Source organism: Vipera berus, assembly GCF_964194415.1.
Source record: "Vipera berus genome assembly, chromosome: Z".
NCBI classification, from domain to species: Eukaryota; Metazoa; Chordata; class Lepidosauria; order Squamata; family Viperidae; genus Vipera; species Vipera berus.
Window position 1 is genome coordinate 13,349,303 of NC_138205.1, and position 71,304 is coordinate 13,420,606.

Here is a 71,304-nt window from a genome sequence, read left to right on the forward strand (position 1 = left end):
GGTAACGAGTGCATGAGTGACCGTACGTAGAGCATCCCGGTCCAGATAGGGGCACAACTGGCGCACCAGGCGAACCTGGGCAAATGCCCCCCTGGCCACGACTCCAATATGATCTTCAAAACTGAGTCGTGAGTCCAGGAGGACGCCTAAATTGCATGCCCTATCAATGGGAGGTAACACCTCTCCTCCCATAACCAAAGATGGAACCTCTTGGACAAGTCGAGATGCCGGTACGTAAAGCCACTCAGTCTTGGCCGGGTTGAGCTGGAGCCTGTTCTTCCCCATCCAAATCCGTACCACTTCCAGGCAACAGGACATCACATCGAGGGCATCGCTTGCAGTTCAAAGTTACGATGGATCTGAAAAAAGCTACTTACAACCCAGTTTTCAAGTTCTGACATCTGCTCATTCTCCCTTCCCCTCCCGTCACGGGAATGCATTTCAGGCACTTTACATTCGTTTGCAGTGACTTGCAGTCAATGTGACTGTGATTTACAAGGTTTTGGGGGGAGGAAAATCAGTGTTTTAACTTCTGGTTTCTGGCAAAAAATGCCCGAGAACAATGGGCTTACTTAACGAAAGCTTCAAAAAAAAAGGTCATAAAATCGGATCTAGTTACGTGATGACCTGCTTTTTGACCATCACGACTAAAGATCGTAATTGCAGGGTTCAATTACGGTCGTAATTCAAGGACTACCTGTGGTAAATGGCAAAGATGGCCATCAAAGCTGAATATCTCCTCTGCCTTCTGCTTAGGGTAATGTTTCTTAACCTTGGCAGCTTGAAGACATGTGGACTTCAACTCCCAGAATTCTCCACCTGGCAAACAGCCATTTTCAAGCAACAGCCATTTTCATCCCTTCTGCATCCAATGGGGTTTGTAGGAAGATACAGGTAGTCCTCAACTTATGTCCACAATTGACCCCCAAATTTCTGTTGCTAAGCGAGACATCTGTTAAGTGATTTTTGCCCCATTTTATGACCTTTCATGCTACAGTTGTTAAGTGAATCACTGAAGTTAAGAGTTATAATTAGTACAGACAGGTAGGTAGTCCTCAATGTACACTTCATTTAGTGACCATTTGAAGTTACAACAGCACTAAAAAAGTGGCCATTTATGGTCATTTTTCACAGAATAGAATAGAATAGAATAGAATAGAATAGAATAGAATAGAATAGAATAGAATAGAATAGAATAGAATAGAATAGAATCTGGAAGGGGCCTTGGAGATCTTCTAGTCCAGCCTCCTGCTCAAGCAGGAGAACCTATATACCGTCTCAGACAGGTGAATGTCCAGTCTCTTCTTAAAAACCTCTAGTGATGGAGTGTCCACAATTTCTGAAGGCAAAGCTGTTCCACTGGTTAATTGTCCTCACTATCAGGAAATTTCTCCTTAATTCCAGGTTGCTTCTCTCTTTTTTTTTATTAAAGAGTTTTACAAGGTTGCTTCTCTCTTTGATCAGTTTCCAACCATTGTTTCTTGTCCTGCCTTCGGGTGCTTTGGAGAATGATTTGACCCCCTCTTTGTGGCAGCCCCTCAGATACTGGAACACCGCTATCATGTCTCCCGTTTCTTCTTTTCTTTAGGCTAGCCAAACCCAAGTCCCGCAGCCGTTCTTCGTATTGCAGCATCCCCATCGTCACGTGATCCAAAATTCAGACACTTGGCAACTGTTTCATATTTATGATGGTTGCTGTGTCCCGGAGTCATGCAATCCCCTTTTGCGACCTTCTGACAAGCAAAGTCAACGGGGAAAGCAGATTCACTTAACAACCGTGTTACTGACTTATCAACTGCACTGATTCACTTAACAACTGTGTCAAGGAAGGCCGTGAAATGGGGCAAAACTCACTTAGAAAATGTCCCCCTTGGCAACAGAAATGGGGGGAGGGGGGGGAGGCTCAATTGTGGTCACAAGCCGAGGACAAACTGCCCAATGGTGTCCTCCTCACCCTCTCTGTAGCTTCACGCAACTCTGCACAAACAATCTTTTCAGGCAACTGTGGAATCCTACAGGGCAGAGTAGAAAGTCTTCCTCCTTGCAATCCGTGGCACGTCCAGGAGGAAGTCAAGGAAAGTTCCAACAGAAGAGAACATGCGCAATTTAGCTTGAACTACCGGGGTGATGATGATGTCTAGTTGGGTAACGAAACATCTGCAAGCAAACAGCCAAGCTCAGAGAGCGCCGAGGACTCTGCGGTCAAGAAAAAACCTCCCTGAAGATCCACCCCCAAGCAACGTAGACCAGGGGTCCCAAAACCTGTGGGCCACAGGCCACTACCAAGCTGTGGCCTATTGGCCACTGCGTTTCCTCAGTGGCTGGCCGGTGCGTGCATTTGTGTACACGCACACAGCCCCACTGGCCCAAGTGTCACTAAGAGCATCGCGGGGGTTTGCAGCCCCACTTGCATGTCATGAGCCCTGCGGGTGTTTGCAGCCCGCTCACGCGTCATGAGCATCACAGGCAGTCATGGCCCCACTTGCGCAAGCATCATAAGCATTGTGGGTGTTCGCAGCCCCACTCGCACAATCATCATGTTGGTGCCCCGCTCGTGCAAACGTCTCAGGTGTTCAGCCCCACCCCCAATAAAACCATCCCTTCTTTTCCCCCTCCCCACACTCTGGGCTGCCAACCCCGAAAAGTTGGGGAACTCTGATGTAGACAGTACCAGAGTTGAATGATCATTTATCTGCTCCCTTCTCATGGGCCTGTCTCCAAAAGGCCAGCCAAAAGTGGTGAAACTCAGATACAAACTGACGTAGCCTGACAGTTGTGTAGTATAGCTTTCCCCTGACTTTCCATTTAATTTGGGCAACTTAGCAACTACCCATGCTGACCTAGAGTGATGGGAGTTGTAGTGCTATGCATCTGGAAGGCTCCAGATTGGGACAGATGCCTATAATAAACTGGTTAAAGCAGACAATTTCCAAGATGCATTTGGATCCCAAATCAGCAAACATAGCGTTAAGCATAGCTGATGTTTCTGTAAGCACAACCACAGAACTGATGAACTTCATCTCAATCAATCAAGTTCTACCTTTGGTGAAGCAGCTAAATAAATAAAGCTAGTTGTCAGGTTCCTTGCTTTCCACTTCATTAGCCATCAACCCATGTAATGTTCTTCTATTACCATGACAACCAATCATGTACAATGACAGGGCCATTTTTTTTTTAATCTTCCTCTTTCAACAAGCAAAGGTTTACTAAAGATTTCCACGATTTTAGTTACCTAGATACCAAGGCAGCATTCTTTTCTCAGCTACCTGCTGCCCCCCAAAAAACCTATTCTGGCCCTAGGAAGCAAATAACCTAGTCAACTGATGGGTCATCAACATTTTTCTTTTTCAGTGCTGCTTCAGAAACCAAATTATTGCCCCACGGATTACCTTAGCAATCAACACATCACTCTCCCGGCAGTTAATTACCCCAGGCAAACCAAGGGACTCAATTTTGTAAGTTAGGCAATTGATCCTTGGCTTTGGAATACGATCCTGTTGTGCCGTTCTAATAATCAATAATGTGAAATCAACTTTAATAAGCCAAAGACCCTCCAGTTATCTAACTCTCATCATTCCCAACTACAAAATAATCTCAGCCAAGAGCTTCTTCCACCCTCTGTCAGCCTTTCTGATGTGGTCCATCAGCTGTCACAAAATCAGGAGTTATTCCTCCATCGGATCGCCTTAGCAACCAAGGTGATCTCCGCTATCCATCCAATCCTGCATTCTTCCAGTAGGTTCGACAACATTGTGCTTCTCTGCCATTTGACTGCCCTTTTTTTATTCTATTCCCCCAGTGCCATCCCATAGTCTTCATGGAACAAGGGTCAATCCAGGGAGGGGGCGATAATGTTGGTAACCCCAGGAATATCTCCCCCGGAGGTGTTTTCCCCTTTGGGACTGGCTTTCCTGACCCCATCCTGCTGTGTAGAGCCTCACACACCTCCTCCCAGTCCAGGACTTGTGAGGGAACCTCAAGTGGACCTTCGGGATCCTGGCTCTCATTGGCAACTAGAGATTCTTCCTCATCTTCCTCCTCCTCCTCCTCCTCCTCCTCCTCTTCTCAGTCGTCATTCTCTGTAGTCTTTTCAACCTCTAGTAAGACCCAAAAAGATTATAAAGGAATAAATATGTGTGGGTTTTTTTGATTAAAATGTTTATATTTTCAGTTGCTGAGGGAAATGGATGGGCTCTAAACCTGCCGTACAAATAATTCAATAAATGTTTTAAACTCCATTTTATGTTTCTACTGCCAAGAGCATGTCGATATCATCCGTTCATTTGTTCATTCAGTTCAGAATTTTGTTATCCACTCACCTGTGTGGGCATCTTTTTTTTTTATTGAAAAGGTTTTACAATAGATTTTTTAAATACAAACAACCCCCCTCCTCCCCCACCCCCCTCCCCTCCCCTCCCCTCCCCGACTTCCCAGAGCTAAATACAGGGTATAAAAATACAAACAAACATAATCTAAAATATGCAAACAACAATAAAATATTAAATTCTATCGCACTTTAACTCTTAATAAAATAACTACTAACTAGTTATACATCATATAAATCCGCTACTTATTCAAATGCTAAGTGAAACTTTTTAGTCCCATATTTATTCTGAAAATAATCAATCCATCTCCTCCATTCCACAATGTATCTCTGTTGCGACTGGTCTTTCAAGTATGCTGAGATCTTTGCCATTTCCGCCAAATTGGAAACTTTTAAAGTCCATTCTTCTATAGTCGGCAGTTCTTCCTTCTTCCAATATTGCGCTACTAAAAGTCTCGCTGCCGTAACCTGTGTGGGCATCTTGTCTGCTTTCCTTTTCTTCTGGTTCTTGGCCCAGGTTTTCTTTTCACAACCTGCAGTTCTTCCCTTTCCTCCATCAAAGAAATCATACTGGATCTCCATCCAGGAAACGCTGCCCAAGAAAGAGAAAGAAATAAGCTGTGAAATGTGCTCATTCCCCGTTCTATTGACCGGCCCTCTTCTTCTTTCCTCTTCACAAGCATCTCTAGCTGGCCATCTTCTGGGATGAAGGAATGGATGGACCATTGTCCAACCCAGAATAACATAGAGGCAAAAGTGGAAGATAAAAGACCAGAGACGACCGAATTCAAATCCTTACTCGGTCATCAAGGTCTACCTCCAAGCTTCATAAAAGGTAAATATATTCTTTGGTTATCCAGCCACCTCTGACCAGCATCAAAAATTTGCTTCCAATCTCAAAGTTGAATTTTGGAGCAAACTTTCTACTATCTGTACCAATCTCTTTCATAAAAAGTTTATTTATATTTTATTTTTTTAATTTTACTTTTAACATGAATTCCTTCCTTTACTTTATCCTTTCAACAACCCTGATAGTTGGGATTGAAGATGTGCTGCAGGTAGTCCTCGGTTTACAGCCATTTTTTTAGTGACTGTTCCAAGTTACAACAGCGTTGAAAAAAACTGGCTGCTGACTATTTTTCACACTTCTGACCATTGCAGCCTCCCCTTCGCCTTGTGATCAAAACCTGGGCACTTGCCAACTGACTCATTTAGGACAGTTTCAGTGCCAATGTAACTTCGAATGGTCACTAAATGAATGGCTATAATTTGAGGCCTAGCTGTACATAAGTAAGAGGGGGAAAAACCCTCCCTTTGAGCATCGAAGATGTTACCTATCTAGGTAATGAAATGTCTGCAAGAAAACAATCAAGCTCAAAATGCACCATGGATTCCACCGTTCAATCCTGAACTACATACATTCTCTTCTACTGATATAAGATACATATATGTGTTTAATTAAATGAGGTCCATCCTTCCTCTAGGAGCCCGAAGATTTCTCCCCTCACATTTAACCCCACAATAACTTCAAGGGGTTGGCAACAGACGTGGCCTCCTCCAGGCTTGCACAGTGGAGCATGTACACTAGGGTCTCTCCAACCCCCCTGCCCATTTCACAAAAGGTCTCTTGGTGCGTCTTTTCTCAATCTCTTACCAATTGCTATGGTGCCACTTCTGCTATTCCTGTCTCCAAGAACGATGATGCCCTAATAGGGGGGTGCTAATTACCCAGGAGCAGTTCACCCTCCTCTGTGGGGCAACTACACAGAAAGGCGAGTTGTACTGACCGGCATCGAATGGGGCAGCCCCTCCAGCCCACGCGGGCATTGACAAGCTGCCCCCCTACCTACCTGACAAGAAGCCACGGGAATTCCCAGGATCCCAAGGTTGGCTCTGCCCTATTCCATCACCCCTGTTGAAAGAAAGAATACAATACAGAAGGGACCTTGGAGGTCTTCTCTCTCTCTCTCTCTCTCTCTCTCTCTCTCTCTCTCTCTCTCTCTCTCTCTCTCACACACACACACACACACACACACACACACACACACACCCCTGGGCGGAGGGGCCAAGAACTTCCTCCTCGCCCACTCCCAATATTCTACTTGGTGCCCAAACTCCGCCCAGCCTAGCTTTTGCAGGGCTCTTGTGCTGGGAAAAGCCTACAGTACTCACGCACAAAAAATATTTCTTTGCGGGGTGGGATCCAGCTCTTCTATCCACCCAGCCCGCTTTTTTCTTGGGCAGGGGACTGGGATCTTAGGGACCCACCCCCACCCCACTCCCAGCTGCTGGAAAAGCAGGCAGTTTCCCCTGCCTTCAACTACGCGCTTGCGCATGCGCGCGCCCTTCTCTTCGCCGACAGGAAGTTTCCCATCCCAATTCAATGTCCCTCCGAGCTTCATAGGCTGCCTTCTTTCTGTCTAGGAAGTGGAGGAGACTCTCAGCTCTATCACTTTAACTCTTCCTTCTGACCCAGGCTGGCTTTTGGCATCTGATCGTTTGGGTTAGAGGACCACCGGCAAGGGAGGGTGCATTTCAGCACCAGATTTTTGGGGGAAAGGATGCAAAAAAAGAGAGAGGGAGAGAGAGAGAGAGACTTGACAGCCATTTGTCTGAAATGGTATGAGTCTCCTGCTTGAGCTGGGGGTTGGACTAGAAAACCTCCAAGGTCCCACCCAACTCTGTTAATTGAATCCCGCCTTCAGAATTTCCTGAATGTGCATTGCGGCTTTGGGAAGAAACGGTTCCCATTGAGGATTTGGACTCTTGCGGTTAGGGGTGCATGCTATGGGGCTTTGGCCACACTTGAGCAGGTCCACACAACCTGCTCAACCAAATAAGCAAAACAACACCTTGCCTTAATGTGGCCTGTGAACCTGAATGAAAGTGGGAAAGCCTTGCACTTCCACATTAGTAAATTTTGGGCGGCAACTGGGTGTTGCGTGACCCCAAATCTTACTTTGCAGTTGTGTGGTGTGCATGAAAAGGTGTGTGCTTGGTTGCTACCTGCCTATGAAGCTCATTTAATTGCTATTCATTCTTACTAAAAGTAAGCTTTCCTTTGAGTTGAACTCAGGCTTCCAGGAATCCCACAGACCAGTGTTTTTCAAGCTTGGCAAGTTATGTGGACTTCAACTCCCAGAATTCCCCAGCCAGCCATTACTTAAAGCAGTAACAGCCTAAAGTTGACATGGTTGAGAAATACTGGCCTGAATCAACCCCCAGCAGCAAGTGTCTTCCAGTTCCCTTCCTGGTGGAGAACATCTTCCACTATTCCTTTGGAAGCCTAATCAACTGGTTTAGATGATGATTCCTGTAGTGAGGGCATCAGGCTGGTAAAAGCTTATCTTAAACCCTCTTTAGCATTACCCATTTGAGGAAGCTCCTCACCACAGCATTTATCCAGCCCACCTCTTTATGAAGAACTATTTAAAAATTAATATTCTTTCTGCGGGAGCATCCTGTCTACTTAAAAAGCTTTATTTCCCTTTGTCAAAAATGTTCCTAATACATATATCCTTGTTTCCTCCTTATTCCTTTTGTGATAATTAAATGCATCCTCTCCTATTTCTTCCTTTAAGATAGAACTTTAGGTTGCAAACAGTGGCTAGGGAGCAAGTTTTTGCTGTGTTTCTATTCAATCTTCAGGATAGAATAGAATAGAGCTGGAAGGGACCTTAAAGGTCTTCTAGTCCAGCCCCCTGTTCAAGCAGGAGAACCTATACCATCTCAGACAGGTGAATGTCTAGTCTCTTCTTGAAAATTTCCAGTGATGGAGTGCCCATGATTTCTGGGGGTAAGCTGTTCCACTGGTTGATTGTCCTCACTGTCAGGAAGTTTCTCCTTAATTCCAGATTGCTTCTTTATTTGATCAGTTTCCAACCATTGTTTCTAGTCTTCCCTCTGGTGCTTTGGTGAACAACCCGGCCCCCTCTGCCGTGTGGCAGCCCCTCAGATACTGGGACACTGCTATCATGTCTCCCCTATTTCTTCTTTAGGCTAGCTAGCCAAACAAACCCAAGTCCTGCAACCGTTCTTCGTTTTAGTCTCCAAGCCTTTGATCATCTTAGTTGCTCTTCTCTGAATTTTTTCCAAACTCTCAACTTTTTTGTGATATAGTGACCAAAATTGACTGCAGTATCCCAGGTGTGTTAGTTAAGTTATAGCAAGCAAGTTAAATTAGAGTATTTAGTTTTTTCCAGGAGTGCTCAGGCTAAGACTAAGATGCTGCTTAAATTTATCTGCTCCAGATGCTCCTTAAATTTCATGGCTGAGTGAGAATTTGAATAAGTCAGCAGTTTTCCCATCTCAGTTTAACATTCTCAATTAAGATATGACCACTATGTAGAACACTTTCTGTGATTGTTGCACTGATGGTCAGAACTAGTTTATTTTCCAGGGAACTATCTGACAGGTCTCCAGAAAAATTAATATTAACCAGCATTACTCCATGTGGATGCAGTAGTAAGCCATCACATCAACTTCTCACAATACTGCAGAAGTACTACTGTAGTACAGTATTGTACTATATCCAGGGCACTGTGGGAAATAGATAACCTTTATTGTCATTTTTTTATTGTGGGTACACTGGCACGCATTAAAAATGAAATTCTGTTGCCTGTTCTCAAAAGTGGGACACATAATACACATATAAACATACTATATACATATGTATATCCCTACATCCTTACATAGGGACACGGTGGCTCAGTGGGTTAGGACGCTGAGCTTGTCGATCAGAAGGTCGGCAGTTTGGCGGGTCGAATCCTGAGTGCCGCATAACAGAGTGAGCGCCTGTTACTCGTCCCAGCTTCTGCCAACCTAGCAGTTCAAAAGCACGTAAAAATGCAAGCAGAAAAATAGGGACCACTACAGTGGAAAGGTAACAGCGTTCCGTGCGCCTTTGACGTCTAGTCATGCCGGCCACGTGACCACGGAGACGTCCTCGGACAAGCGCTGGCTCTTCGGCTTTGAAACGGAGATGAGCACCGGCCCCTAGAGTCGGAAACGACTAGCACGCATGTGCGGGGGAACCTTTACCTTTACCTTACATCCTTACATATAAATACCTATAAATATTAATCATTGTTCATCTTGGATACATAGCAGAAAGAGGAAGCTTGAGAGTTCACAAGGTTGATTACTGTATGGGACAAAACTGTGACTGAATCTGGATGTTCTGCTTCGGATACCACAGAGCCCCCTCCTCCCAGAAGGTAACAAGGAAAGCAGGTCATGAATCCTGCGAACCTCCTCAAGCAACGCTTATGTGCTACGTCCTGGATGGAGGGGAGGGAACTGCCAATAATCTTTCCTGCCATCCTCACCACTCTCTGCACCACCTTCCTGTCTGAAGCAGTAACGCTTCCAAACCAGACTGCAATGCAATATGACAGGATGCTCTCGATCGCCCCTCTATAGGAAGTGGTCAGGACAGGGGAAGGAAGATGCATTTTTTCTCATGTGATGCAGAAAATGCAGGCGCTGCTGTGGCCGCTTCACCAGTGTCTCGCTGTTGAGTGACCAAGCCAGCCTAGTTATTAGCTGCACACCCAGGAATTTGATGCTGCTAACCATCTCCACAAGTGAGTCATCAATCAAGACACATGTCGGCAAGAGTCTCCATCTTCTTTTACCTCCCAGGTCTACTGGTTACTCCAAGGCAGGATATGGAAATGGCTGTCAATAAAGCAGAAGGATAGCTTCTTCTACTAGCCCTCCATGAAGCAATAGGCTGCTCCAGGCAAGACACTCCTTCTCATTTAATGAATGGATCAGCTGAGAACGTTCAATTTTAGTATACCGGTATCTTTCCTGCCTGTCCAAGAAATACCACGCCCATGATTATCTGATGACGCCCTGGAAAATTAAGAGAACAGACCTGTCTATCAGCCATATGAATGCAGCAAAGGAGAAAGGAGATTAGTAATGGTCAACTGAATTAGAACTCTGTGCAGTTAATAGTACCCAGGTTTCAAATTTTGGTAACCAATCTTCAAAGATACCAATTCTCCTGGGTGTTTGTTTGACAATTTTAGAGGTTATTAAAAGGTCTTCATAAGGACCAATTTCTTAAGGTGCCAGCGGGCTTCATGTGACCAAGATATCCACATAAGCCAGTGTTTCTCAACCTTGGAGACCTTAAGGTGTGCGGACTTCAACTCTCAGTATTCATTGTTGTAGAGTAGACAATGAAGGAAGATAGCTATCTTGCCTCTGGAGGGAATAGCACCTTTTCTGACATTTTATTAATGGACAGAGGTTTTAGTGGGCTCAGCTTAATAAAATGTGTTCATTGGAAAAGATGCTAAAAGACTCCTGGTCTTTTTTCCCCAGTGGAGATTGTGAATCTTCTACTTTCCTGATCACAAGGAAGCATCTTCTGAACCAGAGGTCTTCAAACTTGGCCCTTTTATGGCTTGTGGACAACTCCCAGAATTCCTTAGCCAGCGTGTCTGGCTGAGGAATTCTGGGAGTTGAAGTCCACAAAAGGGACAAGTTTGAAGACCCCTGTTCTAAATCTAAATTATTATCAGTAGAATATTTATAGCTCAGAGGAACTGTAGAGTTCCTGGTGCTATCTGAGCTTAATAATAATAATAATAATAATAATAATAATAATAATAATAATAATAATAATAATAATAATAATAATAATAATAATAATAATAATAATAAAAAGTTGGAAGGGACCTAGGAGGTCATCTAGTCCAACCCCCTGCTCAGGCAGGAAACCCTATACCATTTCAGGCAAATGGCTTTCCAGTCTCTTCTTAAAAACCTCCAGTGTTGGAGCATTCACTTGATTGTTCACAGCAAACATTTCATTACCTAACTAAGGAACATCACGAATGCGAGGGTGAAGTTTGTGGCTGATAACAGCGATGCCCTAATTCAGAGGTCCCCAACCTTTTGGGCACCAGGGACCGGTTCCATGGAGAGAGGTTTTTCCGTGCACCGTAGGGGGAGTGGTTTTGTGTGCTGCCTGCATCCCACGGAGGGGGCTTTGCTTATTTGTGCGGACCGGTTGCTGGCATGCCGTGGCCCAGTACTGGTCCATGGACCGGGGGTTGGGGACCCCTGTCCTAGTTGGCTAACAAAATGTCTGCGAATGAACAACCAAAATCAGCACTAAAAACATTTTCAGGCTGAATCTCACATGGCCTGAAATACTGAAAGCCATAGAACCAGCCAATATTAGAAGGGGGCATTGGTGGTGTGCAAGATATCCTTGGGTGTTTTGTCCTTATGGGGTCTTGACAGTCCAAAAGTATTTTAAAGTCAAAACAGTTCAGTTCCATGTTCAAAACAGGTGATTCAACCTTGCAACTTGGTTGGAACAGCTCTTTCAAACGTAAGATATTTCACACTGGGAATTACAAGGTTTCACCACTAGGAGGCAACATTTAGTTAGGGTTTATTTCCCTGAGATTCAAAGGAGAAAATCCAAGGTACTAAGTAGAGGTCTGCACAAGTGAGCAGAATAAGTATGCTAATAATGATAAACACACCAGATACAACTGGTTGAAAAGAAAGCATGGATAATTGATGTGGCAATACCAGGGAATCGAAGCCGATTTGGAGAAGACTGCAAAGTGATAATTGATGTGGCAATACCAGGGAATCGAAGCCGATTTGGAGAAGACTGCAAAGTATCAAGATCTGGAAGCTGAAATTGAAGTCTTACAGTATGGCATAAATTGGATGTGGTAGTCCCAGGGTTATTGGCACATTGCCAAAAAAAATTCTTGGCTGGCACTTAAAAAATTTGCATTGGCAGAATTTCCATCTGTCAATTGCAAAAGGCCACACACTGCTTGGATCCACAGATACACCACATCGATAAATTGTGACAACCTAGCTTTTGGGGAAGAAATCATTGCATAGGAAGACCAACTACCAGTGTCAAATGTAACATTATATTGTTGTGAAGAAATAGTAATAATAACACCATAAAGCACCCCATATTCAATAATTGTCAATAAGAAAGACAGAAAAGTCTGAATAGTAGAGGTCACGGTAGCTGGGGACAGCAGAAGAGAAAAAATTCAAAATACAAAGACCCACAGATAGAGGTAGGATGATTGTGGCAAAAGAAAGCAAAAATAATACCAAAGGTGCAAACCCAAAACATCTGGAGCACCAGCTGAGCACCAACAGCGTTGGCAAAATCACCATCAGTCAATTGCAAAACACAACTTTACTTGCAACAACTTACATTGTGTTATGATATCTTTAATTAAACAAGTGCATATGCCTATCCCAGGTCCTTGGGAAAGGCTTGATATGTGGACAAACACGCAAAATCCAGTCTAAACATCAGGCTGACTGTGACCAGCCATAATAAAACAAACATCCACACAAAATATTCACATGTATTTCTACTTAAAGGAGAATACTCTATAAATTTTCTATACTTATATAGTAATCACTTTTCTTGAGATCATTTTATGCACATTATTGATTTCATTTTGATGTCAAGTCTGCAAATATGCATACATATGTTCACACAAACATGTTAGACTGACATTTTTCACTATTTCATAATCTTGCTTCCCAGCTGATTCTGATATACAAATAACACTCTTATTTGGAAATAGTCAAGCCACAAGCAAGCTTAAATTGTCAGATTTAGGCTTTAGCTCTGGGCAGGGCTTTTTTTGTCATAGAATGCTCAGAACGGAGTTCCAGCACCTTTTTTGGATGGAACCTTGTAGGGTAGGCAAGGCGGGTTGTATGACACGTGTGAGTTCTGGCACCTTTTTCTTTTACAAAAAAAGCACTGGCTCTGGGTATGTTGCTGTTCAGTTGCAATCAGAACATCCATTCATAATAGAAATGTTTATCTCACTATTTGAAATATTGCTGATATTGTATCTTGTTTAAATATTGTATCTTGTTTAAATACATTGGAACATAATTTGATGATTTTAAATGGATTAATTACTTAGTCCAAATTAAAATGGCCATTATAAATTTGAGTTTTTAGCAGGTTGGAATTGTGCTTTCTATTGTAGAACATGAAATGTTTTCACGGTATTAAAAACCAATATTTTTCCTTACATTTTTATTTTTCTGAATTCACTTTGGCAAACGATCCATTTTTACGTGCAAGTTCTTTCCTCTTTAAGAAAAAATGCAAATATCTTTCCCTGTGTAAAAAAAACAAAAAAACCCCCTGCACATGCTCAGACATAATCAAGACCAAAACAGAAAGGGGCGGTTCTACACATGTGGGTTGGTGTAGTAGGGTGTAAATTGTTAATTAAGATAAACCACAGTTAATTATTAATTTCAATTGAAAGTGAGACTCTGGCCAGCGTTTTTAAACCACTTCCCACTGAATTTACACACACACACCCCCTCCGCCCACCATGTTAATTGTAGTCCAGGCGCTCTTGAGGTTTTAGGAACCAATGGCATAAAGATAGGAAGGAACGGGCCGTGAAGAGAGAACTACATTCCCATGATCCTTGGTGACCATCTTACACCGTAGTCCAAATACGTCTCTTTGAGAGCAAGACGCAATACAATACGGTGGGTAAGCAAAACTACCTTTCCCATGAAGCACTACCGTTCCAGCTGCCGCCTGCCATCCCAGCTGTAGTCCAAAACACCTCTCCTGGCCATAGCAACTAAGGCACCCGAGGCGTTGAGCCGGAAAATAAAAAACCACACTCCCCATACTTCCTTGCGCGGAATCTTTGCCTGCCATATTCACTGTAGTCCCCATTTCTCCCCAGCGCTCATAGAGCCGGATGTGTCTGGCCGGGTCGAAAAAACTACCATTCCCATCTACCCGCGCGCGGCGAGTGTTCCCTTTTGGGCTTCCTGGGGCCGCCATGATGGTTTTGTGTGTATGTGTGTGTATGCGAATACGTGTGTGAGATGTGTGTATCAGTATGCGTGAGCGAGTGAGTGAGTGGATGTGCAAGAGGAGGAGGAAGGGGAGAGAATGAGAGAGACAGGAGAAGGGGGCCCCACCAGGACCGTGGAGCCTCGCTCTCTCCTCTCGGAGGAGTTGTGGCGGGGTCTGAAGCCCACTCCCCGATTTGCCAACCTGGAGGGGGGTGGGTGGGTTTAAAACCCTCCCTTATGTGGGGGGAGGGACAGCCTGCGGGCAGCGCAGAGCCCCCGTGAGGGAAGGAGCAGAGGGGGGCACCGGGGTCGGGGAGGGGGAGAGCATCCCGCCCAATCCGCAGGGTCTCGCAAGGTGAACAGACCCACCCACCCACCCACCCACCCACCCCAAAAAACCCTTGGCATTGCTTTGGAGGGGGGGGACCCCGCGGTGCCAGGTGGCTAAAGAAGGGGACTCTTTCTGGGGAGGGGGGACCAGCTATGCCATAGATGAGCCTTTAATTGAAAAGGGAGCACGGGCTGAGCTCATAATTGGGGTGGGGGGGACAGCAGCTTTAGACCCCCCCTCCCCTTCCTGCTGCAAAGTGAAGGGAGATGTAGTTGGAGGAACAAGCCAGAAGGGGCAGAGCCCCCTCCTCCTCTTCCTCCTCCTCCTCCTCCTCCTCTTCCACCTCCAGCAAGAGCGAGGGGAGTGGTCTGCCTGCATTTGAAAAGGGGAGGGTGGGTGTTCAGGCAAGTGAGGAAAATCTCAGTGGTGGGCAGAAGAGGAGGAGGAGTCAGGAGGAAGCCAGGAGGGCTGGGGGGGACTGGAGGGTGCACCCACCTAGGGAATGCCAAGGCTCTGTCCCAAATTAGGGGTGCAGGAGGTCCCCGAGTAGGTGTGTGTGTGTGTGTGTGTGTGTCACAGCGTGTTAGCTTCCTCTCTGATTACCGCACGGTGTGTGTGTGTGGGGGGGGGCAGAACTCTCCCACATATCATTCCCTTGTTTTCTCCCAAGGGCAAAGCAGGAAATAGTGGAGGGTAGAACTGGAGAGGGGGAGAGGTGTGTGTGTGGGGGGGAACCGCTGCTATGAATTTATAATAGCCTCTTTGGGGAGATTGTCCCGCCCCCCTCTTCCCCTTTTTCCTCCCCACTCCTCATTTTGGTTGGAGGTGGGGGGAGAGACTCGGAGCCTCACGCACACACAGCTCCTTCAGCAACTGGCTGGATCTCTTCTCCCCCCCCCCCTCACCCTCACTTCCCACCATGACAACAAATCCAGCATTAGAATCGCCATCCACCCCATGGCCACACAGCAGGTGAGTAACCCATCTCCCCTACCTTACTTCCAAGCCTTTCATTGGGTTTTTAGGATTGGGGAGGGGGGCTCCTGCCTCCAATTCTCCTCCCATCCTCTGGGCACCTTTTTGCTGGTGTCTGCCTGGGTTGTGTGTAGATGTGTGTAACAATTGTAAGCTGTGCTGCATCTTTTCTCTCTTGGAGGCTGCTGATGGACGGGGAAGAGTCTTTGGTGCCTAGATGCGCTTCCCAAAGGTAAGTCTGTATCCTTCCACTGCCTCCTCCCCCTCCCCCCCATTGGCTTTGCCAAATAATGTTGTTTTTTTTTTCAAGGAATAAAACCCCTGTCTCTCTCTCTTCTTCTTTTTTAGGGGCACATTCTTTCTCCCTGCCCTCCCCCTACCTTAATCTCCCCATTCCAAATTAATTAGCTCTTCTCCTTCCAACCCTGTGGAGCTCAGTGTTTTGAGCAGGACTGCCCATGCTTTGCAAACCCACTTCCCAAAATACAGATTTGTACATGGTAGATTGTGGGTGAACGCACACAGCATGTGAAAGCATCACAACAACTCAGATGCAGAAGCCAGGGAGGGATGTTAAGCTATCAGGCTGGTTGCACAAATATTTTTTGCTGAGGGTGGAATCTAGAGCTGCTTCTGTTGCCTCTCCTTCCTCGCCCCCCCCTCCCATGCCTGATCTACTATTGTTTTCCCCCTTTTCTTATTCATTTTAATCTCCTTTGTTGTTTTGTTTTCTTGGATATTCTTTCCTTTCCAGCTTCTCTTCTGTCACCTTGAGTGTTTAGATTTTTGTTGTTGTTCGCCCCGCTAAAGGGAAAATAAGAAAGATTAGGGTGTATCATTTTGCCAGGTGTTTTTTTTCAAGGGATCTGGTCACCTCTAGGTCCGGCTTGAGCTGAGAGATAGGAAGAAGAGGGGACGAGCGGTGTGGCTTGGGGTACGCGGGGGCAAACGTGGAACCAAAGTTTCTCCTCTATGATTTCCAGGGGAAGGAATTACCAGCCGTAAAACGCTCTTGCCTCTGTGTATTTCTCATGTTTTAACCGGGGAGGGGGAGAAGGAAAGGAAGAGAAGAGAAGAGGGGAGGTGCCTTTCCAAGCCGATTTCAGGGGGCCCTCTACAGAGGATGGCTCCGGCTATGTCCGTCAGGAAGCGGTGTGATCCAGAAGGATTTGAGCGGAGGAGGATCCGCCGCCACCAAACAGCTTGACTTAAAGGCTTTTCAACGGGAGGGAAAGCAGAAAAGATGTGTCAAGCTGGTTGCAGCTGGCGGAGAGAATTGAGGGGGAACCCAGCAACTGGCATCATGGAAGGCCAGGTTGAGGTGTGTGGGAACCCTTGCCAAGACCGGGCCTGTCAGCTCTGAAGCCAGGCCAGGGCGTGATGAGGTATCGGAGCCAAGTTCCTTTATACCTACATTTGTTTTCTCTTTCAGTGTTTCGCCTGCTTGGAAGAAAGAGGGAGGGGGTGAGGTGAAATGATGGTAGGAGACAAAATGTTCCATCAATAGAATGTGTGTAAATGTTAGCTAGGATGAGTACGGGGAGCTCAAGCCGGGCAGAGAGAGAGAGAGAGAGTCATTCATCCTCATTCATTCTCTTTCTACGTGCCTTCTTTTTCTACCTACTTATCTCTTGCTCTCTCCTGGGTTAATCCTCAGAATAGCCCACGCTTAGATTTTTATTTCATTTTTCTTAGAAATAGAAAACGGTTTATTCACTATAGATACCATTGAGTCTCCTTCTCTCCCCTTCTTCCTTCTAAGAAATTACGGTAATAGGTTTTTCCCCCAGCTCTGTTGGGATGCTGCTGAACCGAACACGCAGACCCCATGCCAACGTATGAAGGCATCATCATCTCCTCTTCACAACGTTTGCCTTTTATTTCAGTCCTTCACTATTTTCCCTTTTCAGCCTGGAATTTTATTTCATTTCTGAGCCTCAGATGAGATGTCTCCCCAGTTTAGTTAATTCTTTTTGCAGTGTCCCTTCCCCCCTCTCGTAGTCAAATATCTAAGGGCCGCGCCATATGCTAAAATGGCAAATAAAATTAAAGGGCCAAATTGCATGTTTGTTTGTTTTTTTAAAAAAAATAGAAACTGGAAAAAAGCAGCTTGGGATTTGAAAATGGCCACTGTATTTTTCTCTCATAAAGTCTGAAATAATTTTTTCCCCTGACCTGGTAGCATCCTGTATTCTCCTGTCCGCCTCATACCATTGGTTGGCAGTGATAAGACCTGCTAAGCTTGTAAGCCGCCCTGAGTCTTCGGAGAAGGGCGGGATATAAATGGAATTAAAATAAAAATAAAAAATAAGACCTAAATGCCGTTGGTTATTCATGTAAAAAATAGGATTAAAAAAAGTCATCATCAGAGCCACCCATCTTTGATGTTTGGTTCAGACCTCACTTGACGGGCCTACGTTACAGTGGTAGAGAGGTTCCTGAATTGTGTCTTTTTTCTTAGGTTATTAAGCCACACACTCATCAGAGGCGGTTTTTATATGTAAGCTTGTCATTTGTAGTAGTTGCGTTTGATAACAGAAAGTTGCTTTGCCCGCTTCCTTCTGAATTCCTGTTTTTCCTTTATTCCATCCTTCTGTTAGCTTTCTGAATATCAGGAAAAAAAATTCCTGAGAAATATATTGCTTTTCTGTTAGGCAATTTTTTTTTTAAAAAAAGGCAGAGAGAACGCTTTTGCCTTCTAGATGCCTTGCCGTTGGACTCCATAATTCACAGACTTTCTGATTGACAGGTCTGCAAGGTATACCTAACTGAGGATTGATCTGCAAAATTTCCAGTTGATTTTTTTGGGTCTTCCTTGTCCTTGCCGGTCCGCCCTATCTCAGTCTCCTCCTGACACTTTCCTCAAATTCCACTTTCACCTTTTCAGCTGTACTTTCTTCTTCTGAAAGTAGAACTTAAGATCTTACGTCTTTGTAATCAGTCTGGACCAGTGTTTTTCAATCTCGGAGACGTTAAGATAACGTGGGCGTCAACTCCCAGCATGCTGACTGAGGAATTCTGGGAGTTGAAGTCCACACATTTAACCCTGCTGCAATTGAGAAACAGTGGGCTAGAATAAATTTCAGCTTTGTGTCTGATTTTTATTTGCGTTTCCCTATTAAGCCTCTAATTTGGCATGTCTGTTATTCCTGGGAAATTTTTTTTTTAAAAAATGGTTCTAAGGATTTCTGGGATATCATAGTACTCTTCTCCATTTGCACAACAAATTTATTCTTTTTTTCTTTCTTTATATTGCCTCTCATAAGATTGAAATAATTGCTGTCAGGGATATAATTATTATTATTGTTGTTATTATTTGAGAGTCCTGTTTTGGGTAATGACATCAAAACAGAATCTGCATATCTCGAAACTATTCTAAAGTAATACAGAAAACAGCTCTTTTTATTTAACTTATAGATTCGTGTCTCCTCTTATGCCTCCTTCCTGTTTGTTGTGTCTTGGGAAAAATTGGCCTATTTACTTTTTTTTGGCTTCTTTCATGAAACGGTGTTTGTGAGAATCTTATGTCTCACGAGCACCCTCGAATATCTATAAACCCTGGTGACTTCTGTTACATTGTGAGAGGAGACGGCAGAAAAATCAAAGAGCCCTATCATTTGATTTAACATAATAGAAATATTGGATTTCCCCCCCTCTCTCTATCTCACACACACACACACACACACACACACAGACATTTCTGAGCTGCCCATCTCCCTCAAAGAGTCTTAATTAAGTCCAATTTCTTTTTAACCACCTACAGCATTATTATACATCGCCTGTAATCTGTATGGGTTTATCTCTCTGAACTCCCTAACAAGGTGAAAACTGATGGCATTAACTGCTTCATATACAGGGGCTATAGGTGATTATATTCAGTGTCATATAATACAGTTCCACCAAATGTTTTGCCCACAATGGTGCTCAGAATGCTATGCCTAAGGGGGGCTATCAGAACCAGGGCTTTTTTTCTCATAAAACGCTCAGAACGGAGTTCCGGCACCTTTTTTGGATGGAACCTTGTAGGGTAGGCAAGGCGGGTTGTATGACATGTGTGAGTTCCGGCACCTTTTTCTTTTACAAAAAAAGCACTGATCAGAACCAAATATGAATGGTTGTGTGTATCGTATGCCCTTAAGACTGGTTCATATTTATGACGGTTGCAGTGTCCTGGGGTCATGTGATCAGCTTTTGTGGCCACCTGACAAGCAAAGTCAATGGGGAAGCCAGGTTCACTTAACAACTGTGTTAAGTAATTTAACAACTGCAGGGATTAACTTGAACAACCGTGGCAAGAAAGGTCGTAATATGGGGCAAAATTCACTTAACAACTGTCTTGCTTAACAACAGAAATTTTGGGCTCAGTTGTCGTTAAGTCGAGGACTAACTGTATAAATGTTTTTGGAAAAACATGATTGGATTTTATTCACCTCACCTGGACAGCAGCAGTTGCCATGATATGTTCATCTTGGAGAACAGAATTTGCACAATACCTGTCACAAATCTATTTTTACTTTTGCCACCTTTGTAACCACGATGTAGTTAAGACTGACCTCTTGTTTTTAGCTATACCCTAGTAGAGAAAATGTCTTGGAAATTAGGCGACTATTAAAAAAAAATCATTTTTTTTCCTGCTCTAGCAAAATAGTTTATCCCTGACACCCAAATAGGTTTTTGAGGAACACGCAAAAGTTTTGATGTTGTTCTTGACAGGAAAACTGTTTCTCTGTGCTCGTCGAGACCGTCTTCCAGTGAGATTGGGTAATTTCTCCTGTTGCAGAACTGAATGAGCATTGTTGTATGTAGCAGTATAAGGAGTAGCCTATTCTGCTCTTCGATTAATTCAGTGTTTTTCAAACTTGGCAACTTTAAGATGTATGACCTTCAGACTAGGGAATTCTCGGAGTTGACCTACACACATCTTAAAAGCTGCCAAGGTTGAAAAACGCTGGATTAAACCAATGTTTTTAAAACAACTATTAGGCAGTCCCAGAGTTCTTTAATGAGGCAGGAGTTTTCACCAAGCTAGCTCCTAAACCAGTGTGTCTCATACTTGGCAACTTATAGATATGTGGATTTCCAGCTTCCAGAATTCCCCAGCCAGATGTTTTCAAGCTGCCAAGGTTGAGAAACATTGTCCTAAATTATCCAAGGTTGAGGTAGCAGAGAAATTCTGCTTTGCTATCCAGTAGTTCCTGCCTTTGAGCTCTTTGCATAACCCTCAGTGTTCACACAAGACGAGGACAACTCATGATCTGTGATCAACTGAAAACTTGAGAATGACACTTGAAAATGGTGTTGGATGGCACTGCTAGAACTAAATCCAACTCTGTATTCCCTTAGATTTGGCTCTTTTTTTCATAGAACTGATGGTTCTTTGATCAGTGTGCTAGTTAATATCATCTCAACTATTTTGCTTGGGATAGTCCTCGAATTACAACAGTCCATTTAGTGACTTCAAAGTTACAGCGGCACTTGAAAAAAGTTTTTTTATGACCATTTTTCATAGTTATAGCTTTTCCAGCATCCCCATGATGATCAGAATTCAGATGCTTGGCAACTGGTTTGTACTTATGACTGCTTTTCACACTTAACGACTGTTGCATCTTCCCCATGGTCACATGAGCAAAATTCAGACGCTTGGCAATTTTTCTTAACTCAAATTCATTTTGCTGTGCTTAATTTTATTTTTATTTTTTTCCCCTTGCCCAACGTTGGTGACGGCTGATCATGTGTGCCTTTGATCGCAGGACGTATTTCTCCTTGCAATGTGTTTTCTTTTTCTCCCTAATGCATATACAGGTAGTCCTCAACTTACGACCACAATTGAGCCCCAGAATTTCTGTTGCTAAGCAAAACATTTGTTAAGTGAATTCTGCCCCACTTTTTTGCCACAGTTGTTAAGTGAATCACTGCAGTTGTTAAGTTAGTAAAATGCTCGTTAAGTGAATCCGGGTCCCAAAGGGTGATCACATGACCCCAGGACACTGCAACCGTCATAAATATGAATCAGTTGCCAAGCATCTTGAATTTTGATCACAGGACCAAAGGGAAGCTGCAGTAGTCGTAAGTGGGGGAAATGGTCATAAGTCAACTTTTCCAGTGTCGTCGTAGCTTTGAACGATCACTAAATGACCTGTTGCAAATCGAGGGCTACCTTGATAATGAGAATCTTGATTCCTTCGTATTGCACGTCCTTCTCTTCACTGCCAGTTTCAGCTTGCCGATCTGGACCCCCATATTTACCTGCCTGGTTTGCCTCTTTTGCCTTCCCTCCTTGCAGCCCAGAGAGTAGCTGAAGCGGGACGTAGCCAATGTCGTCCAGCAAAGGGGCAGGGGCTGGAGCTCGCCGGCGGCGGACGCGGTGCCGGAAGTGTAAAGCGTGCCTGCGATCAGAGTGTGGGGAGTGCCATTTCTGCAAGGACATGAAGAAGTTTGGGGGTCCTGGACGCATGAAGCAGTCCTGCCTGCAGAGGCAGTGCACAGCGGTGAGTGAGAGAAACAGGGCAGCCAACGCTGACGGTCACCCGTGTCACAGATTTCTGTTGTGTGCAAAGTCTGGCTTTTCTACTCCCGCCTAGCACCCAGCTCCCCCCCGGCCAACTCACTGGGGAACAACTCGACGTGGCCAACTCGTTGCGGGACAAATCAATAATTCAATTCAATTATTTAAAATAATTTTAAAAATATTTTAATTTTTGTCATTCACATTTCATTTTGTCCCTCCTATGACATCCTCTCTTCAATGATTCTGTTCCGCTATGTCTTCAATATTAGTGACACTCTTGTCCCACGGCAAGTTGGCCGTGGCGAGTTGTCGTAGGGCACAGATCCCTCATCCCGTTGAGGGTGGGGAAAAAAATGTGCTCCAGATCTGCCATGCCTCTTCTACCTATCCCCAAATCGTCAAATTGGAATAGAAAAGGAACAGAGACACGTGTTTTGCCTCCAGCTCTCCGACAGCCTAAATAAAAAGGAAAAGAATGCACATTTCATCCCTAAACTGTATTCAGGATCCCGATTCTAGGGTTTGCATATATTTCTCGGTGGATTTTAAAAAAAAAAAAGCTTTAAAGTTCCTGGAAAGTTAATTTGCCCGAAGAGTTTCAACTAGTTTTCTTGACACTACTGGTTTTTCCATTTAGTTCTTGTCTGCAGACTGGTGTGGTTTAATATTGCGAATCCTTAGCTTTTCCTGCATCTTTCAAATCTGCCGAGAGCTGCAAGTAAAAACAGAGATGTACTGCGCAAAATGAAGAAATGATCCATATTGTGTCGAAAAAGCTAGGAGGTTAAGGTGGTTGCCCAGTTCATACGTTAGCTTTCTGCATGGAGCCATTTCTTTGTTGAACATTCCCACATACAACTCCCCTTCCCTGACACGGTGCAGTCCAGAAACTGAGTCATCCAAGATCTTTTCTCCACATCTGAAGTTGCTTTGAAAAATCAGGTGTAGAGCTCCGTGGTATCTTGCGTGACTGAAGTCACGTTTCATCCACTAGGCTGCTGTGAGCCCCTCCTCCCGTCTCCTTTTTCCATCTTGTCCTATTTCTTCCTAGCCCCTACAGCTGCCCGTAGAGCTCAGGACTGCCCCTGACCTTCGTTCATTCCGCCGGGACCTGAAGACCTGGCTCTTTGAGCTTTCCAGCCAGGACTGAGAATTTTAATTTTAATTTTATTTTAATTGGGTTTTAATTGGAGTTTTAACAGGGGTTTTATATTTTATTCAAGGACTAAATTTAATTATTTCAATTGTTCTTAACTTTTGTGATTTGTATTGTTATTTTAAATTCCTTGTGAACCGCCCAGAGTCCTACGGGAGAAGGGCGGTATATAAGTCCAATAAACATAAACATTTTAAAAGCAAGAGGTGCAAAACGTTTCACGCTGAAAATATTTTAAGCTGGAAGCACCCTGTTTGGAACACTTCCTACGGGACGAGAACTGAAAGCCACCCTTCCTTTGGAATTTGTAACGTCTTAAGTGCAGCTTTTAAGATGCAGCTTTACTCATTGCTATAAAACCAGGGGGGGTGTCTTCAAACTTGGCCCTTTTATGACTTGTGGACTTCAACTCCCAGAATTCCTCGTGCCTGGCTGAGGAATTCTGGGAGTTGAAGTCCGCAAGTCATAAAAGGTTCCAAGTTTGAAGACCCCTGCCATAAAAGGTGGGCACAGGAGGGTTTGCGGCCGGTGTCCCGACTGGCCTCCCCCGACTCGGCTGCCTCCAGGAAAGATGATGGATGTCTACTAGGGGTAGGAAGAGCTTTCCTGCTTGATTTTGTATCACTTACTTCTGACTGCTGTCTCCTTGCAGCCAGTTCTACCTCACACGGCCGTGTGCCTGGTCTGTGGGGAGGCCGGGAAAGAGGACACCGTGGAGGCTGAAGAGGAGAAGTTCAACCTGTCACTCATGGAGTGTACCATTTGCAACGAGATTGTGCATCCAGGCTGCTTGAAGGTGAGAGGAGAAGCCACTAGAAAATTGCGGCCCCTCTCAGGAGTGCCTCACCCACTTCCTTCACCTCCACCGGTCTTTCTCTTTGCAGATGGGAATCGCTGAAGGGGTCATCAACAATGAAATTCCAAACTGCTGGGAATGTCCCAAGTGCAAGAGAGAAGGCAAATCAATGAAAGTAGGTGGTTTGGTTTGTGTGTGTGTGCGTGTGTGTGTGTGCGTGTGTGTGTGTGTGTGGCGGGGGGGGGGAAACAGCATCCTAGAGAAGGGAGAATCAAAGAGTGGGTGGGGTAGAAGCCCCACAGTGTCATTGGCTTTGAAGCCAGGGCAAAGCGAGAGGGGGAGACATAGGAGGGCCCATTTGGGTCGCCATCATCATCATCATAATAATAAGTTGGAAGGGACCTTGGAGGTCATCTAGTTCAACCCCCTCTTCAGGTAGGAAAGCCTATACCATTTCAGACAAATAGCTGTCCAGTCACTTCTTTAAAACTTCCAGTGTTGTAGAATTCACAAATTCTGGAGGCAAATTGTTCCACTGATTTAATTGTTCTAACAATTAATACTCCTGGAGTATTTTCTTATTTTGTGCTCTCATTATTCACAGCTACACCTTGGACTGACACCCTTTTTCTATAGTTCCCCCCCCCCATGTGAAGAATAATAATCCTCTGTAGCTAAGACACGATAGTCCTCTACTTATAATTGGTCTCTTAGCGACTGTTCAGAGTTACCAACGGACCCCCGAAAGGTTCTTACAACTACCACCTTTCTTCTCCAGTTATGTGATCACATTTTGGACGTTTTTCTGCCTCTTCCCACCATGATCATTTGCAGCATCCTGCAGTCATGTAGCCATGATTTATGGCTTTCTTTTTTTGGCTGGGAACCGGCATTTACTTCAGGTTTCTGGCACAAAAAAATAAAAAATGCCCATTGCAGACAATGAGTCTGCTTAACTACTACATTCGCTGAACGATCCCAACCAAAAAAAAAACAACGTCAAATAGGGTCAGTCATGCGATGACCTGCTTAACAACTGGCACAACTTACGGACTGCAATCCCAGGCTCCGTTAACGGTCATAAGTCAAGGACTACCTGTGAGGATGAGGATGGTCTCTCTCTCGAGAGAGAGACCCCTCTGCTTAGAGGTCTTTCTGCAGAAAAAAATTATTTGGCTCCGTGTGATGTGCCATCCATAAAATCCCTCTCTGGCCTGCTTTCCTCAGCGCTGCCTCCGAGCAACGTCCTAAGAGGATTGGCGAGGATTGGATAGGTTGGGTTGAGCCATAATACGGTGGTTTGTTATTGACCGAGCGTGCCTGGGGAAGACATCCCTTTGTGGCTGATTTAGCCAAACGTGACTCAAAAAGGGGAAGCTGCCCGCAGTGTGTGTGTGTGAGCCGGTTTCTCCTGCCTCTCTCCTGCCTACCCTCTCAGGATTCGGGGGATGGCACAGGGAAGCGGCGTTCGGACAACGGTGAGGAAGGGGTCCGGTGGAAGCTGACCGACGAGCCCGCTCAGAACAAGAAGAAGTTGCCACCAGCGCCGCCTTTGCCCCCGCCACCCTCTGAGGAGAGTCCGGTCCAGACGGGTGCTCACAAGCGCAAAAAGGAGATCCCGGCCCCTGAGACGGGACCCAAGAAGAAGGTGAATGGCCACGGGCTCAGCCTATGACTTTTAGGCCTCATGTGTCTGCCAGTCTGGGATCTTTCTCGCCCTTTAGCCTAGTCCAGGGGTAGGCAACCTCGGCTCTTTTATGACTCATGGACTTCAACTCCCAGAATTCTGGGAGTTGAAGTCCATGAGTCATAAAAGAGCCGAGGTTGCCTACCCCTGGACTAGTCGATCTGCCCTCGTCAGGTGAGCTTAAAACTTCCTTGACACGTCAGACTAGGGCCAATGACGGCAAACCTTTTAGAGACCGAGTGCCCAAACTGCAACGCAAAACCCACTTATGTATCGTCGGGTGCCGGGTGGGCGTGGCCCATTGGGTGGGCGTGGCCCATTGGGTGGGCATGGCTGCGGTGGTAACGGCAGACTGGGTGGGACTAAAAAGTTCCATCAATCAATTCCAACTTTGCGAGATCTTTTTTTTCCCCATGAGAAGATGAAATTGATTGATTGATTGATTGAACCTTTTTTTTTTGCACACGGTAATGGAGGCCTAAAGCAAAAAAGGGTTTTATAATACCCAGCTGAGGGCCTACGACTGGGGAGACGGTGCGCGTGCCCACAGAGAGGGCTCTGCGTGCCACCTGTGGCACGGGTGCCATAGGTTCGCCACCACAGGGTCACTAGGCATTTCTTCAGCATCCTGGGTATGTTGGCTAGAGATGAAGGGCAGTGTCCTCCAATCCATACAGCGGACAGGGAAGCTGCCAGCAAGATTCTCCCTAGACTGTCCTAAGGTCTTATTTCTTACGCTAGTCAGCTAGATGATCTCAGCAGATTTACAAGAGGGGTATAAAAAAACAGTCATCAGGAATGTGTTTGATAGACTCAGCGTACAGCACGGATATCCAATCGCTTCACCTCGGCTTGACAGTCTCCATTGCAGTTTGTGGTAGCCTTTTCCACTCACTTAATTCTTCATGGTGGCCAAGTAATTTTGTTTGATCTGTTTAGCTCTCTTCAGCTCTGTTTAGCTCTCTTCAACTTTTCCCATGTAGTCCAAAAATCCCCCACTTTTTTTTTTAACCCATCAGATCTGTGCCTGACTGGCTCCTGGGCCGTTGCAGTGAGGCTTTGAAGACCCAAAGCTTTGTTCTTGTCCCTTTGTCTCCAAACACCCTTATGCCTCCTAATGATGTCAATTTTTTTATCATTGTTGTGTCTACTCCACTTCCCTTCCAAAAGTTCTTGACATCTGTTACTTGATCCCAATTTGGTTGTTTTCCCTTCTCTGTTCTAACTGTTAATTAGCAAAGCAGTCAAGGCTATGCTTCTCCACAAAGTGTTTTTTTTTTTGGTGGGGGAGTGGTGGATAGCATATTTGTTGGGGCAACTGTTGGCTTGGGCAACAGAAGTTGTTACGGGGTTGGTTGTTAAATGGTTTTAGCAATGCTTCTGTTGTTTTATTGCCAGCTGAATATGCGGCATACAAATAACTGTTAATAAGTGACATTGGGCATCTTGGCTACTCAGTTCTTCTGACCTCACCTCGGTGGGTCACATGATGCTGTTGGGGGAGCATGGGTGATCCATATCCATTGAGATCACGTGGCTACATCCTAATTTGCGGTCTTGGTACTACTGTTGCCAAAGTTGATGATCAAGTGAAACTTCCTACTTCTCTGAAGTCACCATACTAACTAGCACCAGTCTTGCCTTACGACTTTCTGCCTCTAACCCTAATGCACTATCCCAGTTTGTATTCCTTCTACAAACTACACCAGACATGTCAAACACAAGGCCCGGGGGCCAGATCCGGCCCGTGAAGTGGTTTCATGCGGCCCACGAAGCCACCCTGGAAACAGTGAGGGAACGGCCCCCACTGCCTTGGCCCTGGCCCAGAGACCCTCCTCCTGCTAGAGACCCCCAGATCTGTCCCACTCCTGCCCAGGCCCCCATAGGCACCCTTGATGTGAACGATGTAGAGCTGGCCACGCCCACCCAGTAGGCCATATGCACTTTAGCCACGCCCACCCAGTAGGCCACGCCCACCCAGGCCACACCCACCCGGCCCCCTGAGGGCAACCGCAATGCTGATGCGGCCCTCAATGAAATGTGAGTTTGACACCCCTGAACTACACCTCTTTCCACTCCAGTCTTAAAAGTAGGAATCTCTGGATTATGGATTATGTTAAGTGCTGCAGATCTGAGGGTCACCCTGGGCTTATGTGCGGCATGCTGAGGGTCACAGTCCCGACAAAATTGGTCAGACTGGGACCCCAGTTCTCCAGGTGGTTTTGCCCACTTTCATTCTGGGAAACCTCTGACAACTCAAAAAAAATATATGTGTTAGCAAGTCATCCTTCTTTTGCCTGTGCACAAAATCGGGGGGGGGGGGGTCCAACTTGGCCACTTTAAGGCTCGTGGACTTTTTTTAAATCCCAGAATTCCCTAGCCAGTGGAAAAACATTCTGGATCTCTGAACTTTTTAAGTGCTTAATTTGGCTCTCCAGGTTTCCCCCCCCCCCAATATTCTCAACTCCAAATTCCTTCCTTTTGATAACTTTTAAGTAACGTGCTCTGGTCTATAATTCTCACATTTGTTCTTTCTTTCTCTTCCCAGTTAAAAGGTACCCGGGAAAAACATTTGAAAAAGGTGAGTGGTTTAGGTTTTTTTGTTTCCCCCCCCCTCACCTGGCTGGATTTCATTATGCAAAGAAGGGCCCCTGGATAAGATGCCAAGGGGGAAGTTTAAGAAAAAAGAAAAGAAAAGAAAAGGAAGAATTTCCCTGATATAAGAGCCAGGCAGGTCATGGACCCATCTGGGGATCCCCATTTTACAACTTTCCTTGCCACAGTTGTTAAGTGAATCACTGCAGTCCTTCGGTTAGTAACGCGGTTGTTAAGTGAATCTGGTTTCCCCATTGACTTTTGCTTGTCAGAAGGTCGCAAAAGGGGATCACTTGACCCCCACCCCACCCCACCCACCCCAGGACACTGCAACTTTTATACACACAGGCTAGTTGCCAAGCGTCCGAATTCTGATCACGTGACCACAGGGATGCTACAACCCTGGTCAGTGTGAAAAGTCCCTTTTTTAAAGGGCCATTGTAACTTTGATCGCTAAACAAGTGGTCGTAAACCGAGGACCCCATGCAGAGGGTGTGCTTAGATGACATTCATTAGGTTTGCGCTGGCGCATTGTTCAGGGCCCGATCTTGCCGGGGCTAATAAGAGCGGGAATTAAGTATGTCTGGAAGCTGAGGAAGACTGCGGTACAATGTGGTTCTCAAGTCTTTTTCTCCAGGCAGATCATTGCCAGAGGGATATTTTACCCTCAGGGCATCCACAAGCCCTCCCCCCCCGTCCCACAATCCTATTTACTTACTTATTTATTAAGTAATGGCTGACATCTCGTTGCCAATTCTTGTGAAACTTTGGCCCTTTTCCCAAGAGCTGAGTCATCAAAAGATGTCTTTTTTTTTTTATTTTGGCGCCAGTATCAGAAGCAATTTTCACAACCCTCCAGGGCCGTCCAAGGGTCCCCCGACTCGGTCCTGGCCACCTTTGCAGGCAGCTGCTGTGTCCAGCTTTGCCAAGCGGCTGATGGAACACGGTGCTCTTAAAAAAAAAAAAAAGCTGCATGAAAGAAGCTGACTTGCGCTTCTCACTCGCCTTTTCACTTGCTTTTTTTCTTCCCACAGCCAGTTTCATTTCTGCATGCGTGCTTTTTTTTTTTGCAGGGCGCTGAGCAACCACTTGATGGAAACAAATTGGATTCCATACAGACCTGGAGCCGCATGGGCGGCGGTGACTTCGAGGTGAAGGGGGCCATCTCCCACCCGTCTATTCACCTGAGCCAGATCACAGCCAGTGACTTAGAGGTGAGCAGCTCATACCCCAGGCCGAAATTGTTGCCCTTACTTAAGACCTTGGCAAGTCTGGGGCAAGAGAGGGTGGCTGCATTCACACAGTGCCCTAAACCATCTTTTGGACGCCAGGGATCGGTTGCGTGACGAGAGCTTTTTTCACGGACTGGAGGGGTGCGTGTGTGTGTGTTTTTGCGTGTTGCCTGCACCCCCGCACATGCATGGATGAGGCTTTGCTTGTTTGAGCAGCTCAGTTTCTGGCACGTCGTGAACTGGTGCTGGTCTGCCGCCGAGGGGTTGGGGACCCCTGCTGTAAGCCACAATCTAGCTCGTTTTGCATTGGCGTAGCCGTAGCGAGTCAGGCAAGCCTAACCAGGTAAAATTTACGAAAGCAAACTAGTTTTAGCTAATTCAATTGCAACGATTCGTCACTTTTAAAGATTTTAGTCCGAATAGCTTCTGAAGAAGCGGGGATACAGCTCAGCTGCTCGACCAGGCCACCATGAGTGTTTGGGCTCATGGGTTGCAGGGGAACAGTAGAAAGTGCAGATGTGGGCCACTAGTGTTCTGCCCCCTTCCCTCATCGTGAATGACCACTTGGCTGCCAAGCTGGGCAGCCGCCATTGTTAGGGGCGGGTGTGTTCCTGTTTACCTTGAGTTCACCTTGTCTTGCGCCATGTAAGAGTGTGCATTTGACCCCCCAAAGGTTTAATTTACTGTGCTGCCTAAAAGGAGGAGTTGGTGGTCTCTGCTCAGAGTTGCCTTCTGTTTACTCCTCCTCCTAGCCCTGGGCTTGGCATGGCAGCGGGGAGCTATTTCCTTTTCAGGCCCGTTTTGCGATTCCGCTTAGCTTTGTTGAGTCCCATCGCTTGCCTTTGACTTAGCCTCTTGGGGGTAACCCAGCTGTTCCATTTTGTCAGTTATAGTTCTGGTGGCCGAGGGCTGTGCTTAGTATTGGTGTGTGCGCGCATGCAGGTTTGTGTCTGTGAAATAGAAACAAAGTGGGCGAATCCACTTTATTCATGTCCACCTAGTTTGGGAGAATAATTTGGGAGTTTTTGCTTGTCGTCGTGTTTTTTTTAAAAAAAACCTTGCTGGCGGTCTTTCAAGGCATCACACTCGTCTGCACGACTTTCCCACATGAGCATATGGGTTTGAAGGCTGTGGCTGCCCACTTCTGGTTTGTGGCTGAATACGATGTATGAACCCATCCAGCTGTGGTTTGTTTAACCCAGGGGTTCCCAACCGGGGTGGGGGGGTGCGAGACGATATTCCAGGGAGTGCGAAAACATGGTTTTTTGCACAATTATAGTGTGCATAATTTGTTGACGTTATTTCGAACTTTTGTAAGGGGCGTGAGAATATATCAGAAGCGTTCTAGGGGCGCGGGGTATAGAAAAGATTGGGAACCACTGGGAACCAATCTGTTACGAGTGCAGGGTTGATTCCAGTAACTTGTAAGAGCCTTGGTGGAGCAGTGGGCTAATGCCTCCTTAAGTAACACCAGCTGCCTGCAATTAGTGCAGGTTCGGGTCCCACCAAGCTCAAGGTTGACTCAGCCTTCCATCCTTCCGAGGTAGGTAAAATGAGGACCCAGATTGTTGGGGGAAATTAAGCTGACCTTGTAATAATGCCGCTTGGAGGCCCCCGAAAGCTCTAATAAGCAGGCATATACATAGAACAAAGGCTATTGCTAAGCACATTGGTTTGTACTTAGATTGTAAGCCACCCTGAGTCTTCGGAGAAGGGCGGGATAAAAATGGGTTTTTTTAAAAAAAAAAAAACTACACAAGATTCACATCCCCTGGTTCCAGTGCTTCCACCATGCTTTCGCACACCGCATTCTGAGCAAGGAACTAGAATGGGGGTTTAGAGGTGTATATCTGTGGCATAGTTAGTTTTCAGTGGGTGTCGGTTTTTCATGCTCCGCCCCAACTTTTCTTAGGCTTCTAGAAGGAGCTGTAGTGTAACGAGGACCACTATTAGCCCTAACCCAGGGGTAGGCAACCTTGGCTCTTTTATGACTCGTGGACTTCAACTCCCAGAATTCCTGAGCCAGCATGGCTCAGCCTGGAAACCTCTCCCTTTTCCCTCAGCATGGCTGGCTCGGGAATTCTGGGAGTTGAAGTCCGCGAGCCATAAAGCGGCCTAAGGCCTAGGCCAGGGGTAGGCAACCTTGGCTCTTTTATGACTCGTGGACTTCAACTCCCAGAATTCCTGAGCCAGCATGGCTCAGCCTGGAAACCTCTCCCTTTTCCCTCAGCATGGCTGGCTCGGGAATTCTGGGAGTTGAAGTCCGCGAGTCATAAAGCGGCCTAAGGCCTAGGCCAGGGGTAGGCAACCTTGGCTCTTTTATGACTCGTGGACTTCAACTCCCAGAATTCCTGAGCCAGCATGGCTCAGCCTGGAAACCTCTCCCTTTTCCCTCAGCATGGCTGGCTCGGGAATTCTGGGAGTTGAAGTCCGCGAGCCATAAAGCGGCCTAAGGCCTAGGCCAGGGGTAGGCAACCTTGGCTCTTTTATGACTCGTGGACTTCAACTCCCAGAATTCCTGAGCCAGCATGGCTCAGCCTGGAAACCTCTCCCTTTTCCCTCAGCATGGCTGGCTCGGGAATTCTGGGAGTTGAAGTCCGCGAGCCATAAAGCGGCCTAAGGCCTAGGCCAGGGGTAGGCAACCTTGGCTCTTTTATGACTCGTGGACTTCAACTCCCAGAATTCCTGAGCCAGCATGGCTCAGCCTGGAAACCTCTCCCTTTTCCCTCAGCATGGCTGGCTCGGGAATTCTGGGAGTTGAAGTCCGCGAGTCATAAAGCGGCCTAAGGCCTAGGCCAGGGGTAGGCAACCTTGGCTCTTTTATGACTCGTGGACTTCAACTCCCAGAATTCCTGAGGCAGCATGGCTCAGCCTGGAAACCTCTCCCTTTTCCCTCAGCATGGCTGGCTCGGGAATTCTGGGAGTTGAAGTCCGCGAGCCATAAAGCGGCCTAAGGCCTAGGCCAGGGGTAGGCAACCTTGGCTCTTTTATGACTCGTGGACTTCAACTCCCAGAATTCCTGAGCCAGCATGGCTCAGCCTGGAAACCTCTCCCTTTTCCCTCAGCATGGCTGGCTCGGGAATTCTGGGAGTTGAAGTCCGCGAGCCATAAAGCGGCCTAAGGCCTAGGCCAGGGGTAGGCAACCTTGGCTCTTTTATGACTCGTGGACTTCAACTCCCAGAATTCCTGAGCCAGCATGGCTCAGCCTGGAAACCTCTCCCTTTTCCCTCAGCATGGCTGGCTCGGGAATTCTGGGAGTTGAAGTCCGCAAGTCATAAAGCGGCCTAAGGCCTAGGCCAGGGGTAGGCAACCTTGGCTCTTTTATGACTCGTGGACTTCAACTCCCAGAATTCCTGAGCCAGCATGGCTCAGCCTGGAAACCTTTCCCTTTTCCCTCAGCATGGCTGGCTCGGGAATTCTGGGAGTTGAAGTCCGCGAGTCATAAAGCGGCCTAAGGCCTAGGCCAGGGGTAGGCAACCTTGGCTCTTTTATGACTCGTGGACTTCAACTCCCAGAATTCCTGAGCCATCATGGCTCAGCATGGAAACCTCTCCATTTCTCCTCAGCATAGCCGGCTCAGGAATTCTGGGAGTTGAAGTCCACGAGTCATAAAAGAGCCAAGGTTGCCTACCCATGCCCTAGCCATTGTGGAAGTAATGAGCCTCTTTCTCTGGATCTGGCCAGCATCCTGCTGAATGATCTCAAGTGGGCATAGATGCACCAGATGGGAAAGAAATGCTCTCCTTCTTGAAGGCCATCAAGGATAGAAGCATCTTTATTTTGATTTTTAATCAAATTTATACGGCTGCCCATCTCACGGAAAGTGTCTCCGAGTAGCATACAAGACTCCACTGAAACAGCAAAATAAATTTTTAGTCTGTAGGAGAACGGCATGATTTTACATGCTTTTGATTTATAATTTCTCTACCATAATAAACCCTTCGAGCAGGCCATAACATATAAAAAAAAAACATTTCTTAAAAGCCCAGTTCTTGGCCTTCGAGTCTGCCGTTGGCTTTAACAATTGCCTACTGCTTCTAAAAGTTGAGCTCTGGGGAATTGCAGGCGGCTTTTGTTTATTTCATGGTTATCTTTATTTTACTTTTCTACCATATGTTCCCCTTACAGATCTGACCGACCAGAATTTCAAAATGCTTTTTGCTTGGCAAGCCCATGGATAACACAGTCATAGTAACCTTGACTATCTAGCCATGAACTGTGGTTAGCATATTTGGAGAACCGACTAAAGAATGCTTTCTCATACTGGAGAATTTTATTTATAAAACGCGTTGATATCCGGCTGTTTTGCCAAGCTAAAAATCAAAGGGAGTGTGGATAAGGCTTGACTGGAGTGCGGTGGTATTATCGTCTTTTTCATCTTTTTCCTGGGAAGGGACATGTGGTCTATATGAACAAGTAAGAGGTATCCTAAAGATGTCTCATATTTAGAGTCCAAATTTCTAGTTTTAATGTTGTTGACTCCCTTAAGGACCAAAACATTCAGAAGACCTTATTTATTTATTTATTTATTTATTTATTTTAATTCCATTTATATCCCGCCCTTCTCCGAAGACTCAGGGCGGCTTACAAGCTTAGCAGTAGCCTTCATTCTATGTATATGCCTGCTTATTAGGGCTTTCACACACACCCCAAGTGGCATTATTACAAGGTCAGCTTAATTTCCCCCAACAATCTGGGTCCTCATTTTACCTACCTCAGAAGGATGGAAGGCTGAGTCAACCTTGAGCCTGGTGGGACTCGAACCTGCACTAATTGCAGGCAGCTGGTGTTACTTAAGGAGGCATTAGCCCACTGCTCCACCAAGGCTCACAGGTTGTTCCCCTCTCCTGCTGCTGTCCTCTTTCCCCTCCTCCCATGATGGCTGTAGCTGTATTAGTTGAGCGGAGACACAGATTCTGTCAGCCAGGAGGAGGTGTTGAGGTTGCAAAAAGCCAAATTAAGCCAAATTTCTCTTGCAAAGTGAGATAGCTGTTGAGTTTTGCCTCGTGTTAACAACCTTTCTTGCAGCAGTTGTTAAGTGAATCACTGCAGTTGTTCAGTCCGTTAGACGGTTGTTAAGCGAATCCGGTTTCCCCATTGGCTGTGCTTGTCAGGAGGTCTTAAAAGCTGATTGCGTGACACCCACCCCCCACCCCTCCAGGACCTTGCAGCCGTCATAATTATGAGTCAGTTGCCAAGTGTCTGAATTTGCGTCACTTGACCCTGGGGATGTTGCGTCAGTCGTAAGCGTGAAAAACAGTCACCTGTCATTTTTATCAGCGCCTTTTTTAACTTTGAATGATCACTAAATGAGCAGACATAAGCCGAGGACTCCCTGTATTTAATAGGTTATGAAATCTTTCACACACACACACACACACACCACAACTCCTTCCTTTCTTGCCAGAAACCAAAGGGACCTCCTGGGCCTTTGGAGCCCTCTGCCCAGACAGACAAGTCCCATCAGCGGGAGAAGTTGGAGCGCTTCAAGCAGATGTGCCAGATGTTGGAGCGGGTGAAGAACAGCAGCAGTTCCAGTTCCAGTTCAGACTCGGATTCTGACACGGATTCCCGGGGCTCCGACGGTTCTAGCGGAGGGGTGTCGAGCCGAGCCAACTCCCCAACCACCCGCTCGCAGCGCCTGGCTGCCCTGGGCTTCAGCGCCAGTGAGGAAGAGGAGGAGGAGGAGGAGGACGAAGAGGAGGGTGGGCGACGCAACGGCGGCTCAGAGACGACGCGGAACGGGAAGCAGCCCAAAGCTCGGGCGAACTCTCAGGAGAAAGAGAACAATCATCGCCCGTCCAGCCGGGGGAGCGAACGGGCCAAGCAGCAAGCCGGAGGCCGGAAAGCTGGCCGGCCTGCTGGACAGACAGGGCTCCGCATGGTAGCCCGGACTCAGTTTCTTAACTGGCCTTTGGTGCCGTCCCCTCCCAAGCCTCTGCTGCAGCTGGAGAGGCACGTGATCCGGCCTCCCCCAGACAGCCCTGAACCTGACTCCCTCCCCTTGGACAGCGGCTCTGACCACATCATGCAGCGGGACGTTTGGCTGGCCGTCTTCCAGTACCTCAGCTATCGGGAGCTATGCGTGTGCATGAGGGTGTGCCGGACATGGAGCCGTTGGTGAGTGAGCGGGCGGGCGGGCGGGCTATAGAGCAAAAGAGGTGACCTGGCAACCTAGAGAAGTAACGGAGGGGGGAAACACGGGGTGTGTGTGTGTTGTGTGGTTTGATTAATAGGGGATAAAATTTGATGGCTGCCTCCTGGCCCATTTCCTTGCCATGAACATCGGACCTCAGGGCTGTCTTGGTCCACTTCCTGTGGCCAGCCTTCCTTCCAGTGAGATGGGAGCCTCGGGTTCAACAAGCAGATTGTCAGGTTTGAAGACTAATCTGTACAGTAATGCATCTGCTCCAGCTGACCTCAAAAGAGTTGTACATAGATAAAGGCAATCTCTTATGTACCTGCTTCTGAATAACTTTGTGCTCCCTCAGAATATAGTCTGGCTATCAATGAATCAGAGTGAGCACTTGTTACTCGTCCCAGCTTCTGCCAACCTAGCAGTTCGAAAGCACGTTAAAAAATGCAAGTAGAAAAATAGGGACCACTCCGGTGGGAAGGTGACAGCGTTCCGTGCGCCTTTGGCGTCTAGTCATGCCGGCCACATGACCACGGAGACGTCCTCAGACAAGCGCTGGCTCTTTGGCTTTGAAACAGAGATGAGCACCGGCCCCTAGAGTCGGAAACGACTAGCACGCATGTGCGGGGGAACCTTTACTTTTACTTTATCAATGAATCAAAGCTTGAATATAGGGATACCCAACTTTTATGCAGAGGGCTCTGTTTGTATTTTGAATGCAATAGGAATAGGAATAGGAATGGAATTAGAACAGAACAGAACAGAAAATAGAATAGAATAGAATAGAATAGAATAGAATAGAATAGAATAGAATAGAATAGAATAGAATAGAATAGAATAGAATAGAATAGAATAGAATAGAATAGAATAGAATAGAATAGAATAGAACAGAACAGAATAGAATCTGGAAGGGACCTTGGAGGTCTTCTAGTCCAGCCCCCTGCTCAAGCAGGAGAACCTATACCATCTCAGACAAGTGACTGTCTAGCCTCTTCTTAAAAACCTCCGGTGATGAATAGCATGTCAGAGACCACACAGCCCGGTAGATGATGGGGCCAGGGCAAAAGTTTTTTGTTTTGTTTTCTTGGGTAATGTATTTTGTACATTTTATTAGATTGCTATCACCATTTCAAATGCATGGGAGGCTAACCAATTTAAAAGTAGGTAAAAAGTGTATAGAAAAAAATAAAATATGCAGCAGCTGGCTAAAATCACACAAAAATGCAGTTAACGCAGCCAAGAAAGAGAGACTGTCACATATCGTTGAGAAATGAAATTCAGCCCTGATAAGTGGAGCAAATCTGCTGAAAACAGTCACAATGAAATTTAACCCAAATAAGTTAAATTTTGTTCAGAAAGAGCAAATGTACTGGGATGGAAAGAAGAATATCTGGCTTGGTAACACAACTTGTAAAAAAAGATTTTGGAAGATAAACCAGCAATGAGACGTAGAAGTGCAGTTTTGGATTGCATTAGTACAAGGGCAATTCAGAAATAAACCTCCATTTGGCTATCAATGACAGACACTCACAGAAACAGAACTTTTATTATACACATTAGAAAACTACAACGTTACATTTTTTTTCGACATAACATATTTTTTTCCTTGTATAAGACGCTATTTTTTCCTGCAGGCACCTTGTTCAAAAACAGGTGCGTCTTATACAAGTGCAGCGTCTTATACACAGAAAAATCATGGTAACCTGGTATACACAGAAAAATCATGGTAACCGCAGCCCAGGGCATGCCTGTGTGGGTTGCCATGCCGCCTGGTGCAGGTGTCAAGCCCCTGTGGGCTTGCCACTAACGGGAGCGGGGAGGGGGCAAGATCGTCAGGCGAACTTCAGGATTTGCCAGCTCAGCTGTTCGGCACTCCGCTGAACAGCTGTTCGGCACGGAGCAACTCGCCTGCCAGAGCGTCTTATTCAAGGGTGCATCTAATAGACAGAAAAATACGATAATCGCCATTCAAATTGAGGCACTTGTCATAACGTCTTGCAAGGTTTGAAATTCCTTAGTAGCAGTTGCTCGGTGCCAAATCTGGGCTATGAGGGGGTGATCAAAAACACCCCAACAGAACTGCTTCAAAAGTTCTTGGGTGCGTCTAGCAGTGTCCGGGCGAGCGTTATCGTGAACCAACACCACACCGGAAGTCAGCAATGCCCTGACGCTTGTTATGGATGGCTCGTCTGAGTTTTCGTAACGTTTCACAGTAGACTTCTGAATCGATGGTCGAACCACGCTCCATGAACTTCACTAGCAGTACTCCTTTGGCATCTTCACAATTTGGCGGGATTTTCTATGGCACCACTTCCGCTGTGGTGTTGGTTCACGATAATGCTCAGCTGCACACTGCTAGGGATGTTTTTGATAAACCTCCCCTAGTGCCCAAATTTGGTGCCGAGCGACTACTACCATGCTTCTCCGAAAACAAGACCCGGTCTTACATTATTATTATTTTTTGCCTCCAAAAGAGGCACCAGGTCTTATTTTTGGGAGATGTCTTACCCACTTACCTTAGGACTGTCGGAGCCAGGCCTCCCCGACACCTGCCTCGCCTCAATCGGCCCACTTCTTCTGCAGCCTCTTGTCACTCCCGGCCTCCGTTTTGCCATCAGAGGCCTTCCAGAAAGGCCTCTGCAGCCGAGAAAAAGAGCTCCAGATTGACGCGCGCATGGTGCCCCCTTGGCTTCCGGGAAGGCCTCTGATGGCGAAACGGAGGCTGTGGGGCATTGCACGTGTCAATCTGGAGCTCCTTTCTCAGCTGCAGAGACCTTTCCGGAAGGCCTCTGACAGCAAAACGGAGGTTGGGGGTGAAATGCGCAAGCAGCCACAGAAGTGGGCCAGCGAGGCAGGTGTTGGGGCATGGGAGTTCTGGCTGCAACAGTCCTAAGGTAAGTGGGTACCAGGCGCAGGGTGCAGCTCCATGCCCCGCCCATCCCCAAGACCTACCTTGATTTTTACCCGTGTGCCTCGCCCCACCTCATGCAACCAGGTGCAATGGAGTGGGCGGGGTTTTAAGTAGGGCTTATTTTGGGGGGTAGGGTGTATATTGGGCACAGGTGTAAAAATCAAGCTAGGTCTTATTTTCTAGGTAGGTCTTATTTTGGGGGAAAACACGGTACTAACCCTAATTGTAACGTTGCAATTTTCTAACGTGTATGATAAAAGTTCCGTATCTGCGAGTGTCGGTCATTGATAACCAAACGGAGGTTAATTTCCGCATTGCCCTCGTAGAAGTATACTTTCAAAATTGTGGGAAGCAAATCATTTTCTTTTATCCTGCTTTGTTCAGGCCTGTTTTGGAAGACTGTGTTTAGTTTGGAGAAACCACACTATAACAAGAACAGCAAAAAGAAATAATAATAAAAAATAGGCAATTTGAAAATAAGCCTTAGAGAGAGAGGCTGATAAATATGAGTATGGTTACCCTTCAGAAAAGATGGGGCTGTTGTAGCGTTCTTCAAGTACTTGAAAAAGATGTCACTTAGAAGAAAGTTCCAACTTTCCAGACTACGGGGCCAAACTATTGGATTTAAGTTATAAGGTGGCAGATTTCAATTCATGGTTAGAACAGAGTTCCTAGCTATCAAAACATGGAAGCAGCAAGAGGAGTGGTGGGCGTGCATTCAAGCGTGCATCGAAATGGAGGCTGAACGATCCTCTGACTTGGATGCTTTCATTTAGATTCCGCCTCGGAGAAATTACAAATAATTCTTTCCAACTCTTAAATGATTCTGGAGTTCAGTGACCATTGTCTCCTTCTGGCCGGACTTCACTCCTCCCAGGTGCTGTGACAAGCGGCTTTGGACACACATTGACCTGAGCCATCGGAAGTCAATCACTCCCTCCATGCTGAGCGGAATCATCCGACGACAGCCGGCCAGTCTCGATCTGAGCTGGACCAGCATCTCCAAGAAGCAGCTAATGTGGCTCCTGAATAGGTTGCAAGGTATTTGGGGGATGAATTGGGGATGGGGGAGAGGTGGGTGGGTGGGGCTTAGGAGAGAGAGAGAGATTAGCTGGTAGCCACAGCTTACTTATTTGGAGCACTTATTTCCAAATCCAGTTGTTCAAGGGTTTGACAATTGTACAAAACTCCCAAAGGCCACCCAGAGACGAGAACCCACTCATTAAAAAAAAAAAAGTGGCCAAAATCACGGCAGGAAATCTCTCGACTTAGAAGCATTTGTTTAGTGACGGTTTTAAGATACAACGGCACCGGAAGAAGCGACCTATGACTTACGTTTTTTCTCACAACCATTGTGAGATGGTCAAAATTCGGATGCTTGGCTCATAATTAGGACGCTTGGGTCCAGCGATCCCCTTTTGGCGACCTTCCGACAAGCAAACTGAGTGGGGAAGCCAGATTTACTTAAGGAGCTTGTTACTAACTTAACAGCTGCAGTGATTCACTTAACAGCTGTGGCAGGAAAGCTTGTAAAACGGGGCAAAATTCACTTAACGAATGTCTCGCTTAGCAACAGAAATGTTGGGCTCTTTTTTCTGGTCGCAAGTCGAGGACTAGCTATAGCGAAGCCAAAATGTCACCAGATTTGAATTCCATTTGGAGCAAGGGTGTGTTCGAATCGAGAAGTGCGAATCCCAAAGGTTATTCCGGAGTGTTCAACTCTGCATATTTATTTAAGGAAAAGTGAATCCAGGGGCTTTGCTTAAATCCGAACAAAATCCTCAAAGCTCCCTCTCTTTAAATTGGCTTAACCCCTTAGGGAATTGGGGCATTGTGGAGTGAGATTTTGTGTGTGTGTGTGTGTGTGTGGTCTGAGAACCCCACACTTTGTGTCACTCTGGATGTTGAAAAGGTAACTGAACGGTTTAGGCAAAGGACAAGGGACAGATAGCCAGAATTTCTGGGCACAGGAAATTCTTAATTTAAAACAAATTCAAGAAGCAAAGGACCTGCGCCAGGCTAATTTCCACTGCCGCAATGGCCCCGGGTGCCCTAATTCAAACGACAGGTGGCGATGGTGGTGTGATCAAAGACAAGGCTGCTGTTTTTCTGCACGTAGCTAAAACCCACAATCAACAACCTTAAGCTTTCTATGTGGACAGGGAAGGTTTTATAAGGCATAGCTCTGAATTCTGTTATTCCACCCACCCACCCCCCGTCCCCACTTGCATCCTCAAGCGGAGGCAGGGATGTGGCACGTGGCCGAGAACACAGGTCACCCAGCTCAGTTGTGGGAAGGGTTGGAATGTGAGGATACGAGCAAACATGGGGCAGCCATCTTGCTTTTTGTGGAAAAGAAAAGGACCGGCCTGCAAGAAAGCGAAGGAAGGAAACGGATGTGACCTGGGAGCCAGAAGTCAAAGCTTTGGGGGGGGGGGGGGTGGAAGGGTGAGATCATGGTGGGAATACAGAGGAAGCAGTCCTGGATTTCTTTAGAAGCAGAGAGGAACAGCTTGTGTGTGAGGTTTTCTTCCCCCCCCCTTAACATTCTCTTCTCCCAAACAGGCCTTAAGGAGCTCATCCTAACAGGCTGCTCTTGGTGCTCCGTGTCGGCCCTCAGCACAGCCAACTTCCCCTCCCTACAGCTCCTAGATTTGCGTTGGATTGAGGATGTCAAGGACTCTCACCTCCGCGAACTGCTCTTGCCTGCCGCAGATGCCAAGCCTGGTAAAGCTACCTCTCCTTGGAGGGAAAAGTCTCTAGGGCAGAGATCTGGGCTGGTTTTTACCGTCTTTTCTTCCCACCCCAAGGAAGCGGGGAAAACCTGCAGGGCAATCCCTACGCCCGCTCCGGCACCCTTGCCTTTTCCTTTCCCCACAGTAAAGAAGTGTCCTAACACACTTGGACGTAAGAACGGCTGAAATCTTGTGGGACATTGACGTTGCTGCATGAAAAATCTCTCAAGGCTTCCCCCCCACCTTTAAAAGCTGCTATGCAGGCATAGCGAGTGCCGTGTAGCAGAGTGAGCGCCTGTTACTCGTCCCAGCTTCTGCCAACATAGCAGTTCGAAAGCACGTTAAAAAATGCAAGTAGAAAAATAGGGACCACTACGGTGGGAAGGTAACAGTGTTCCGTGCACCTTTGGCGTCTAGTCATGCCGGCCACATGACCACGGAGACGTCCTCGGACAAACGCTGGCTCTTCGGCTTTGAAACGGAGATGAGCACCGGCCCCTAGAGTTGGAAATGACTAGCACGCATGTGTGGGGGAACCTTTACCTTTTACCTTATGCAGGCAGAGGCTAAATATGAGCCTCTGGAAAAACGGTCAGCGCCTGCTTTGAGTTGGCCCGCATGGGCTCTATTCAAACAGCGCACTGAGTTGCAAACTAGTGGCCATTCCCATTTTAACCTCTCCTATCGCACAACGCAGCCCAGAGGGGGCAGGTTACGATTCAGAGCGCTATGGGGGCCTTTGTGTTGCTTTGTTGTATGTTTTTAAGCGCCAAGGAAATCAGGAGATCCAGGCAGTTCAGATGGGTATAAAGATTTATTACAAGTCTGAGCTCTCCAGAAGAATCTGAACGGCTAATGGTTAAAGCAATTTGGTGGTAAATAAGGAATTCACAATGGGCCGGGCTTAGATCTCTTGTGGGCGCATAGGGACTCGTGACTGATGGCGCGTTTGACCCCTCCCTTGTGCTCAGCCTGGCCGTCTCCTTACAAGGTGTTGTATAATCAGAAGAAATGACTGGGATCATCTAGTGAAGTCCTCTACAACAGAGGTCCCCAACCTTGGCAACTTTAAGACTTGTGGACTTCAACACCCAGAATTCCTCAGCCAGCCAAGCTGGCTGAGGAATTCTGGGAGTTGACGTCCACATGTCTTACAAGTTAACAAGGTCAGGGACCCCTGCTCTACGACATAAAGGTGAACCAGTTAAACTGATGATGGGAAGTGTCTTGTCCAGCCTCTTCTTAAATAGTTGTAGGGATGGAAAACTCACAGATGTACAGATCTCGCCACCAAGACGTTTCTCCTTGAAACAAAACTTATTTCAATTATCCTGCAAACCTTCTGATCTACCACACCGTGGAGCTCTGGTAAAGTTGCCAGGCCGTTCTGCTAAGCCCAAGTCTTCTTCACATAGCAATAGTGCCCAGTCTAAGAGACTTCTCTGCACACTAAGGCTTGGCACTTATCACTTCTAGCACAGGATTGCCTGCTATCTCCTCCCCAGCTATTGTGTCTCAGAAATCTCTCAGCTCATGTAGGGGCCTTTGGGTGTACTGCAGGCCCGACTAGCCCAGTTGGGATTCTTTGATACGTGAAGTGAGGTGTCCCAGAGCTGAACGGCCGCAGGTGCCGCTGCATGCTTGTTTGCGGCACCAAGCCCAGAGTCCGTTCCATGCCCTAAGGAGCCTTCAAGGTTGGGCTGCTAAAACCGCAAGTGATAGAGGTGGTTAGCCTGTAGCCCCCTCAGCATATATGGGATGTCACTCACCCTGCACCCTGTCTGGGAGAGGCAGCAGGGCAGAAAATCTCCTTTCATGACCTTCCTGTCAGGAAGAGGTGAGCAAGGGCCGAAAGGTGTGGGAGAAAGCTTGGAGCGGCCGCCCCCAACCTTTTGGGCACCAGGGACCGGTTCCGTGGAGAGAGGTGTTTCCGTGGACCGGAGGGAGAGTGGTTTTGCATGCTCCCTGCATTCCACAGATGGGGCTTCACTTGTTCGCGCGGCCCGGTTTCTAACATGCTGCAGACCGGTGCCGGTCCACAGACTGAGGGTTGGGGACCCCTGACATAGAGGGTCCTTCCTTGCACTGATGCTCGAGTGCTTCCAGGCTGGGGAGCTTCAGCAAATGCATCGTGCACTGGAGATCCTTCACCTGGAGGCCCGTCGGGAGCACCGCAGATCTTCATGGACACTTGAGGAACCTCCCAGATCCACTCTTGTCGAGAAGCTCTCGGCACCCGATTACGCCTGGTGGGGAGAGCCGGGTGGCATCTTCCTTTCAGGAAAGGAAATCTTGACTGTCTCCATGGTCCAAGTCACTCCAGTGAAACAAATGTGTGTTGTTTTGGCCAAGCCTGTTAAATACCCTGTCAGAGTTGTGCGTCTGCCGTTTAGGGCAGAGGTCCCGGCTTCTCCCACGAGGCTCATGCCCCTCTCTTTTTTCGCCCTGCTAGGCCAGACAGATAGCCGGGGCCGGCTCCAGAATGTCTCTGAACTACGGCTCTCCGGTCTGGACATCACAGATGCGTCTCTGCGCTTGGTAATCCGGCACACCCCTCAGCTTGCCAAACTGGACCTGAGCCACTGCAACCATGTAGGTGACCAGTCTGTTAACCTGCTGACCGCTGCTAATTCTCCACTCCGAGAGACCCTCGCTGAACTCAACCTCACCGGTGAGTTAAATCTCTACTGGCGATTCCACCTTTCCTGCTGGACTGGGCACCGAAAACGATGCAGCCTCCTGAGAGAAGGACAGTGCAGCGTAGCGGTTAGGGAGTTGAACATCTGTCCCAGTGTTTCTCGGTCTTTTTCCTTCCGTGGCATCCTTGCAGCCTTGTTTTCCTCCTGCCTCCCCTTGTCCAGGTCCCGTTACCGGATAGGGACTTTGGACAATATTGGTAGTCCTCGATTTAGGGATCTCGATTGGGACTGGAGCTTAAGCAAATCACATGGTGGTTGAACAAATCTGCTTAACAACCACCGTGAATTACAACCATAATTCCAAGCACAATTTGGTCCTGGGTTGATGATTGCCTGTAGTGGCCATGACGTTGTCTACCCCTCCCTCCCCCGTGCCACCCATTATGTACATTCCAAAGAATGTGCCTGTTGCTAATTTGTTGGGGTGAATTGTCTTTCCCCCTGTAAAAACAGCCCCAATTCCTGCCTAGTCTCCTGAGCCAGTCCCCACCTCCCCACAGCAGGATCTGAACAAACCAGTGCTATCTCACGATCTCAGAACGTGCTCCCAAACAGTGGTATTTCACGGTCTCCCGTTCTGGAGGAGCCTTGGTGGTGCAGTGGTTAGAATGGAGTATTGCAGGCAAACTCTGCCCACAGCTTGGGAGTTCGATCCCGACAGGCTCCAGGTTGACTCAGCCTTCCATCCTTCTGAGGTGGGTAAAATGAGGGCCCTTGTAAGTCGCCAAGAGAGTGATGTGAAGCACTGTGGGGCGGTATATGTAAGTATTATTCCTTCTTTTATTCCCTTGTAGGATGTAACCGGCTGACGGATCAGTGTCTGCCCCTTTTCCGCCGCTGCCCACGCCTCTCCCGTATCGACCTGCGTTCCTGTCACCACATCACGACGGAGGCCTGTGCTCGATTCGCCGAGGACTCAGTCTCTAGCGGTGGTGCCGTGCCCCCCGCCCCCGCATCCTCACCTCCTTTTCATTGCCCTGAGGAGAAATTGCTGCTGAAGGACAGCTAATACTCGCCCTGGGGTGGAGGCGCAGACAGACTCAGCTTCACCAATCCGACCGTCGGACACGGACTCTGAGAGAACCTTTTTTACTTAAAGCCATGCACTGAACCAGAGTGGCAACTCCACCCCCTTACTTGTGCAGCAAAGAGGGTGCGGGAGAGGGGGGGGTCGTGCCCCCCCCTTCCCCAGGCCTGGCCTACAGAGTCTGGCCAGGTGGCCTTTTGCTCCATCCACTTGTTCTTGGACAGCCGCGGAGTAAGTGGGGTCCGAGGTAGCCTTGTCGCTTTACAATGCTGGGGAAATGCGTATTCCTCCCACCATGCACTGCGTCGTCCCCTTCTACCTGCCCCCCCCGCCCACCTCCAAATGTCCCTCCGTGCCACCATTGGTACACCCCGCTATCTCGTGGCAGCGGGCAGTGGGGGGGGGGAAGCGGGGGGGGAGTTGACATTCAGCCTTGAAATGCTGACTGGGGAGGAAGGCAGCTTCTTCGATGGGGTGGGATATATTACGTTTTTTCCTGCCCCGTTCCTCACCCAATAATGCAAATGTGCACTCCAACCTCATCGGTCCTCCCTCCCTTCCCACATGCTGCCTTGTTGATTTTTAAAGGGTGCGTGCGCGTGCGTGCATGTGCGTGCTTGTCTGCCTGCCCACCCAGCTCCCTTCCCCAGCACTCCCTCCCCACTTGTGCATCTGCAGTGTGGTGTTTTGTTTTTTCCCCAAGGGGGCCAAGCAAGAACCAGGCAGCTGATTTCCAGATTCCTTTGCCCTGTCTTTTCCCACTGTTGGGGCACTCCCGCTGTCTCTCTCTCACAGCAGTGGGTGGTTGCTGGAGCCGGCCCACCCATTTGATCTGCTTCCTGCACCGGTGCCCTTTGTACCCCTCATTCTCTCCTCACCCACCAGTAGGAAGCCAGAAAACATCTCTCCTGGCCTCCTTTAGATTTTCTTCTCCGGCTGCCAATTCCAGCATGCAGCTGAGGCCTCCTGTGGAGGCAGCCCCACCAGATGTTGATCCCGGTGCCTCACTGGATGCCCATACCGTGAAACACACGTGCTGTGTTCTGTACGCACAGCGTACCTGCTGCTGTCTTGTTTATGCATTAAACCTGCATATGCATGCTCTTGCAAGCCACACCTACGGACGGAGTCCCTCGCCAAGCTGGAGGCCTCTCCTCCTTAGCCAGGTTGCTTTCATCCCACCCAAAGCTCTGGGTACGTCTCCGCTGCTTTTGGCCAGTGTGGACTGCAGGTGGCGAAATAAGAGTTTTGTTCGTGGAGCAGAGGGACAAGGCCAAATATTTTGTCCAAAAGGAAGGAGGACACTAGCATACGTGAAAGGAAGACACTAAACCTCCTGTCTCACTTGTTGTGTGTTGGGATCCTTCAGGAAAGAAAGGCCTTAAAAGTCCCCTCTCCCCTCCCTCAGCTCTCGGGACACGTGTCTGCCTAGCACGTTGTTTCTCAGCCTTTAAGATGCGTGGACTTCCAACTCCCAGAATTCCCCAGCCAGCATGAATCTTGGGAATTGAAGTCCACACACCTTAAAAGTTGCCTAGGTTGAAAAAAAAAAAAACAAAAACGCAAAGCCTATAGTATTCTGTCGGGTCCCTGGGCTGTTCCTGGAGGAAATTCCCTCCCAGACTGTTTTCATCCCATTTCGGCAGGCTGGTCAGATCTTTGGCAGCTCTTTTCAACTCTTTTGTCGTCCCACCTTCTGCGCCCGCCGCTTTGCCCCAAGGCTTCCCTGTTTCTTCCCAGAGGCTTCCTCCCTCCCCATTTCTCCTCTCTTCGAACTCCTCCTTTTCAACTCTGTACAGGAAAGTCTTCGCAGCTCCCCCCTCCGACCTTCCCCCTCCTTTCCTTGGGTTGTTATTTTTTTTTATTTTTTGGACCATAAGCTTTAATAACCACTTTGGGGACGGGGGGAGCAGGGGGCTGCCTGCGTTCCTTACCCACAGTGCCAACTATTGTTGAGCAGGAGTCGGCCGGGCCTTCTCTTAATTCCAGCCGCTCTCCGCTGCCTCCGAATCTCAAACTTGAACCCCCCCCCGTCCAGCTGTTCGGGTATGCGTGCGTGCGTGCGTGTGTGTGTGCGCGCTTGGGTATGTATGCATGTGGGATTCCCCATCCCCTCTCCTCTTATTTTCTTTGAAAGGTGGGGGGGGGGCGGGGAGAGAAATACTGTATAAAAGAAAAGTGGTGCAAAACGAATGTCCTGGACCGACGCTGGGCTTGCTGTCGGTCGCTCTTTGCTCCTTCTGCTCGGAGGCGGGAGCATGTGCTAAATGCTGCTCTCCGTCCCTTTGGCCACGTTCGTCTTTGGGGTCGGGTGGGGGACTCGCGCTCTCTTAAAAGGTGCCCAATTCTGTCCATTTCTCTTTCACCCTTTCATTTCTTCTTTCCCATCTCTCTCTTTCCCAACATCCCTTTTTTATTTTTATTTTTATTTTATTTTTCCTGTCCTTTCGTCTCGCTAGAAACAGTCTGGACTGGAGTGGGGAAGAAATGCAGCAAACAAATGGTTCGTCCGGTCCAGAAACCCTAAATCCTCTCTCGGCTTGAACGTTGGTTTTTTTTTCTTTTTTCAGAAGCCTTTCTTTTCTCCCTCCTCCTTCTCTCCCTTCCCTTTCCTCTCTTTCTCTCTCTTTTCTTTTTTTCCTCCCTCACCCTGCCCGCCATCCTCCTCACCCTGTGTGCTTCATCTGGATTTTCAGGTGGCATCAGAGACACGCACGACCTTCCTGTGCATGTTGGGAGAGGGGAGGATGGCACAAGACTGATTTTTTTTTCCAATTTGGTCACGTATCTAATTTTTTTCTTTTTTCTTTTAATATATACTTGAACGTTCATTTATTACTAAAGCATTACTTGAAAAAAAACGCAGCGGTAGCTTGTGGAATCGGAGGCGAGGTTTTCGGTGTTGGGTTGTGTTTTTTTTATTATTATTTTTACGGTTCTGTTGGGTGCTTTTTTTATTATTTTAAGAAAATTGGTTTTGTTGTTACTTTTTTTATTTTGTTTTTTTTTCCATTTGTCTGATTCAACAAAGTCCTTCCCTCTCTTCTCCATTAACCAAAGAGGGCCAAGGTATCCATTTTTCCTCCACCACCTCCATTTCTGGAGGATTTTTTTTTACCCCCCCCCCCCTTCTGCCTAGGAGTTCTCTCCTTTACTCACAACTCTTACAGAGCAAGCATTAAACAATTTTGAGGAGTGGAGGCTTTGGGGCTACGTTTGGGTGCAAATATTGTATATTTGAGGGAAGGTGTCAGTGGGCTTCTTCCAGATCTTACGGCACAGCATAAATATGTACTGTATGGGCTACCCTTAGTTTAGTGGCCCAGTCCCATTCCTACAGTCCTGCCCCAGTCCCATTCCTACACTCCATGGTGCAAACAAGAAAACTAGGTTTCATTCCACGCAGCCAGCCTCCTCGTTGGTTTGGGGCCTCCACTCTTCATTTCTCCTTCATGCAAAAGGAGGAGTATACACTAGGAGGGGAAGAGAATTTGTGGAGGGGGGGTGGGTTTCTGCCATGGTGACCCTCCCATCGTCAGCTTCTCCTCCTCACAAGAGCATGGCAGCAGCCAAGGGGAAGTGCTCTTTTCAAGCATATCTTTTGAGGTTTTGTTTATTTTTTTAAGCATTGTGTTTTTTTTTAATGGATGTTTAGCTCTTGAAAAAAAAAAGAAGATAAGAAAAATACCTCAGGTTTAAAAAGAAACGGTGAAGAGTGAGAGGGAAAACGTGGGAATGTCTTCCCAAGGTTGCACTACTCTAGAGCAGGGGTGGGCGATGACGGCCCTCTTACGACCCCCGTGAACTTGTAACTGCCAGAATTGCTGAGCCAGCCATCTTGGTCTGAGGAATTCTGGGAGTTGAAGTCCGTAGTTGCTCGCTCCTGCTCTAGATGGCCGCTTTAGGGACTGCACGTGTTGGGCGGGAAGCCCACTGGACTAGTGTGGAGAGGCATCCATGGCTCAGTGCTGGGTAGAGATGGACACCAGTGATCGCCCGAGCCCTCACCTCAGTTTCCCTCACCCATTATCACTCCAAAGACAGGCGCTTGCAACAGTGTGCAGGCCCGTCTCTCAATCGCAATGGAAAAGGAACATGGAGAAACACGTCCGGTGTCTCTCCTACCCCCAGATGTAGCTTCAGAAAGTATTCCAAGACTCCATCAACCTTGAATCTCAGATGGGTTGGAGTCTACGTTCCCGGTGTTTTCAACCAGCATGTTTGTTGGCTGCAAGTGGTGGGAGTTGTGGTCCACCGTCCCTTAGAGATGATCATGTTGGGTAAGGCTGAGTTATTCCATAGGTCTCCCAGGCCCACAGAAACACACACGCACGCACACACACATGCCCAGGCATCTCCCCAACTCAGTGGACCAAAGCTATATTTCCACCACCATCATCTCCCACCAATTAATTGTTTATCCTCCAGCTACAACTTTAATCTTCAATAGACTCGGATTGCTCCTCACCTAGAAATTGAGACAAAAGACTGCTGGGGATGGGAAAGAAAGCAAAGGGGTGAAATAAAAATGTAAAAATCCAGTTTTTTGGAACGATGTGTCTCCGTGATGTTTGATCTGCACATCTCCATCCCGGCCCCTTGGGACTACAGGTGGGGAGGGAGGGGGACGTAAGATCAGGTTCCAATCTGAATTTCAGGGGTTCTATTATTGTATAATAACTGTTTGCTATATAAACAAAAAAAATATCAAAAAAACGAAAGTGTTTTGATCTTAAAAAGTCTTGTTTTTCATTATTCCCTTCCCCCTTCCTTTACACACACATCATGCACATTCAAACATATATTCAGTTCTATCTCCTTGCAAAAGAAATGTTGTGAATTAAAAAAAATATGTTTTGGGGGGAATGTTAATTATTATTTTCTTTTTTTTTCATTTTCGATGGGTTTCTATTTTATATTTTCTGGAAATATTTTTTTATAAACTCTTCTTTTGGTTTTCTCAAAGGTTTTATTTTGTTTTCTGTTTCTGTTATTGTTAGCGTACTGCCTCGAGGGGGTTCTGGTTCAGGGCTGATGATACAGGGGGGTACCTTTAATCAAAATTAAAATCGAAGGAAAGCCTTAGGTGTGGATCAGTGCCTCGATTCTTTAAAGGGGGTGGGCTCTGTTAGAATAAGAGTCACAGCATGAGATGAAGAGGTTCTAGCATTCTCCATATATTGGCACCAAAATTAGGCACTTCCAAAGGGAAATTAAAAAGAGGGCAAGGGAATCAGTAAGATTCCCAGCCCTTGTTTTGGATTAAATGTTCATCTTGAAAAGAGCAAAGGATGATGGACAAAGCCTTCTGTTGTTCCTTTTCTCACAACAGCCTTCTGAGGATTGGTTAGGATGACAGCTGCTACTGCAGTGTAGCTTGATTCATTTTAGGAACAATTAGAAGCACTCCTCTCTTTGGGCTTAGTTCTACACACTGGATGTGTTTCTATGATTAGCCTACCCACGTATTAATCATGATGGCATCAAGCCTGATGTTCTGGATTGGCATAACAGCGAATCAAAAAGGAACAACAGCAGGATTTGTTATCCCTAGGCTGTGATCAGCTAGTTCAGAGTAAGAAAATTTAACCAGTCTTACAGATTTTATTAGATTGTGTACCTGCAACACCCTCCACGTAGTTTGTAATTTGGTCCCATAAATAAAAGTAAAATGTCTTTTGAGATCCAAAGATCTCACTAGGTTCCCCAAAGGACACAACACTTATTTTGACATTTTCACTTGTCTACATTGCCTCTGCGTTGAATTAGCCAAAAGCTTAGTGGGAAATGAAAAGTCCTTGCCTGTTCATATGGAGGCCAGTTTCTGATATATGTTCATTTTTGTCCCAGCACTCTGATCCAAAGAATGAATGAAAGAGTTCTAATGCTGAATGTCTCTTATCCAGAGTCTGAAGCTCAACTGAAAGTTGAATGAGCAAAACCCAGCTTGGAATGTTTCACTACCATCCACCTAATTGTAAGTCTTAGCAGAACCTGGCTTGTATCTTTAGAATAGAATAGAGCTGGAAGGGACCTTGGAGGTCTTCTAGTCCAGCCCCCTGCTCAAGCAGAAGACCCTATACCATTACAGACAAATGGCTGTCCAGTCTCTTCTTAAAAACTTCCAGTGTTGGAGCATTCACCACTTCTGGAGGCAGGTTGTTCCACTGGTTAATTGTTCTCACTGTTAGGAAGTTTCCCCTTAATTCCAGACTGCCTCTCTCCTTGATTAGTTTCCATCCATTGCTTCTTGTCCTGCCCTCTGGTGCTTTGGAAAATAAATTGACCCCCCCCTCCTCTTCTTTGTGGCAGCCCCTCAATTACTGGAATACTGCTGTTGTCACCACTAGTGCTTCTTTTCTCGAGACTAGCCAAACCCAAATCCTGCAACTGTTCTTCATATGTTTTAGTCTCCAGACTTTTGATCCTCTTAGTTGCTCTGCTCTGCACTTTTTCCAAAGTGTCAACATCTTTTTTGTAATGTGGTGACCAAAACAGGATGTATTGATTGATTGACTGATTGACTGGACAGCCTTTTGTCCAGGATGGTATAAAGTCTCCTGCCTTGAGTCAGGGGACTAGACTAGACGATTTCCAAGGTCCCTTAATTCTATGCTCTATGGCTGAGAGCAGGTGGTGCAATTCTGGCCAACAACATAGGAACAGTTGCAAGCATGCCAAAAACCAAGATTCCAGTTGAAAGGGATTAAAACATAGCAATAATCCTCTTCAAATTTTTCACTCTTAGTTGTGTGATGCTTTGGCAGGACTTGGGCTTATTACCATTATTTTCAATCTCCCTCCCCTCCTTACATGTGAGATGTGGAAGATAAACTCCAGATACGGTTAGGATGAATCCAATGCAGCAGTGGAAGAAAAAAGTGATATTTAATCTACCCCATTAGAAGGGGTGTGGGGGGGATTAGCCAAAATAAAAGGAAAATCCAAAGACCAATGTCGCTAATAGGTCTGTGTCAGTCCTTCCAAAGAACTATTCTGCAAAGGGTAGCAGTGTGCACTAAATACCTTTCCCTGAATTATTAAAGCAGGTACCTCTTTTTACCCCCAGCCTTTGCAAGCTGCTCCCCTGCATGTGCGCACGCAGCCCCTTGGCCTCGCTGTGAAGAAGCAGCTTTGTGACTTGCTGTATGCAATTCTGAAGGGGAAAAAAATGGGGCTACTTCTTTCAAAGACTGGTTTCCAATCCATTGCACAGGACTTTGGGGAGGGATTTGCATGGCTCTAAAGCACAATTTTACAAGCAGTGGTCCTTTGCAGTCCATTTGGAGATGTAGATGCATTCAGAACAAGGCTGGATCAGATATGCTTGAAGTCCTAGGCTGCATTAACAGAGAGATAGAATCAAGATGACGTGACTATACCTCTTTATAATGCCTTGGTAAGGCCATCCGTGGAATATTGCATCCAGTTTGTACTTTATATTTTTGCTAAGAAGGAAAATTCTAAGGAAAGTCAGAGGTGACATACCTCTCTAATTCTCTGTTACTTGTTTCCCTTGCAATGTCAGGTTGGTATCCTGTCACAACAACACGAGGGACTTTTGATGGCAGGCTACAAGATAATGCTGTCTTGGAGACCTGACTTTGCAAGGTGAGGTTCTAGGAACCTGTTCAAATGGAATATGAACTAATGTAGCTTGGCAGAAGAGGGCATACTTGGCAGCAAAAGGTCCTAGGTTTGATTTCTGTTATGTCCAGGTAAGAATGGAGAAGACATCCTTCTGAAATCTTGCTGAGATGCCACCTTCCTATCTGGACAATATTGAGCCTAATGGACACAAAGGTCTTGTTGTCATGGAGGCAGCTGCCTCTGTTCCTAAGGTCTTCTCCATCATGCACCTATTTTCATGGGTAATGGTTGAAGTTATACCCCCATGTCCAGTTGTGACTTTCTACATTTTCCGTGAGGTTTCCGAGTGCTAGGAAAAACAACCAGGAATCAGGTGGGTCTCTTGAGGCAAAGCACATTTATGGAGGGCTAATTTTTGCAGAAGGCTGTTCACTTTCATCCATTGCTTGAATATCGGTCTGACTGAGATCTCTCGGGGTCCCACCCTATATTTCTGGCTGAGTTGATGGCAATCAATGATGCATTAGATCAGAAGGAATGTACTACTTTTTATAATACTGCAAGACTCGTGGTTGCTTTGCTCAAATTCAGATCGCTCTTAAGGTAGCCATTAGTTTTCTTCTGTGAAGACTATCTTCTCCTCAACCCAGTTCTTCAAGAAACATCGGTCATCATCGAACTTGAACAACCAAGATGACCAATAGGTGCAGGAAAGATTCAGTAACTTTATGGATTTCCTAGGTCCCCTTTGGTTGTTGTTCTGCAAGAAAACAGAAGGAAAGAGCTGTATATGCTGCTTTTGGGCTTCTGAATGAAAGATGAGATTATAGCTTGATCAATAAATACTGTCCAGTGCTTGAGTGGTTGGTGCCCACAGATGAGAGCTGATATAAATACATTTGCCATGTCCTAAATGACCACCAGGGGGCAGCAAATATCTAGTTCCAGCCTTATATTGGGACTCATCAGACTCAAAACTAGCCAAGGCTCAAATCCTCAAATCTGCTTGTATACACCTGACAAGTCCCAATAATAGGAGGAAACCAGTCACATGCTGTCTCCTGGTGTTCTTATAAGTTTAAACCTTCATAGAGGATATATACTGTGTAAAAAAATGAATTTCATTATTTCCCCCTCCCCCCATGTTAAGAAGTTGTAGGTGTGGACTTGACATGGATAGGATAGGATAGGGTAGGATAGGGTAGGATAAAACAGAACAACAGAACAGAACGGAATGGATCAGAATAGAATAGAATTCTTTATTGGCCAAGTGTGATTGGACACACAAGGAATTTGACTCCAGTACATAAGCTCTCAGTGCACATACAAGTAACAAATGATAAATCATGATTATAAAATACAACCATCATAAATCGTAAGATACAACACTCATTGTCAGTTGCAGGATACTAAATAAACTATAGACATAAATCATAGTAGAATACTAATAAAAGCAATCAACATAAATCATAAGATACAAACAGCAAAGTTATAGTCATAAGAAGCTAAGAAAATAGGTAATAGGAAAGATGAGAAGGATAGTAATACAGCCCTACTAGTAACTGGACATCCCATGACATAAAACAGTGTTGTGGGAATTGCTAGTTGTTTAGCAGAGTGATGGCATGGGGGAGGGGGAACCTGTTTCTACAATGACATCTGTTTCTCTCTGCTCTGACAGTTTAGGCAAGGCAGCCTGTATCTACCATTCGGATAGATTGCTCATACCTGTCTATTGAACATACAAGACAAAGTGTGAAATTCATTAGAAGCTGCTTGAACTGGGGGAAAAACATGGCAAGTGTTAGCTGTCCTGTGGATGGCAGCTTCTTCTTCAAAGTTCCCTGCAGTTCCCATGTCTGCCACGGGGGGGGGCGGTCGCAGTTTGAAATTGATCTGCCCTTGTTTCAAGTTTCATTCCGTTGAATTCACACCCAAACACCCGATTTTGAAAGCTGTTGACTTACCTCCTTTCACTCCGTGCACAGAGACACTCCTCCCTTTCACTGAACTTAAATCTTTTAGTTTGTTACCCTCCCGCCCCATTCATTTGCTCTCTCTAGTTCTTTCTTCTCTCCCAGATTGGCTTCCCACATTGGCCTGGTTTCAATAACAAATGATAGCTGCATAAAACACGGAAGTGGCAGAGAAACGTGTTTCTTTGGACCTGGAGGGTGGATTTCCATGACTGGAGATGAGATGCAGGATTCTACAAAACTGATCTCCAGCTACCAAACCCCAAAAACAAAACAAAACAAAACCCAGCCAAATGAACAAAGCCATCTCTGAGAATTTGAGTGGTGGTCATAAGGAAGCCCAAGGAGGAAAAGATTTTAATTTGGGTGTGCTGGAGGTTTCCAGGTTTACTTTATTTATTTACATCCCACCTTTATTATTTTTTTACAAATAACTCAAGGCAGCAATAATATCCAGCACCTTTTCTTCCTCCTATTTCCCCCACAACTACAACCCTGTGAAGTGGGTGGGCTGAGAAAACAAACAAACACACAAAAACACACAAAAAAAAAACAACGACTGGTCCCAAGTCTCCCAGCAGGCTTTCATGACTAAAGTAGGACTCGAACTCACAGTCTTCCGGGTAATTGGCCCAAAGTCAACCAGCTGGGTTTCTAAAGCTTCCTCCTTCCGTTGCGTATTCAAGACGGAGAGTGATTAATATTTATATGTTGCTTAAGGGTGTAGGTCTATACATATGTTGTATGTAGTATGTTTAAATGTGTTATGTATGTGCACATTTTGAGAGCAAGCAGCTAAATTTCAGTTTTAGTGTGTGCCATTGTGCCCACAGTAAAAAAAATGACAATAAAGGTTATCCCTCCCTCCTTCCCTCCCTCCCTCCTTCCCTCCCTCTATCTATCTATCTATCTATCTATCTATCTATCTATCTATCTATCCATCCATATCTATCTATCTATCCATCCATATCTATCTATCATCTATCTATCCATCCATATCTATCTATCTATCATCTATCATCTATCATCTATCTATCTATCTATCTATCTATCTATCTATCTGTCTGTCTGTCTGTCTTCTATCTATCTATCTATCTATCTATCTATCTATCTATCTATCTATCTATCTATCTATCCATCCATATCTATCTATCTATCCATCCATATCTATCTATCTATCTATCTATCTATCTATCTATCTATCTATCTATCTATCTATCTATCATCTATCTATCCATCCATCCATCTATCTATATCTATCTAACCATCCATATCTATCTATCTATCTATCTATCTATCTGTCTGTCTGTCTGTCTGTCTGTCTGTCTGTCTGTCTGTCTGTCTGTCTGTCTGTCTGTCTATCTATCTATCTATCTATCTATCTATCTATCTATCTATCTATCTATCTATCATCTATCTATCCATCCATCCATCTATATCTATCTATCTATCTATCTATCTATCTATCTATCTATCTATCTATCTATCTATCTATCTATCTATCTATCTATCTATCTATCTATCTATCTATCTATCTATCTATCTATCTATCTATCTATCTATCTATCTATCTATCTATCTATCTATCTATCTCTTCTTAAAAACTTCCAGTGTTGGAGCATTCACATGTTGCTCATCGCTCGCACTTCGCCCATTTCCAGCTACCGGTGCTGGAGCGGAGCAACAGATTCCCCGCATCCCAGCGGAGAGGCGGCCTCCGAAGCCGCCCCTTTTTCCCCCGCCGCTTCCCCTTTAAGCCTCGAAGCGAACGCCCCGCGGCTTCTCCCCGCCCGCCCCGTCTGTCGCTCCGGCCTCCCTCGCCCCACCCAGCAGCGCAGCCGCCCGTGCGCCAATCGCAACTTTTGCCCCGGCGCCGCGTCCGCGTCCGAGCTTCGCTTCCCTCGGCGGAATCTGCCTCTTTTTCCCCCGCCGGCTCCGATCCTTCGGGGTCTCTCGCCCGGTTCCCGCCCTCCGTGCATTCGCTTCTGGCCTCGGCCCGGACGGAGCGCGCCTCCGGGGACCGCCTCGCCTCTTCTCCCGGTCCGCCCGCCCGCACCGCCGCTCGCTTCCCCCGCGGGGTCCGGCTCCGCTTGCTCGCCCCGGCGGGCAGAGGCAGGCGGGCGCGCCTCTGCCTGCCGCCCCTCGGAGCTTGCCGGCCGCCGCCCGCCTTCCTCTGCAGCTCCGATGAAACCCGGCGGGGGAGCCGAGGCGCCGGAGGGCGAAGGCGCGGAAGGGGAACGCGAGCCGCTGAACCCCGAGTCCTCGGAGCCGCTGGGCGTCTCCGCCACCTACCGGGAGTTCGTCCGGCGAAGTTACCTGGAGCTGATGAGCGCCAACCAGCACTCGCTGCACGCCCTCAACTGGCGGCGGCTTTACCTCAGCCGGGCCAAGCTGAAAGCCTCCAGCCGCACTTCGGCTCTGCTCTCCGGCTTCGCCATGGTGAGTTTGGGGAGAGGGGGAGGAAAGCGCCTCCCCGCCCGGCTGGGCTCTACCCGTTGGTCCGCGCTGCCTTGGCCTTGCGGGGACATTGCGGGGGAGAAATCCAGGTAGTCCTCGGACTGAAAAAGGCCACCAAACTGAGCCCAAACTTTCTGTGGCTGAAGGGAGTTTTGCCCCATTTTACGACCACAGCTGTTAAGCGAATCACGCCGCGAGGAACAGGGTTGTTAAGTGAATCTGGATTTCCCCCTTGACTTGGCTTGTCAGAAGGTCACCGAGGGGGAAATCACATGACCCCCGGGACGCTGCAACCGTCATAAATACGAGTCGCTTGCCAAGCCTCTGAATTTTGATCACATCACCCTGCTGTGATGGTTGTAAGGGTGAAAAATGGTCGTAAGTCACTTTTTCCAGTGCCGTTGTAACTTCCAGCGGTCACTAAATGAACTGTTGTAAGTCAAGGACTTTCCTGCCTGAACAGGGGGTTGGACTAGATGACCTCCAAGGTCCCTTCCATCATCATCAATAAATAATAATAATAATAATAATAATAATAATAATAATAATAATAATAATAATAATAATAATAATAATAATAATAATAATAATAATATAAAGATAGAGCCTTGGTGGAGCAGTGGACTAATGCCTCCTTAAGTAACACCAGCTGCCTGCAATTAGTGCAGGTTCGCATCCCACCAGGCTCAAGGTTGACTCAGCCTTCCATCCTTCCGAGGTAGGTAAAATGAGGACCCAGATTGTTGGGGGGCAATAAACTGACTTTGTAATAATGCTGCTTGGGGGGCCCCGAAAGCCCTAATAAGCAGGCATATACATAGAATGAAGGCTACTGCTAAGCTTGTAAGCCGCCCTGAGTCTTCGGAGAAGAGCGGGATATAAATGTAATAAAAATAAAAATAAATAAATAAAAATAATAATATCCATCAGTGCTGCTAGTACTGTGTAGAAAATGCAGGTGCAAGTCTCCTGTTTCACACATTCCCTATTTTCTGAAAAAGGAGGGACATCTTCACTTCCAGACAAAGGCCAGGGTTAATTAAATGCCTTTGGTGACCCCCATCTAATTTTTCAGAAGTCAGTGCATTATTTTATCCAACCCAAGGAGATCAATCCAAGACTGGCTAACCTTGAACATCCAAGCGGTCTCCGGATCTCTCTGGATCAATGCTTTCGTCTCCCAAAAGGGATGCCAAATTGGAGATGGTGTTTCATGGCTGGAGCAAGACCTGAACTTTGCAAAACTGTTCAGAGCTGTTTTAATTCCTGTGGCTCCCCTCACAAACAGCCTTGTGGCGTCTCCACGCCATAAAACAGGCATGTCAAACTCGTGACGTCATGTGACATTGCGCAACGTATTGCGACTTTTTCCCCATTGCTGGCAATGGGGTAGGCGCGGTTTCAGTATGATGCATCCGGCCCACGGGCCGGCAGTTTGACATGCCTGCCATAAAACATCATGTCAACCTCGGCCACTTTAAAGTCTGTGGACTGGCTGGCTGGGGGATTCTGGGAATTGAAGTCCACACACCTTTAAAGTGGCTAAGGTTGACTAACACTGGCTTAAAACCTGGCTCTGCAGCTTCCAGGCTCCGTCCCAACTTTTCCCAACCGCTTTTTGGAGTGGAGATCCCATGGTCCACAATACGGATAGCTCAAACAGATGGGTATTGTGGTTCAGAACAACTAAGAGCATTCTGCTTGGTGTTTGGAACCTGGCTCAAGATCCAAAACAAAACAAACTCACTTGGAATTCCAGCAACAAAGTTTTATTTCAAAAGAAGCGTTTGCAAAGGCTTGGTGGACTGAAACACACACAGGAGTTAAAGCCACACCTTACAGAGCTGTTTGACACATTTTTTTTATCCTATCCCCGACGCAGATTCCACCTCCCCTATCGCACTCAACACCCCTTCCCTAATCATCCGATCATCTTTCCAGACCGCCTAAAACCACTGTCCTTCCCATGTTCCAGGAAGCCCCTTTGTCCATAGCCTATCTTTCACCATCTGATTTTCTGTTACCACAGTCCATCTCCTATGTTGTTTTGGTATTTCCTCTTACAATTTGTAACTTCTGCTTTTCGTATTTGTACCTGTCAATGCTTAGATAAAATATTATTTCTGATCTTCAGTTGGCTTCTGCTTCAACCTTTAGACTCATTAGGAATTTCTGAATAATACTTTTATTCAGGGCTTTTTTTCTCGTAGAACGCTCAGAACGGAGTTCCAGCACCTTTTTTGGGATGGAACCTTGTAGGGTAGGCAAGGCGGGTTGTATAACATGTGTGAGTTCCGGCACCTTTTTCTTTTACAAAAAAAGCACTGCTTTTATTATTCCTTTCATTGGGGAAAAAGGCTACTTTCATGTACGCAGTCTGCGTCTCTCTGTAAAGTAGGGGTGTCCAGGCATGCCTCCCCAAACTTTCTGGAGACTATTTTATATTAATTTGTTTATTATTTCGATTTACATGACTACCCCTCTCCAATTCATGATTCTGCGCAGCTAGGCATAATTAAAAACTAGGCAAAATGCAAGAAACAATATAAAAACCATACAAGAATCAATTTGGTCTAATGGTTAAGACTGCAGCTGAAAAGGGCTTTTACTTTTTCCAACTTTTCAGAACGCTCCCCCCCCCCCGCCCCCGGCTGTATTTACAAACCCTAAAATAGGCCTTACTTTTTTGAAAAGAAAAAGAAAAGCTGTTAAACGTGACTTCAAAAACACACTGGGAAATTAAGTGCCACTACGGATGAAGGCCCAGCCATTTTGCCTTCTCTTTCCTGCTCCTTCCCCCACCCTTGAAAGTCAAAAGCTGATTTATTTGGTGCTGCCACAGAAGACTTTTTAAAAAGGGAAGAGCTAATTTGCTGAAGCTTTTTTTTGTCCTCTTCGGTTGCACGCTGCTCGACTCTGGGGTGGGGGGGAGGGGTTTAATTCTGGAGTGCCAGGCTTCTGCTAATGTTGTAAGCCCCCAAAGCCTCTTGAGGACGGGCAGGTAGACCTCAGCTCATGATTGCAATTGGGACCAGAATTTCCATTGCTAAGCAAGGTGCTTATTAGTTGAGTCGCACCCAATTTTACAGCTGCTTTTGCCACAGTTGTTAAGTGAATCACTGCAGTTGTCAAGTGAAGCACGCGGTTGTTAAATGAATCGGGCTCCCCTCATTGATTTTGCATGTCGGAAACTGGCTGGGATGGAAACTGGTTGGATGGCGATCACATGAACCCAGGATGCTGCAACCCTTTTAAATACACGCAGATTGCCAAATGCCTGAGTTTGGTCACGTGACCTTGAAGATGCTGCTATGGTTGTAAATGCAAGGACGGCTCCTGTCTCTCTTTCAGTGTCATTGTCACTTTGAACTAAATGAATGGCTGTAAGTCGAGGACTAGCTGTACAGAGAGTCTCCCCCCTGCAACTGTCCACTGTCCAACTGTCTTGGCCAGGGGTCTTCAAACTTGGCCCTTTTATGACTTGTGGACTGCAACTCCCAGAATTCCTCAGCTAGCGTGCCTGGCTGAGGAATTCTGGGAGCTGAAGTCCTCAAGTCATAAAAGGACCAAGTTTGAAGACCCCTGGTCTTGGCACTCCAGCGTTGACTGCACCATGCCTTCTCAGAGCATGCAGGATTGCTATCTGTGGCATCATGAGAAGGGCAGGGTTAGAGGAATCAAAAGTTGGAATTAAGATTGCCGGAAGAAATATCAACAACCTAAGATATGCAGATGATACCACTCTAATGGCAGAAAGTGAAGAACTAAAGAGCCTCTTGTTGCGGGTGAAGAAGGAGAGTGCAAAACTTGGGTTGGAACTTAACATTAAGAAAACCAAGATCATGGCATCCGGCCCTCTCAATTCCTGGCAAATAGATGGGGAAGAAATGGAGGTAGTGACAGATTTTATTTTCCTGGGCTCCAAAATCACTGCAGATGGGGACTGTAGCCAAGAAATTGAAAGACGCTTGCTCCTGGGGAGGAAAGACATGGCAAACCTAGACAGCACACTAAAAAGCAGAGACATCACCCTGACAACAAAAGTGCATATAGTCAAGGCTATGGTCTTCCCAGTTGCAATGTATGGCAGTGAAAGTTGGACCATAAGAAAGGCTGAGTGCCAAAGAATGGAGGCCTTTGAGCTATGGTGCTGGAGAAGACTCCTGCGAGTCCCTTGGACTGCAAGGTGATCAAACCGGTCAGTCCTAGAGGAGATCAACCCTGACTGCTCCTTAGAAGGCCAGATCCTGAAGCTAAAACTTAAATACTTTGGTGAATGGAATAAAGGAAAAAGAAAAGGCTTTGATTTTGAACTCAAAGGATGTGAAAACTAAGGAGGCTATTAAATTGTTAAGAGGACAATTTGATAAATTAATGGCTGACCAAGTGGCAACCAATTTGCGGTTTGCCAGGCATAATACTTTTTGCAACGCTAATAAACCAGGAAGATGGTTAGCTTATAGATTGAGGAAAAAACAAAGGGCTTCTAATATAGACAAGATTGAGCATAAAGGAAGGGTTGTGTTTCAACAGGACCTTATTAAGGACGCTTTTGTGGATTTTTATTCTAAATTATATGCTAAGGAGAAAATTAATGAAAAAGACATTGATATATATTTGGAAAATGCTAGCATTCCGGTTCTTACGCAAGAACAAAAAGAAGGGATTAATCAATTGATTACAGAAGAAGAAATTGTTACAGCAATTAAGGAATTGAAGGTGGATAAAGCACCAGGTACGGATGGTTTGACTGCGGCCTATTACAAAAATCTACAAATAGAGATGATAAAACCGTTAAAGGAACTGTTCCAGACAATCCAGAGGGGGGGAAAGGTGCCACCGTCTTGGAGAACAGCTTTTATTTCCTTGATTCCGAAGGAAGACCAAGATGCTACTCAAGTTAAAAATTATAGACCGATATCGCTTTTAAATACAGATTACAAGATATTTGCTAAGGTTTTGGCTAATAGATTGATGAGGGTTCTGCAACAGGTGATTCATGGGGACCAAACGGGGTTTATTAGTGGTAGGCAAATGAAAAATAATGTGAGGCATATAGTTGATGTGTTAGAGTTTTTGGAAAGGAACAACCAGATCTCTGCGGCGCTAATTTTCTTAGATGCTGAAAAAGCTTTTGATCAATTGAATTGGCAATTTTTGTTAAAAGTTTTAGACAAAATGGATTTTGGGGAAAAATTTTTGCAACCGATTAGGGCATTATATCAAAAACAAACTGCCCGAATTATAGTTAATAATAGCTTGACAGAAGCATGTAATATTGAGAAGGGCACAAGGCAAGGCTGTCCGTTATCGCCCTTGTTATTTGTGTTAACATTAGAGATATTATTGGTTAAAATACGGAATTCGGAAAAAATTAAGGGGATTCAAATTAGAGATCAGGATTATAGATTGAGAGCATTCGCAGATGATCTGGTTGTTACAGTGACCCAGCCAGAGAACTCTGTTGTGGACCTGATGGAGATAATAACACAATATGGGAAGGTTTCTGGATTTAAAGTTAATACACAGAAAACCAAAATTTTGGTCAGAAATATGACAGTTTCGCAAAAGGCTCTTTTAGAAGGACTAACTGGATTTGAGATTGTTAAAAGGGTTAAATATTTGGGGGTGTTTTTGTCGCCCTCTAATACAAAGTTATATAAAAATAATTATGAAAAACTATGGGGGAAAATTCAAAAAGAATTGGAGAATTGGGAAAAATTGCAATTGTCTTTGTTGGGACGGATTGCAGCAGTGAAAATGAATGTCCTGCCTAAATTTTTATTTCTATTTCAAATGATACCGATTCTTAAGAAAGATTCTAATTTGGAGGAATGGCAGCGAGGTATCAATAAATTTGTGTGGGCAGGGAAAAAGCCACGAGTTAAACTTAAGATTATGCAGGATACTCGTGAGAGAGGTGGGCTTAAAATGCCCAATCTTAAACTATATTATGAAGCTGCTGCATTAGTAGGAATAAGTGATTGGATTAATTTGACACAGAAGAGATTATTAAATCTTGAGGGCCATGATTTGTTGTTTGGCTGGCATGCATATTTGTTGTATGACAAGAAGGTAGACAATGTGTTTAGAGTGCATATTTTAAGACAGGCATTGCTGAGAGTTTGGAAGAAGTACAGACATAAGCTAGATTGCAAGATACCACTGTGGGCAATTCCAAAACATGCAATAGAAAATATACATGCTGGTTTCAAACATGATGTGACTACGTACAAGGAGATCCTAAGTTTGGAAAGAAATGTATGGTGTTTGAAATCATATAGTCTCTTGCGAGAAGAGAAGGTTGTTCAAAACTGGTTCCAATATACTCAGTTACGGGCCAGGTGGAAAGAAGATCAGAAAAATGGTTTTACAATGACTGATGAAAATTTGATAAAGCAAATTAGAAATCAGGGACCGGCACATATTAAACGGATATATCTTGCATTGATAGAAATTGACTCAGAAACAGAACTTGTTAAAGACTGTATGATAAAATGGGCCCAGAATATTCAAGAAGTTATTACAATGGACACGTGGGAAAAGATCTGGGTGAGGAACGTAAAATTTACACAAGCTCAAAATTTAAGAGAAAACTTTTACAAAATGTTTTATAGATGGCATTTAGATCCCAAAAAGCTCGCAAGTATGTATCCGAATTATCAGCCTAAATGTTGGAGGTGCGGTGATGAAGATGCAACATATTTTCATATATGGTGGACATGTAAAAAGGTTAAGGCCTTTTGGATAAAAGTTTGGTGGAACATGCAGAAGATTTTTAAACAGAGGATAAAGTTTTGTCCGCAACTTTTTTTGTTGGGAATAATTACAGATGCTACAGTTGTGGACACTAAGTTGATGTTGAATTTAATTACGGCAGCAAGACTCTTGATAGGTCAGTATTGGAAGAAAGAGGAATTGCCGTCTATAGAAGAGTGGACTTTAAAGGTTTCCGACCTGGCAGAGATGGCGAAGATTTCGGCCTATTTGAAAGATCACTCGCAAGAACGCTATATTATGGAATGGAGAAAATGGATTGAGTTTATCCAGAATAAGTATAGGGTTAAGAAATTTTATGTAGCATTTGAATAAGTCTTCTTTCTTTTTTCTTTTTTTTTTCTTTTAGTTTTTTTTTATATATATATATTTAATATTACTAAGGTTTGTTTTATCCTATATAAGCTAGAGAGTGATGGATTTTAGAGCTTATAGTTGTTAGTATATGATTGTTTATGATTGGTTTTCTTTTATATATACCTTGTATTTAGCTCTGGGAAGTCGGGGGGGGGGGGAGGGGGGGAGGGGGGAGAGGTAGGGGGGGAGGGTGAAGGGAGGGGGAGGGGGGTTTTTAAAGAAAAATTGTATGTTAAAACTTTTCAATAAAAAAAATAATAATAAAACTTAAATACTTTGGCCACCTAATGAGAAGGAAGGACTCACTGGAGAAGAGCCTAATGCTGGGAAAGATTGAGGGCAAGAGAAGAAGGGGACGACAGAGAATGAGGTGGCTGGATGGAGTCACTGAAGCAGGAGGTGTGAGCTTAAATGGACTCCAGAAGATGGTAGAGGACAGGAAGGCCTGAAGCAACGTTGTCCATAGGGTCGCGATGAGTCGGACACGACTTCGCAGCTAACAACAACAATTGGGTTTTCCATAGTTTTTATATTTTTAAGATTGTAAGCCATCCAGAGTTATACCCTGTGGTAAGATGGACGGCCAATATATTTTACAAATAAATAAATAAAATATGGACATCATTGGACCTTTTGCCTAAGGCCTGCATAGAACACGCCACAATTTCAGTGAACAGTATATTTTAATTTTCCTTTGTCCCTCCTTTCATCTGGGAGGACCTGGATTCACCAATAAGGTTTTCCACCCATTCCTTTGTTTACCACAATCCTATTACCATAGGTGGGCTAGGCCAGAGAATAGAGTTGGAAGGGACCTTGGAGGTCTTCTAGTCCAGCCCTCTGCCCAAGCAGGAGACCCTATACCATTTCAGACATGTGGCTGTCTAGACTCTTCTTACGATAAAAACCTCCAGTGATGAAGCACCCACAACTTTTGAAGGCAAAGCTGTTCCACTGGTTACTTGTTCTCACTCTTAGGAAGTTTCCCCTTAATTCCAGGTTGCTTCTCTCCTTGATTAGTTTCCATCCGTTGCTTCTTGTCCTGCCCTCAGGTGCTTTGGAAAATAAGGTTGACCCCCTCTTCTTTGTGTCAGCCCCTCAGATATTGGAAAACTGCTATCATATCACCAAGTCCTTTTCTCTAGACTAGCTATATCCAATTCCTGCAACCATTCTTCATATAATGTATTTTAGTTTTCAAGGCCCTTAATTGTCTTTGTTGCTCTTGTCTGCACTTTATCCAGAGTCTCAACATCTTTTTTTATAATGTGGTGACCAAGACAGATGCGGCCTGAAGCAAAAAACAAGAAGTTTCCTTTCTCCAGGCTAGATATGTTGACAACATTACATTTCCTTATTTGGGGCCACACCCAAACCCAGAAAGCTAATTTAGCAGGCTAAAGACAGCTTGATGTGAAGCAGAGTTTTGTCCCAAAGATGTTTTTTTCAGGCGGAAACTGGATTTTCTTGTTTTTCTTTGAAGACGTTTTGCTTCTCATCAAAGAAGCTTCTTCAGCTCTGACCTTGATGGTGGGGAATGGAAGGATTTATACTCCTTGCAGATAACTGGTCATTTGCATTCTTTTAGAGCAGTGGTCTTCAAACTTGGCCCTTTTATGACTTGTGGACTTCAACTCCCAGAATTCCTCAGCCAGCATGCCTGGCTGAGGAATTCTGGGAGTTCAGGTCCACAAGACATAAAAGGGCCAAGTTTGAAGACCCCTGTTTTTAGAGAGTCGTTGAAGCCATTTGGAGGTTTACCTGTGTTCTCAAGGTCACCTGAGTAGTGTAAATATGTGTTGAGCCATCTTGGCTGCAGAATGTTTTCTGCCCTGTATCTCTTCACTGTTGAAGACAGGCACAAACTGTTGGGGATGAGTCTGTGTTGTCTGCCTCTCAAACTGAAGGGCAAATGGTTTCTGTAGTCTGCAGTGTTTTCTGGAAATCCGTTCATGCTCCCTCACCATTTGAAGAAGCTTCTTGGATTTGAGGCAAACCGACTTCAAAGAAAAACAAGAAAATCCAGTTGCCTTCTGAAAAAACACCTTTGGGACAACCGTGACCTGGATGACTGAAAATCTCCATAAATATTAAGCGGAACTCTGGGCTCCAGGAGAAAGGAAGGGCTGAAGATTTAAGGAGAACAGCTGGAAGGCTGCCATTGCTAATACCTGTCGCCCCAGGCAGTCAGCTTTGCACTGTGTTTAATGACACAACTTGTCTGATTACGATCAGTCACGGAGCTGCATGGCAGATGAAGGAAATGAATCAAGGTTTTGGGTTCCTGGTTCGCCTGCCATATTCATTATGAACCAAAATGGTGGAAAAGTTGCTTTAGAGCAAGGGTCTTCAAACTTGGCCCTTTTATGACTTGTGGACTTCAACTCCCAGAATTCCTCAGCCAGCTTTGCTGAGGAAGTAATAAAAGGGCCAAGTTTGAAGAACCATGCTTTAGAGTGCTAGAAGTTGAATGGGTTGCCATTTATCCTACCGGTTTCCACTCTGAAAGAACAGGCCTAGCTAGAATGCAACAGCCTCCTCTGTTATTTTTCTCCTCAAAGCATCTTTGATCGTGTTTTTTTTAGTACAGGTATTCCTCAACTTACAACAGTTCATTTAGTGACTGTTCAATGTTACAACGGCACTGGAAAAAGTGACTTATGACCGTTTTTCACACTTAACAACTGTTGCAGCATCCTCATGGTCACATGATCAAAATTCAAATGTTTGGCAACTGGTTCATATTTATGATGGCTACAGTGTCTTGGGGTCATGTGATCAGCTTTTTGCGACCTTCTCATGAGCAAAGCCAATGAGAAAGTCATAAAATTAGGCAAAACTGACTTAACACATGTTTCATTAGCAACAGAAATTTTGGCCTCAACTGTGATCGTCAATTGAGAACTACCTGTACACTTGCTGTCAATTTTTTTTTTAGTAGCAACAAATACCTCTTCTATTTATTTAAACCAGAATTTGGGCAACTTTAATATGTGTGGATGTGGTGGCTCAGTGGGTTAGGACGCTGAGCTTGTCGATCAGAAGGTCGGCAGTTTGGCGGGTCGAATCCCGAGTGCCACGTAACAGAGTGAGCGCCTGTTACTCGTCCCAGCTTCTGCCAACCTAGCAGTTCGAAAGCACGTAAAAATGCAAGTAGAAAAATAGGGGCCACTACGCTGGGAAGGTAACAGCGTTCCGTGCGCCTTTGGCGTCTAGTCATGCTGGCCACATGACCACGGAGACATCCTCGGACAAGCGCTGGCTCTTGGGCTTTGAAACGGAGATGAGCACCAGCCCCTAGAGTCGGAAACGACTAGCACGCATGTGCGGGGGAACCTTTACCTTTACCTTAATATGTGTGGAGTGCTAGCGGGGGAATTCTGGGAGCTGAAGACCACACTTCTTAAAAGCTGCCAAGTTTGAAAAACATTGACTAAAGATTCAGAAGCTTCTTTAACAGGCAGGAGAAAAAAAAAACCCTCATCTAAAGTCATTTTCTTTAAAAATATTCAAATAAATCACAATTGTGGGGAGTTAGAGAACTGCTTTCCTGGTGCCACTAAATAGGTGATTACAATGACAAAACTAAAGAAAAGGAATTTGCACAGATGTGAAAAATGTCAAGGGAATAAAACTGATTTTTTTATCCACATTTATCCAATTTTCTAGTTTTTCTTCCAGGTCTTGGAGCCCTATGCAGTCTTCCCAGGATTGAGAATGCCTCTAATTTGGCAGTGATAGTTAAAAAGCCATAATTTGAGCCACAATTAATTAATTACATAAGCTCTTTGGGGTAAAATAGTTTTATTTTCCCCACAGTTGGGCAGTTTCTCTTGATGTCTTAAATATGGTTCTAACATCTACCAGAGAACTGGATGGGCAGCTGGACAGATTTAATTTATCGATCCTGCTGGAACAGAAAATACCTCATTGCTGGCAAAAACATGAGCATGGCTATGTTTTATTTTTAAATGCAAAGAGGCTTTGGAATGAGACAATCCCAAGGAAGAGAATTTATGTTGAATCAGAAGGGAATTAGTGTTCCTTGTGTGCTCAGAGGCAGTTACGCTCCATATATGGTCAAAGGTAATGTGCTGGTTTGTCTAGTGATTAAAGCATCGGGCTAAAAACCAGGACATGAGTTCTAGTCCCACCTTAAGCCAGGTAGGGGACCTTGGGCCAATCGCTTTCTCTCAACCCCAGGAAGGAGGCAATATTTATTTATTTTATTTTATTTTATTAGATTTATATACCGCCCTTTCCCGGAGGACTCAGGGCGGTTTACAGGGCATTTTAAAATCATACCAATACAAAATACAAGTTAAAAGATAAATAAAATATTAAATTATCCCTGAAAATAAAACCCCGGTTAAAATTTTCAGCCTGGGTCAGAGAGCTCAAAGAGCCAAGTCTTCAGGTCTCGGCGGAATGAACGTAGGTCAGGGGCAGTTCTGAGCTCCACGGGCAGCTGGTTCCAGAGGGTAGGCGCACCCACAGAAAAGGCCCTCTCCCTGGGTGTTATCCGCCGGCAATCTTTTATCGGCGGCACCTTGAGAAGACCCTCCCTCTGCGAGCGCACTGGACGAAGGGAACTTGATGCAATAGCAAACCACTTCTGAAAAACCTTGCCAAGAAAACCGCAGGGATTTTGTCCAGGGAATCTCTGAAAAATGGACATGGTTGCATTGAAGAGGGGGTGGGGGTGGGGGGAAAGTGCTGTTACCTTCCTTCCCCCTTAGTCCCCAAATAATCCCTAGATCAAAGGTGGCTTTGAAAAGTTATTCACACCCCAGCCAACACAGCATGTTTTATTTCTCTGGCTGTTATATTGAGGTGTGTGTGTGGGGGTGTGTGTCCTTTTTTCTTCAGATCTACAGGAAAGGTGAAGAAAAGTCTCTTGCAGCCACACCTTCGGCTGGTGGGAGGGCATGAGGTTGGTCTTTCTGCTTGCTGTGATGGTCTTCCTAGGAGGCCATGGAAACAGAAACAGTCTTGCTGATGAAATCTTTGATGCCTCGTCTTCTTCCCTTTGCTGGTATCCGAGTCTGGACTTTCACTGCTGGGTGTTGCACGGACCACCCAATCAATTATTTGCTTCCTGAATTTGATGACCTTGTATTTGCTTCTCCTCCTATAATCTTGGGCTGCACCCACCACCACCATATTCTCACCCATCAAATTTGGATTAGGTTTAGCTTGTTTTTCTTGGAAAGAGTGCCACCCATCCTTGGCCATAGGAGCAACGTTGGGTTGCTAAAAACCTCTCGTTTTATCTGGAAGCTGAGTCACTAAAAACCTCTTGTTTTATCTGGAAGCTGAGTCACCGAAGCGGGACTGTTGGTTCAAAACCTTTTGCTGCTTATCCAGGTAACTTCTTCAGCCTGAGCAAGCTGGTTAGGTGGGCCCCTCCCCCTACATGTCCTCCAGGGAGGTTTCATTTCTTACCCTGGAGGAGATCTATGGGGTCCGCCTAACCAACTTGCTCAGGCTGAAGAAGCTACTTGGATAGGCAGCAAACGGTTCTGAACCCACAAGAAAAGAAGCCGAGCACAGTAGCCGTGACTCAACTTCCAGACAACTCAAACCGGGTGACTGAGAATCTTCATTGACCAATCTCTTAATCTCCACATCTTGCTAGCAAGACGAGATTGCGCATTAACCCCTGCACATTATATGCAGTCACCTCGCTTTCTCCCATCAATTGGGGGGGGCGGGCTCAGCCTTTTCTCTCTGTGCTCTGGATTTGGAATATTGTTTCCTAGGACAGCTCCCCCCTGGATCTGACGCTCTTGCAATGGATTTCGGCTGCCGTTCTTAAACAACCCAGCCGCCCTCTTTTAGGCGCAAAATCAGCTGGGGGACTACAGGTATGAGGCTGAAGTTTCATTACCCTCGACTACCTGTTGACTACCTTGACTATCACAGTCGGGACCAGAATTTAAGTGAGTTGCACCCAATTTTATAGGGACGCGGTGGCTCAGTGGTTAGGACGCTGAGCTTGTCAGTCAGAAGGTCGGCAGTTTGGTGGGTCAAATCCCGAGTGCCGCGTAGCAGAGTGAGCGCCTGTTACTCGTCCCAGCTTCTGCCAACCTAGCAGTTCGAAAACATGTAAAAATGCAAGTAGAAAAATAGGGACCACTACGGTGGGAAGGTAACAGCGTTCCGTGTGCATTTGGCGTCTAGTCATGCCGGCCACATGGCCACGGAGACGTCCTTGGACAAGTGCTGGCTTGTCCCATGACCTTGGGATACAGCAACGGTCATAAGAATGAACCATTTGGCAAGCATCTGGATTTCGTTCACGTGACCCGGGGGGATGCCGCAAAGGTTGTTGTAACTCTGAAAAATGGTCGTAAGTCACTTTTCCCGGTGCCCTTGTAACTTTGAACGGTCGCTAAATGAACTGTTGTAAGTAGAGGACTGCCTATACTTTCACCCAAGGTTTAAGTCTGTGCATTTCCTAAATGGGGAAATCCTTCTCTTTGGCTCCTCCTTTCTCTTCCAAAGCAGGAAGTACAAGAGAAGGGACACCCGAATTGGGGTTCAGAGGGACAGGCCCCCCCTTTTTTTTAAAATGCTAGGATTTGGGGGAAGGGCGCAATAAAAATCTAGGGCTGGATGTCCTCTACTTTCTGCTTCAGGTCTTCTTATTTATCCCCCAGGCAGCACGTGTTTCCTTGTCAGACTTTTGGCCAACCAGCTGTCACCACTCCATTTAACTGTGGCCCACTTTTGGAAAATAAACTGCTCATCTCTTGCCTCTCTTCCCCCCCCCCCCCGTAACTTGATTCATGGCTTCCAGTTGGACACTTTCCTGGGACATATTAACCCCCTTCTTGTTGTGAGACCCACCGAAAGTGTTTGGAGAGAGACTTCCTTTTGCAAGTCGGGAGAGGTTCCCCCTTTTCAAGAATTTTATAAACTCCTGTTTACTTCTCTGCCAGAAGGGGTTGATCAGAGGGGGGGGGGGAGGGAGCCATTTTGCTGGGGCTTAAAGCCAGCCTCCTCTTCCCTCTCCCTCCTCGCTCCCCCTCCCCGAATTATCTGGGGAAGGAACTGGAACTTAAGCCAAAGCTGGAGCTATAGCTAGTCAGCCCAGAATACAGGACGCTGCCCTCCCCCTCCCTTTTTCTTCAAGCAGCACATTCAAGTGCCAAGTTGGGGATTAATAGCTTTA

General features: G+C 46.0%; 2 protein-coding genes across 2 annotated transcripts in view; both read left to right on the top strand.

The window, feature by feature from the left end:
- Positions 1-15,158: 15,158 nt before the first annotated feature.
- LOC308678282 (F-box/LRR-repeat protein 19-like) lies at positions 15,159-45,348 on the top strand. Its single transcript, XM_081345385.1, has 13 exons — positions 15,159-15,485; positions 15,670-15,720; positions 21,772-21,976; positions 23,805-23,948; positions 24,037-24,123; positions 25,387-25,596; positions 28,184-28,216; positions 29,304-29,444; positions 34,870-35,582; positions 39,387-39,550; positions 41,075-41,236; positions 43,697-43,915; positions 44,738-45,348. Exons 3-13 carry the CDS (start codon positions 21,803-21,805, stop codon positions 44,950-44,952), a joined length of 2,262 nt encoding a protein of 753 aa, XP_081201511.1. The 5' UTR covers positions 15,159-15,485; positions 15,670-15,720; positions 21,772-21,802; the 3' UTR covers positions 44,953-45,348.
- An 11,119-nt stretch (positions 45,349-56,467) lies between these two features.
- Positions 56,468-71,304, top strand: part of LOC308677509 (protein orai-2-like) — a 22,584-nt gene continuing 7,747 nt past the window's right edge. Inside the window, exon 1 of the mRNA XM_081343965.1 lies at positions 56,468-56,975. Within this exon, the coding sequence (XP_081200091.1) occupies positions 56,721-56,975 (255 nt within the window). The 5' untranslated portion in view covers positions 56,468-56,720. The remainder of the gene's footprint in view (positions 56,976-71,304) is intronic.

What these genes read in the sequence shown, in the direction of transcription:
- LOC308678282 (XM_081345385.1), top strand. Translation starts at nt 21,803, where the DNA reads ATGTCGTCCAGCAAAGGGGCAGGGGCTGGAGCTCGCCGGCGGCGGACG. An exon ending in TCACAGCCAGTGACTTAGAG is followed by an intron (nt 29,445 to 34,869) that starts GTGAGCAGCTCA and finishes CTTTCTTGCCAG; the next exon opens with AAACCAAAGGGACCTCCTGG. An exon ending in TGCCGGACATGGAGCCGTTG is followed by an intron (nt 35,583 to 39,386) that starts GTGAGTGAGCGG and finishes CACTCCTCCCAG; the next exon opens with GTGCTGTGACAAGCGGCTTT.